This window comes from Ictalurus punctatus, chromosome 15, assembly GCF_001660625.3.
Source record: "Ictalurus punctatus breed USDA103 chromosome 15, Coco_2.0, whole genome shotgun sequence".
Lineage (NCBI taxonomy): Eukaryota > Metazoa > Chordata > Actinopteri > Siluriformes > Ictaluridae > Ictalurus > Ictalurus punctatus.
The window spans coordinates 24,878,876-24,940,226 of NC_030430.2; the positions used below are offsets into that span (position 1 = coordinate 24,878,876).

At 39.9% G+C, this 61,351-nt stretch overlaps 3 protein-coding genes across 8 annotated transcripts in view; 2 read left to right on the forward strand and 1 right to left on the reverse strand.

Moving 5' to 3' along the window:
* LOC128628654 (suppressor of cytokine signaling 2) overlaps positions 1-3,005 on the reverse strand; it is a 5,596-nt gene extending 2,591 nt beyond the window's left edge. Inside the window, exons 1-3 of the mRNA XM_017487406.3 lie at positions 2,506-3,005; positions 2,241-2,357; positions 195-448 (exon numbers count right to left, since the gene is read on the reverse strand). Of these exons, the coding sequence (XP_017342895.1) occupies positions 195-441 (247 nt within the window). The 5' untranslated portion in view covers positions 442-448; positions 2,241-2,357; positions 2,506-3,005. The remainder of the gene's footprint in view (positions 1-194; positions 449-2,240; positions 2,358-2,505) is intronic.
* Positions 3,006-7,053: 4,048 nt separating this feature from the next.
* LOC108276059 (structural maintenance of chromosomes protein 1A) lies at positions 7,054-19,546 on the forward strand. The gene is made up of 26 exons (XM_017487364.3): positions 7,054-7,502; positions 9,137-9,325; positions 9,549-9,661; positions 9,832-10,035; positions 11,019-11,257; positions 11,437-11,695; positions 11,776-11,916; positions 12,011-12,093; positions 12,627-12,726; positions 12,852-12,959; positions 13,618-13,803; positions 13,903-14,082; positions 14,316-14,462; positions 14,548-14,685; positions 14,786-14,902; positions 15,015-15,121; positions 15,439-15,580; positions 15,687-15,832; positions 16,013-16,166; positions 17,371-17,481; positions 17,960-18,116; positions 18,227-18,381; positions 18,468-18,619; positions 18,738-18,807; positions 18,898-19,008; positions 19,101-19,546. The coding sequence occupies exons 1-26, from the start codon at positions 7,394-7,396 to the stop codon at positions 19,179-19,181; spliced, it is 3,699 nt and encodes a 1,232-aa protein (XP_017342853.2). The 5' UTR covers positions 7,054-7,393; the 3' UTR covers positions 19,182-19,546.
* Positions 19,547-20,325: 779 nt separating this feature from the next.
* On the forward strand, positions 20,326-45,154 carry LOC108276060 (6-phosphofructo-2-kinase/fructose-2,6-bisphosphatase). 6 transcript variants are annotated; one of them, XM_017487368.3, is made up of 15 exons: positions 20,326-20,956; positions 26,548-26,673; positions 27,520-27,616; positions 28,076-28,142; positions 28,353-28,427; positions 29,090-29,146; positions 29,631-29,752; positions 32,425-32,632; positions 33,266-33,412; positions 34,905-35,009; positions 36,121-36,250; positions 37,845-37,907; positions 38,786-38,850; positions 42,284-42,412; positions 44,042-45,154. In XM_017487368.3, exons 1-15 carry the CDS (start codon positions 20,905-20,907, stop codon positions 44,099-44,101), a joined length of 1,503 nt encoding a protein of 500 aa, XP_017342857.1. In that variant the 5' UTR covers positions 20,326-20,904; the 3' UTR covers positions 44,102-45,154. The 6 variants fall into 6 exon arrangements, with proteins under 6 accessions (XP_017342857.1, XP_017342859.1, XP_017342858.1 ...); XM_017487369.3 differs by having other exon boundaries at positions 20,892-20,910; XM_017487366.3 differs by lacking the exon at positions 20,326-20,956 and adding an exon at positions 24,811-24,992 and having other exon boundaries at positions 42,287-42,412.
* Positions 45,155-61,351: the final 16,197 nt, after the last annotated feature.

Here is a 61,351-nt window from a genome sequence, read left to right on the forward strand (position 1 = left end):
GATGATGTAATGAAGAGGAGTCACTGTACCCATGGTAACAGTGTATATTTTCCTACAACAGCACGTCCCTCTGTTTTATTCCTCTTTGACCACAGCAATTTGCCAAACATTATTTACTAAAGAACACATACTTTTTAATCTGCTTATTATCTGCATAATTTGGGATTTTAAGGGTTAACTGGTTTCTTACCCACCCGACTCCTGAAGGTGTGTCATAGCATCCTTTAATCTCTGGACTTCCTCAGCTGGATCCACTAGGTCCGGCTCCAGCCTGTGCGCCTGTACTCGTACTCCGGGGTCAAGTTTTTCAGGAATGAGGTCTGGGTTGATCGCAGGAGTCCCGGAGAGCTCAATACAAAGCTCATCGAGCCTCCAGCTTCCACTCTGGGCCACAAACGCTTCGCTCTCTGCTGACTTGGAGATGCACTGTGTGTGCCCCATCCAAAATCTGCAGCGGTTTATAAAAGCAGAAAATATGAGCATCGAGAATAAACTACGTCCATGTGTTCAACTTGGCGCAGGAACCCGAACGCTCAGAACTTTCCTGCTAAAGGCTAGACGTACGCTTTAAAAAACACACGAGTGTGCTTTGAGGGTTTGTGCCAAAATCCAGACCCATCAAACGACACAAGAAATCCAGGACCTGACGACAGCTACGTATCCGTCCTTCTGCTCTTTACAGACACATAATGAACGCGATAAAACTTAAACATGGTCATAAACCACAGCTGATGGCAGAGGAGTTACACAGCACCATGCTTTATTACCTTTTCATTTAATATTTATTAGAAGCCACATGTGTTACAAAATCATTTAATATGGTATATTCTTTAAATAAGAGGGAGATGCATTATTTGATACAAATTAAACCCAGTGTGTTTAAATGTATATTTAAAAACCATCTCATTTTAATATTACTTTGCTAGAGGCTGCATTTCTTCTAGCCTTTTTATTTAAAATATAAACTTCAGAAGGTATTTCATAGAGAATTTTATAAAAAAAAATTTTTTTTTTTTTTTTTTTTTAAATTTAGGGTCTAATTTTGTATTTCTCATTCAACAGGTATAATGTAAAATGCTAAATTGTAATCTTTCAGATGTGCATGTTAAAGATTTTATCATTAATCTTTGATGTTAGGATAAAAGTGTAATATAGGTAAAAACACAATATTGCATTTTGAGGTTTTCTTCAAATATGTTATGAGCTGTGAAGTCCAATATTCCCAGAGCCATGACGACGACGATAATAATAATAATAATAAGTTGTGTTGTAGTTTGGTTGAATATTAAAGCTGATAACACTTAAACATCCTTTAAATCTCAACATCTGTTTATTTAAAGCATCTTTGACTTCATAGTGTTGCTCTTAGTTCATAGTGTTGCAGGTAATTAAGGAATAACCCTTACATTTGTTATATTATAAAGTCCTTTGCAATACATTTAATGCCATTCATGAGACAGTGAAGAGTCATTTATTCCTGATCTCTCCACAGAGGAGAGCCCAACGCAATGCCAGTGGCCTTCAATCAAACGGAGACGGAGTGCACTCCTGATAAGGAAACCCTGATGGTGGGGATTCAGAAACCTAGTTATTCATCTCTGATAATCCACATACATAAAAGCCTACCACCTCGAGTGGGTGTCATTAAAGCCACGTCGAGGAATCCTACATGAGCAGATATGAGGAAATAGCAAACAAGGGTGTAGCAGAAATGCACTTAAATCAAGACGAGCCATGGCTTTTGTGGAAGGAAGGAAAGAAACAAACATCGAATCCCTTTCTTTCCAGGGATTTTCCACAGATCGGCTTCATAAATCGAACAGCGGAGAGTCATAGTTTACATCAGTCCCCCCCTTAAATCCAGTTTAAACATGAAACCAATTTACACATTATCCAGAATAATAAAGGCTTTACACCAGATGTGCTCAATTAATGTCACTCATTACCACAAAAAGAATAAGAATAAGGTTTAAATTGAAGCCAACGTTTGTTTAGGTTAATCATTAATGTTTGTCATAAAATGATACTAAATAGATCCATATGTGCTCCAATTTCTTTATACAGCTTTGCATGAGAAAAAAAAAACCCTATCTATACTTTGAGAAGTATTCTGTTTGTAGTTGATTTTATTTTCTTGCATTTTATACACACACCCCAACTTAGACCTGAAGTATGTGTTCAAGCATTTCTAATCTGTGTCTTAATCACAAACTTCATGAAGAACAACAAGCAGCACTTACCTTTTCCATGCAGTTGCACAGATTCAATGAAGCACTGCGGCAAGTTCACCACATCCTAGAATAATACTGTGAATTATTTATCCCAGGTTCCAGACTTCAGAAATAAAGCTGCTCACACTGAGACACACAAACACACCAAAAAATCAGAGCTGTTTTGTTTGGCTTTATATTAAAAAAAAAAAAAAAGAAAAAAAAAAAAAGAAGAGAAAAAGAAAAGGAGAGATTTAGTCCAGGCTACAAGACACAGCCAGGCGGTGACACAGACCTCGTGTTGTCCAACCCTAAACCGCAGCCGTGGGCATGTTCTCACTACCAATTCTTCCACTTTATATGTGTATGTAGGGTTGGTTTTTAAACCATTTTAAACCGCAAACGTCCGTCAACAAATCAAGATCTTGTCGCTTAGCTTGTGTCCACCGCAGGATCCTGTGCGAGTGTGTATCTTTCTACAGGTTTTTCCTCCGTTCTGAAGCAGCGCGTTGCTTTCCAGGAACATTCCCAGAAAGCTAGATCACGTGTGTGTGCGTGTATGTGCGTGTATGTGAGTGTGTGTGTGTGTGTGTATATATATATATATACATGTGTGATCTGATCCTTACCCAATCCGCCTCAAATGTAACTTAATTACAGACACGTTGCTCTAATTAAGCTCCATGTTATTATCCACTTTTACGCAGCAATTATTTGCAAATGAGCGTCCCCGTGTGTCACGTGGTGCAACTTATAGGCCTAAGCATGGAATTTTTTTTTTCTTTTCACGGATTTATTCACACTGGATAAATGACACACGATGTGCGTTTCCAAGAAACTGCCGCTGAGCAACAACACCAGAGTTTCTTGGTAGGTGGAGAATTGCGTCATGGCAGGGACCGGAAGTGAACTCCCTATTGGGGATAATGAATGGGCTGTCATTGATTTTTTTTCTTCAGTTATCTACAATGTTTTATTGGCAAGATTGTCACTGTGTATTGTAGTTTGTGTAATATTAAACAGAGTGTAATATACTAGCGCATATATTTATATATGTGTATATATATATATATATATATATATATATATATATATATATATATATATATATATATATATAGCCAGGCCTATGCATTATTCTTTCTGGGCTCAGGGTCAGAGTGGAGTTGGAGTATATCCAGGGAACATTGTGCGTGATGTGGGAATACACCCTGGATGGGAAGCCAATCCGTCATGTACACACACAATTTCTGGAGAATCCAATCCGGAAGAAATCACAAGGAGAACATACGAATCTCCACACAGAATTGCGGATCCTGGAGGTGTGAGGCAAAAAAACCTTCACCTCAGTAAAACTAATCCTAATCTTAACCTTCACCTCAGTAAAACTAATCCTAAATGTAACCTTCACCTCAGTAAAACTAATCCTAATCTTAACCTTCACCTAAATAAAACTAATCCTAATCTTAACCTTCACCTCAGTAAAACTAATCCTAATCTTAACCTTCACCTAAATAAAACTAATCCTAATCTTAACCTTCACCTCAGTAAAACTAATCCTAATCTTAACCTTCACCTCAGTAAAACTAATCCTAAATGTAATCTTCACCTAAATAAAACTAATCCTAATCTTAACCTTCACCTCAGTAAAACTAATCCTAATCTTAACCTTCACCTCAGTAAAACTAATCCTAAATGTAATCTTCACCTAAATAAAACTAATCCTAATCTTAACCTTCACCTCAGTAAAACTAATCCTAATCTTAACCTTCACCTCAGTAAAACTAATCCTAATCTTAACCTTCACCTCAATAAAACTAATCCCAATCTTAACCTTCACCTCAGTAAAACTAATCCTAATCTTAACCTTCACCTCAGTAAAACTAATCCTAAATGTAATCTTCACCTAAATAAAACTAATCCTAATCTTAACCTTCACCTCAGTAAAACTAATCCTAATCTTAACCTTCACCTCAGTAAAACTAATCCTAATCTTAACCTTCACTTCAGTAAAACTAATCCTAATCTTAACCTTCACCTCAGTAAAATTAATCCTAAATGTAACCTTCACCTTAGTAAGACTAATCCTAATTTTAACCTTCACCTCAGTAAAACTAATCCTAAATGTAACCTTCACCTCAGTAAAACTAATCCTAAATGTAATCTTCACCTCAGTAAAACTAATCCTAATCTTAACCTTCACCTCAGTAAAATTAATCCTAAATGTCACCTTCACCTTAGTAAGACTAATCCTAATTTTAACCTTCACCTCAGTAAAACTAATCCTAAATGTAACCTTCACCTAACTAAAACTAATCCTAATCTTAACCTTCACCTCAGTAAAACTAATCCTAATCTTAACCTTCACCTCAGTAAAACTAATCCTAATCTTAACCTTCACCTCAGTAAAACTAATCCTAAATGTAACCTTCACCTCAGTAAAACTAATCCTAAATGTAACCTTCACCTAACTAAAACTAATCCTAATCTTAACCTTCACCTCAGTAAAACTAATCCTAATCTTAACCTTCACCTCAGTAAAACTAATCCTAATTTTAACCTTCACCTCAGTAAAACTAATCCTAAATGTAACCTTCACCTCAGTAAAACTAATCCTAATTTTAACCTTCACCTCAGTAAAACTAATCCTAAATGTAACCTTCACCTCAGTAAAACTAATCCTAATCTTAACCTTCACCTCAGTAAAACCAATCCTAATCTTAACCTTCACCTCAGTAAAACCAATCCTAATCTTAACCTTCACCTCAGTAAAACTAATCCTAACCTTAACCTTCATTTCAATTTGATTCAGTTTTATTTGTATAGCACTTTTAACAGTGGACATTGTCTCAAAGCAGCTTTACAGAAACATATAAACACAGGATAGAGATTTTAAGTGTGTGAATTTATCCCTATTGATCAAGCCGGTGGTGACGGTGGTGAGGAAAAACCCCCTGAGATGATATGAGGAAGAAACCTTGAGAGGAACCAGACTCAGAAGGGAACCCGTCCTCATCTGGGTAACATCGGATAGTGTGAAAGTAAAAGAAAGTTCATTATGGTTTTTATATGAAGTCTGTTTGTTGAACTAGTCCACTCTTCACTAAAGGGGACTTGAGTGTAAATCTGCATGTGGTAATTGCAGTCTGAGTGGTACCATCCTCGGCAATCTCCAGGCTGTAGCCTCCAATTGATGAGAGTTCCATCCAGAGGTAGGGCATCAGGATGGATCAGGCAGGTCCGGCATGCAGAAAGGGTCATGATCACTGGCATCTCCATAAAATCATGTGTGGCTTGACGGAAGGAGAGAGGAAGAGGGAGGTAAAGAGAGGGTGTGATTATTAGGTATTCTTATTGTCCAGTGATGGATAAGACTGTGTACTTTGTGTAAAAGAACGTCTACTCCTGGTAGGCTTGAGTAAACAAATATGTTTTCAGCCTGGATTTAAACACTGAGACTGTGTCTGAGTCCCGAACACTAATTAGAAGACTGTTCCATAACTGTGAGGCTCTACAAGAGAAAGCTCTTTCCCCTGCTGTAGCCTTCACTATTCGAGGTACCAACAAATAGCCTGCACCTTTTGATCTAAGTAGGCGTGGCAGATCATAAAAGACCAAAAGTTCGCTTAGGCACTGTGGCGCGAGAGTGTTTAGTGCTTTATAGGTCAGTAGTACTATTTTATAATTAATGTGAAATTTTACATTTAAAATTTTTAAATTCTAGTTAAGACTCTTGCAGCTGCATCCTGGACTAACTGGAGTTTGTTTATGCTCCTACTGGAACATCCAGACAGTAAGGCATTACAGTAATCTAGCCTAGAGGTGACGAAAGCATGAACTATTAATAGCAGTGGAAGGCACGGGCCAGACCCCGGGCAAGGACCTCTCACTGTCCGCCGCCCGCAGTCTTCGAGATCTCCACCAGGTACCGCTTCGCCTCTCTCCGTGAGACCAAACCAAACGCCGTGATCATCGGAGACTCCACTGTTCGGAATGTCTGCGTCGCCTCATCTAAAGGTAAGGTGCGCACACACTGTTTATAATCTTAAACTCAGTAAAACTAAATAATCCTTATTAAAAAATAATCCTAATCCTAATCTTCACCTCAGTAAAACTAATCCTAATCTTAACCTTCACCTCAGAAAAACTAATCCTAATCAAAACATTAGATTTAGCAAAAGTAATCTTAATCCTAAATTTAACATCAATAAAACTAATCCCAATCTTAACATTAATCTAAGTAAAGCTATGCCTAATCCAGACTTTAAGATCTATAAACTAATCCTAATCCTAAACTTCACATCAGCGAAATGAATCCATTTTAAACTCAGTCTAAGTAATCCTAATCCTAAAGTTAGCCTAAACAATAAAGTAATTAAAATATTAACCTTAACCTCAGTAGAACTAATCATAATTCTAATCTTACACCCAGTAAAAGTAATCCTAAATTTAACCATACCTTTTTAAAAATTTAAGTTGTGGCTGTTTTATTATTTCGTAAATAAACCCTAAAAAGAAATTAAACACCACCACCACCCCCATTTTGTATATTATATTTTGCTATAATATACAAAAAAGAAACATTTGTGTGTGTATATAATATATTTCTTCTTCTTCTTCTTCTTCTTCTTCTTATTATTATTATTATTATTATTATTATTATTATTATTATTATTGCAATCTATTTTATATCAAAACGGCATAATTTCATTGTTCTTGCTTGTGATATCTTGCAATATCGCGGGATTTCCTACGATACTTCACGCGCTCGGTTTGTGTTCCCAAATCCCGCGAGATTCAACTGGACGTCGGGTCCTATTCGTAACCGTCCAAATCTCGCGAGAATACGCGATAACGCTTTTGTAATAGGCGCGCAGACAAGTGTGTTTATTTTTCCGTGTCCGCTGCAAGTTTGGCTGTGTTTCAGCCCCAAAAACACAACTGCAGCGGAACTTATAAAAAAAAGTAATATTTATCGAGTGTAAATGCGTTTGTTTGCAGTTTCGGTGTAGCTAGTTTGATATTTGTTTATATATAAGCCGTGCTAATGGCAGTGTTAGCATTTTAGCTAACTGGCTAAGCTAGCAAGGGAGCTAGAAATTCGTAACGGTGTTTTTTTTTAATGTTGTTCTCGCGTTTTTTCTTTGAATTTCGGTATTTAAATCGCATTTTAGTACAGTAAAATGGGTTATTTAAAGTTAATCGAGATAGAAAATTTCAAATCGTACAAAGGAAGACAGATAATCGGGCCTTTTCACAAGTTTACTGCGATTATTGGACCGAATGGATCAGGTGAGTAGAGTGGACTCACAACACATCAATTAATTAATTAATTAATTAATGCATGCATATAGTTATACTTTAGATAGCTCTTCAGCAAGTTTAGTTACGTAGATACATGTAATGTATTTACAACATAGTAGTGCTATTACTTGGCAGGAAAGGAACTGAAATATACACTCGCCGTCCATTTTATTAGGAACACCTGCTCGTTCATCCAATCAGCTAATCATATAGCAGCAGCACGATAAGATCTTCATTAATGTTCACATCAAACATCAGAACAAAGAAAAAGTCTGATCTCTCTGACCATGGTGCGGATATTTGAGCATTCAGGAACCGCTGATCTCCTGAGAATTTCTGTAGAGTTCACACTGGATGGTGCGAAAAACAAAAAACACTGAGCGAGTCGACAGTTCTGTGGGTGGAAACACCACGTTCTTAAGAAAACGGCCAGATTGGTTCGAGCTGCCGGGAAGCATGTAGTGACCCGTATAATCACGCGTTACAGCCGTGATGAGCAGAAAAGCATCTCGGCGTGAACAAGACGTCGAACCTTGAGGTGGACGTGCGACCACGGATGAAGACAGTCCAGTTTAGGCGAGTCCGTGCCCTGATAGACGGAGATTCCAGTTCTTGGCTGACGTCACAGGAGAAGAACCTGATGTGTTCTTCTGATGTTGTTGCTCATCCACCTCAGTGTTCGATGTGTTGTGCCTGCTGAGATGTTTTTCTGCTCACCGTGGTTGTGTAACAATCTAGAACCTAGTAGCTACAGTTTCACACACCCACGTACAATTGACGTATGGAATCACGCGCAGAAGTTCTTCTCGATTCGTCGTCATTTTCTAAAACGTTCTTTGGAAGTCTTCCTGACGGAAAAGCTCTTTTGTTGGAGGGCTCTACGCTGAAGCTTTAAGGGTTTCTTAACCGAGTGCTACATTTTGTAAGGAGTGTTTCCGATCAGAAAGCGTTACCCTGTTACCTGTAGAACCCTTTTCGGAACGCTTAATTATGCAAAGAACCCTGGAAGAACTATTTTTATTTGTGCGATTAAAAACAGCTCATTCAGAACCTGTCCGGATGTTAACATTTCACTTTTTGGTACATCTCATTTGGGTGCTTCATGGTTCGTAATAGTTTGTTGGGTAGTTAAGAGTTCTTTGCCCCTATTTAACCCTGAAGAACCCTTAACGAATCCTGAAGAACAATTTTTTTAATAAAGTAAAAACTCCTCACAAGTTGCTGCTCCTCTTGAAGTTTGACATTTGGTTTCTTGGTGCTTGGAACATTTTTAAAAAAAAAAAGGGTTCTTTAAGAGTCCATTGGATAGTTAAGGGTTCTTTGCTTCCTAAAAATGGTTCTTCTGGAATTCTTTCTCATGAGAAAGCGCTTCATTGACTGGTTCTAAACAGAAGCTCCAAAGGTCCAACCAAAGAAGTTCTAGAGATTCCCAATTTTTGTTATCGGAAAGGGTTTCATGTAGAACCCTTTGAAGAACCCTTTATCTTCCTAAACCCGTGTGTAGAAACGTGATGTTACGGAATTGCGCAATCGATCCAGAACCTGTGATTATAAGCCCCGCCCCCTCAAACACACCCAGAATCGGTTCATGCATTTTTTGTACTTTTTTTTTTTCTCTTCAGGGAAGTCGAACCTCATGGATGCCATCAGCTTTGTGCTGGCGGAGAAAACCAGCAACCTGCGTGTGAAAACGCTGAAAGATCTGATTCACGGCGCCCCGGTGGGGAAACCCGCGGCTAACCGGGCCTTCGTTAGCATGGTGTACCAGGAGGACAACGGCGAAGAGCGCTCCTTCACCAGAGTCATCATCGGTAAGGCTGCTGAGAACCTTACTCTCTCACACACACACACACACTCGTATCGTGTAGATCACGCTAAACGTACACGTGTACGGATACTATGATAATAATAATAATAATAATAATAATAAGAGGAAGAAGAATTGTGGTGATATTGTTGGTCTTTTGAGATTTGCTTTCGTCTATTTACATCTCTCTCTCTCCCTCCATCTCTCTCTCTCTCTCTCCCTCCCAGGATCCTCGTCGGAGTACCGCATTAATAGTAAAGTCGTGGGGTTGCCAGAGTACAGCGAGGAGTTGGAGAAACTCGGAATACTCATCAAAGCCAGGAACTTCCTGGTCTTTCAGGTCAGATGCGTCTAACTGTGTACACTCACTGTCCACTTTATTAGGAACACCTGCCTGTTCATGCAGTTATCCCATCAGCTGATCACGTCTCAGCAGCACGTCAACACGCAGATACAGCGCAAGAGCTGCAGTTAATGTTCACGCCACATTTCCGCTGTCGTGACTCACAGGGTGCAGTGGAGTCCATCGCCATGAAGAACCCTAAGGAGCGAACAGCCCTGTTCGAGGAGATCTCTCGCTCCGGTGAGCTGGCTCAGGAGTACGACCGGCGCAAGAAGGAGATGGTGAAGGCTGAGGAGGACACGCAGTTCAACTACCACCGCAAGAAGAACATCGCAGCTGAGCGCAAAGAGGCCAAGCAGGAGAAAGAAGAGGTGAGAGTGATTCTGATTGGTCACTGATTCATTTTTAATTCCATCTCACTCTGTCTTCCCCTTCTGCTCTTTCTCCAACTCTCTTCTTCTCCCTCCATCCCTCTCTCTCCCTCTGTCTTCCACTCCTGCTCTTTCTCCAACTCTCTTCTTCTCCCTCCATCCCTCTCTCTCCCTCTGTCTTCCACTCCTGCTCTTTCTCCAACTCTCTTCTTCTCCCTCCATCCCTCTCTCTCCCTCTGTCTTCCACTCCTGCTCTTTCTCCAACTCTCTTCTTCTCTCTCTCCCTCTGTCTTCCACTCCTGCTCTTTCTCCAGCTCTCTTCTTCTCCCTCCATCCCTCTCTCTCCCTCTGTCTTCCCCTCCTGCTCTTTCTCCAGCTCTCTTCTTCTCCCTCCATCCCTCTCTCTCTCTCTCCCTGTCTTCCCCTCCTGCTCTTTCTCCAACTCTATTCTTCTCCCTCCATCCCTCTCTCTCCCTCTGTCTTCCACTCCTGCTCTTTCTCCAGCTCTCTTCTTCTCCCTCCATCCCTCTATCGCTCTGTTTTTCCCTCCTTCCCTCTGTGTGTGTGTGTGTCTCTCTCTCTCTCTCTCTCTCTCTCTCTCTCTCTCTCTCTCTCTCTCTCATATTTTTCATCCTTTTCCCTGTCTGTCCCTCTCCCTGCCTCTTTTTACCCTCCTTCTCTCTCTCCCCCTCCTCTCTCTCCCTCTTTCCTTGTTTTTCCTCCTTCTTCCTCTCTCTCCCTTTTTTTATGGAAGGAGTCTCCAGTGTCAGTGTTTAGTAGCAGTCAGTAAGATGTAAGTGTGATGTAAGTGGAATAAAGCACTTCGTACAGGAAAATAATCAACTTCAGGGTGATCAGTGACTCCTCTTCATCACCGCACCTCGTCATTGATTATTTTCCTACAACAGCACAACGCGTTGTGCGTGGTGGTTTATTCCCTACACGGTTCGCTCAGTATTATCCGAGTGTCATTCCCCCCGCAGGCCGAGCGCTACCAGAGGCTAAAGGACGAAGTCGTGCGTGCGAACGTCCAGCTACAGCTCTTCAAGCTCTACCACAACGAGTGCGAGATAGAGAAACTGAACCGCGAGCTGGCGCAGCGCAACAAAGAGATCGACAAAGACCGCAAGCGCATGGACCGTGTGGAGGAGGAGCTGAAGGAGAAGAAGAAGGAGCTCGGCCGGATGATGAGAGATCAGCAGACCGTCGAGAAAGAGATCAAGTGAGCGATTTAGATGGGAATTATACACTCGAGGTTATAATATAATATAACTTTTACAAGTGGACGATTTTTTTTGGCTCCATTTCGTGTTTATGCAGATTTAACGTCTTAGGAGTCTTTGAAAACATAGACGTTCGTTGTTAAGTGGCGATGAAGTGGTTGGTTTCTTCCGCCCGCAGAGAAAAGGACGCAGAGCTAAACCAGAAAAGGCCGCAGTACATCAAGGCGAAAGAAAACACGGCTCACAAGATCAAGAAGCTGGAGGCCGCACGGAAATCCCTGCAGAACGCCCAGAAGTGCTACAAGAAGCGCAAGGCGGATATGGACGAGCTGGAGCGCGAGCAGAGAGCCGTGGAGACGGCCAGGCAGGAGTTCGAGGAGCGCATGGAGGAGGAGGCGCAGAGCCAGGGCCAGGACCTGCAGCTCGAAGAGAACCAGGTACACCCCCTGTACAAATATCAAATATCTAAAGCCTTTAAGCATGTACTGATCTCGGAGAGCCGTTTGTGCGCCGATAGGTTAAAGCGTATCACCGTCTGAAAGAAGAGGCTAGCAAGCGAGCCGCTACTCTGGCACAGGAGTTGGAGAAGTTTAACCGCGATCAGAAAGCTGACCAGGACCGCCTAGACCTGGAGGAGAGGAAGAAAGTGGAGACGGAGGTACAGTAGAATAAATGCGGTAATCAAAGTCAGGAGAACAAGATGTCGTGAGTCTCAGCGTCTTGCTTTATGTCCGAATGTCGTCTCGTCGCAGGCTAAGATCAAGCAGAAGATCCGAGAGATCGAGGAGAACCAGAAGCGTATCGAGAAGCTCGAGGATTACATCACTACCAGCAGGTACACCACGACGGCGACAAAAACACCTCGGACTTTATCGGAGACGTTATTAAAGAGCGACACTTCATAAATTCGATCCGTTTATAGTTACGTTTAAGATTACGCAAAGCAACTTCACTTCCTTTTATAGCAGTCTTTCCTTCCAAACAAACAAACATTTATTTATTTATTGCATTTATATTTTTTGTTTTTCTGATGAATCTTTACCCCATGTTAGGTTTCAAACTTTGTCATTTTCAAAGACAACAAAACGTACGTAAAGTGTAAAGCTTGTTCCCGATGCAGCTCATTTGCATGTTGCGACGCCCACAGAACTCCATAAAAGGTCATGTGCACAGAGAGCAATTTACGAAATAAATCTGTTGGTATCCAGCTTGATAAACGAGGGCCGTTGTTCAGCGCGTATACCGGTATTCAGAGTATCGTTTCATGTCTTTCCGTTATTTCGGTATCATCTACGCGCTCCTCGTTACAAGCAGCACGAGATCATTTATCGCCACGTGCTATCGTTATCTTCTCCTCCTGCGTTACAGACAGTCTCTAGATGAACAGAAGAGGATGGAGGAGGAGCTCACAGAGGAGGTGGAGCAAGCCAAGAGGAGGATCGATGAGATTAATATGGAGCTTAACCAGGTACACCGCCGCTCGTCCTCGTCCCTTAAATGCGAGTGGATCAGTTCTCAGTTCCGTCTTCGTGATGAGCTCGAGGAAAGGATCTCATCACTGCGGTGTTTTTGTTTGTTTTTTCCTCCGTGCAGGTGATGGAGCAGCTCGGTGACGCTCGTATAGACAGACAGGAGAACAGCAGGCAGCAGCGCAAAGCCGAGATCATGGAGAGCATCAAGAGACTCTATCCCGGATCAGTGGTACGTCAAAACGGGCCGGTCCAAAATCGGTTTGTCTAGTGCTGTGCGATTCATCGAACTTCGGATCTCAGTTACGATCACGGCCTCCGACGAGTGTGGAAATAAAATAATGGAGATAAAACGATTATCGTGCCGCGTTCCGTTTCGCACCGCTCTCATTTTGTGTTTTTAAAAACCGCACGCCGGGTTTTCTTTACAGCAGTGCGCTTTTGAATCTCCCTGAAAGGCCAAACTCACTCCACGTCAGGCTGTGGCGTTTTTAGTTCAGCGTCTCGCCCAAGGACACTTCGGCATGTGGAGTCACGTGGGCCGAGAATCGAACCGCCGACCCTACGATTAGTGGACAACCCACTCTAGGACCTGAGCCACAGCCGCGCTCCTGACAAGAGTTTTCCTAGTTACAGGTCGAAAATTTCGAGACATGAACGCAGTGCTAATACGAAGCACCGTGTAAATCTAAAAATAAAGTGGCCACGCCTATAAACGACAGGGTGATGTGACTCGAGGACAGGACAACGTTTTTGAAAATCTTTAGCGTCCAGTGTCTACCAATTTAAAAGTGAAAGTGTGACGTGTAAATTTCTAAAAAATAAACAAACATGCACTTATTGTGATTCTCTCTCTCTCTCTCTCTCTCTCTCTCTCTCTCTCTCTCTAGTATGGAAGGCTCATAGACCTGTGCCAGCCCACTCAGAAAAAGTACCAGATCGCCGTAACCAAAGTTCTGGGCAAAAACATGGACGCCATCATCGTGGACTCGGAGAAGACCGGACGTGACTGCATCCAGTACATCAAAGAGCAGAGAGGAGAACCTGAAACCTTCTTACCTCTGGACTATCTCGAGGTGAACTTTCTGTAGTTTTGCCGTCGAGATCAGACGCTCAGTGTGTTTATTATTTTTTGTAGACAAACGTATTAATCGTCCCTGCGCTCTCGTCGTCAGGTCAAACCCACGGACGAGAAGCTGCGCGAGCTGCGCGGTGCCAAGCTGGTGATCGACGTCATTCGCTACGAGCCTCCACAGATCAAGAAAGCTCTGCAGTACGCCTGCGGGAACGCGCTCGTGTGCGAGAACGTAGAGGACGCCCGCCGGATCGCTTTCGGAGGACCGTACAGGCACAAGGTCCTCGTTACTTCGCGATTATGTGTTGCGTTAACGTAGCGGGCATTTTTACTGCAAATAATTGATTTCTATAAAGTTCTACAAACAGTCTTTGTTTCTCTGTCCAAAACATATCCTCTAGTTAAATAGCTCAGGGTGTGAGAAGTCTATCGAGCTTAAAAACCTTGTTAGAAAGGAGATACAGGGACAAAAAAAACACGTGTGTGTAAAACGTTTGCCTTTTCGGTTCACAGACCGTGGCTCTAGACGGAACACTGTTCCAGAAGTCCGGTGTGATCTCTGGAGGCGCGAGTGACCTGAAGGCCAAAGCTCGCCGCTGGGACGAGAAAGCCGTGGACAAGCTGAAGGACAGGAAGGAAAAACTCACCGACGAGCTCAAGGTGAAAACCGTAGAAAATGTTTGTGCGTGAGGCCGGAACGGTGCGGGCAATCGGGTGGCTGAACGACGTGTTCTGTCCTGTGTAGGAGCAAATGAAGGCGAAAAGAAAGGAGGCGGAGCTTCGTCAGGTGCAGTCTCAGGCTCACGGGCTGCAGATGAGGCTGAAGTACTCTCAGAGCGACCTCGAGCAGACCAAAACTCGCCATCTGTCCTTAAATATGCAGGTCTGGTAATTACAGAAAATATGTATATGTATGTATGTACACGTCATAATGCTATGTTTAAGACACAGCTACGTTGAAAAAATTAATTTTTTTATTTTAGGAAAAATCCAAGCTAGAGAGCGAGCTGGCCAACTTTGGGCCCCGTATCAACGACATCAAGAGGATCATCCAATCACGTGAGAGAGAAATGAAGGAGCTCAAAGACCGCATGAACTTGGTACGAGGAAAAACATCATTGAGTTAGAACGCAACGGAGGACGAGAAAACGTCCTGTCCGAGGTCTGTATTTACGTCTGTTATCATTTGTTTTTGTTTGTTTGTTTCTCCAGGTGGAGGACGAAGTGTTCTTGGAGTTCTGCAAGGAGATCGGCGTGAGGAACATCCGTGAGTTTGAGGAGGAGAAAGTGAAACGGCAGAATGAGATCGCAAAGAAGCGGTGAGATTCGAATGAAAATTGCCCCTTTCTGGGTTTATACAGAAATATTATCACACGAATATTCTAATAATTCATTAGTATGATATGAATTTCTTGAATTCTCGATATCGATTGGGTCCGAAGGTGCTGAATAACTTTCTGGTTCTGTAAATCGCTGGTTTATATTAATGCACTTCTTCTGATACGTCTTCGTTTCTATAGTAACGACTCATTCACGGGGATTTTTGTGTGGCGAACACACCACGTAATCTGAGACTTACCCCCCCCCCCCGATGATTATTCGGGCTTGTTTTAAAACCGATATATTCCTCACGCAGCTTGGAGTTTGAGACCCAGAAGACTCGCCTAGCGATCCAGCTGGATTACGAGAAGAACCAGCTGAAGGAGGACCAGGAGAAGGTCATCATGTGGGAGCAGACGGTGAAGAAGGACGAGAGCGAGATCGAAAGACTAAAGAAGGTGAAGGATGTTTCTAGAACGTTCACATTGTTAAATGTTCTGACGCGCGTACGTTCGGAACCTGTGTTTCACCGTGTCTGTGTGTCCGTATGACGGTTTCTAACAGGAAGAGCAGAGGCACATGAAGATCATCGATGAGACCATGGCTCAGCTTCAGGACTTGAAGAATCAGCACCTCACCAAGAAGTCGGAGGTCAACGACAAAAACCACGAAATGGAAGAAATCCGTAAGAAACTCGGTGGAGCCAACAAGTGAGGGTTTTTTTTTTGTTGTTGTTGTTGTTGTTTACTCTGGCTGTTTTTATGAGTACTCGAAACAAGTTATGTTTGGCCGATGAGAAAACGCAGTGAAGGGAGCTGGAAGAGTAAAAGCGAACTGTATTGGATAAGCGCTATATAAACACTGTCGTGTATGTGTTCGTGTGCGTTTAGAGAGCTGACACAGCTTCAGAAGGAGGTCACGGCCATTGAGACGAAGCTGGAGCAGAAGCGCAGCGACAGACACAACCTGCTGCAGGCCTGCAAAATGCAGGACATCAAACTTCCTCTCAGATCAGGAACCATGGACGACATCAGCCAGGAGGAGGTCGTTTATTCCGTCGATTCATTTTCATAATGCGGTTAAAGCGAACCCGCTGGTTTATACTCGACACAGCAGCAGGGCGAGCAGCGTTGATCGCGCACTCGGCCGTGCACCGTAAACAGTAGCACTAGACGAAACATCAGAGGCAAAATCATCCACGTTTCTCCTTTAAAATGTCCGGCAGTCGTCATGATTGTCGTCATGAACCGACCTTACATTCAGAAGTGTTTAGTCATCTTAAAGATCCAGTACTGAAAACAGAACTTTTTATTATGTTTAAAGGCTGTATGAGAGGTTTTTAAAATTCATACACTAACGTGGTTGGACACGACGTTGGTTTGTTTATTCAGTTGTGGACACAGGATGATGTTTGTATCGTACCACGCAGACATGTCACGATCATTTCTAAGGATGTGCACGAGCCGTGCTCTCCGAACGAGCAGGATACATACGCGCGGCAGCCGTCTTGTCTACGTGTAGTTCAGAGCTAGTATGATTGTAATCAAACGCTGTAAAGTCTTAAGGCCATGAGATTGAATGGAAATTTCGAAGGGGATAAAAGCTGCTTCAGACCTTCCTGGAGTGAGATCTGACTTAAGACTGTTTATAGTTTTAGACCCTCGGATCATCAGTTCCCATGTTTATCTCCAATCAAACTCTGCGTAAATGTTTGTGAAGACGTTCACAAACTCGTTCAGCACGTCAGTCTCAGGGCCGAAATATCCGGACGCTTCTTTCATGTATTAGCAACTATATTATGATATGATAGATGTTATCGCGAACAAACTATTGTTTGTTAGTTGGTACTAGTGTTTGCGAATTCAAATTTTTTTAATATATATACTTTAAACTATTAAATCGTCCGGAACCGATAGCTTAAAGACAGTAAAATGAGCATTTCCACCATTTCGGGTAATATTCCGTTGTAGGCTAATTTATTTTATTTATTTATTTATTTTAGATGATACATTTTATTAATTAAATATAGTGATCTGATGTTAACTGTACACTTGTCTGATGTCAGCTAGCTCAAACACTCATCGATTTTAGATTTTATTTCACATTACTGAATGCGTGGAATAAGGGGCGGGGCTTAAAGCACCTGAGCTAATCGTTTGTACTGATCTCCAGTTCTTACTGGTGTATTTTTGAGCGACGACACCTGCTAATGCGCCCGTTTTAAAGTAATAATTGTTCACATTCACAGGGAAGTTCTCAGGAAGAAAGTCTGAGCAGCAGCCAGAAAACATCCAGCACCGTTTTAGCCAAAGAGGCTCTCATCGAGATCGACTACAGCAGCCTGTCTGAAGACCTGAAGGTACTTTATTTATTTATTTGTTTGTTTGTTTGTTTATTTAAACAAACATACAGTCGATTCTTTTTTCCGTCGAATTCCAAGAACGTTCGTGCGGTTTGAAGAAGAAAAAAAAATCGCTCCAGCTCCTAGTACGATTTTTTATTATTACTGATTCAATGTTAGTCCAAAAACTGTCAATTCCAGGACTAAACTGAATTGTGTAAAAAAAAAAAAAAAAAAATTTATTTAAAAAATAATAATAATTAAATTCTTAATGTTTTTATTTGCCTGAATGAAATTATTAAAAATTTCTGCAGGATAGCGTTTAGATTTTTTAAAAAAGATGTATTTTAATTGATCATTTTAACCTGTTTGTTGTCATGGAAATAGCCATGCTAGCTGGTATGGCGTTAAATTATAAACAAACACGCAAACAAGATGAAGGTCGTTCGTCCAAGCTGATGAACTCGGTGGTTTTTATGTTGTCTGCGTACCTCAGGACTCTCTGTCGGAGGATGAGATCAAAGGCGAGATGAACACCCTTCAGCAGAGGCTTAACGAGCAGCAGAGCATCCTCCAGAGGATCAGCGCTCCCAACATGAAGGCCATGGAGAAGCTGGAGAGCGTCCGAGACAAATTCCAGGAGACGAGTGACGGTCAGAGCCGGTTTAGTTCTTCCCGTGGTTCCTCGTGTGGTTCTCTTCCCCAGGTTATGAAGAATAATCTAAACTCTTAACGATGTTATCGTACGCTGTCACGGTTTCAGAATTCGAGGCCGCTAGGAAGAGAGCGAAGAAAGCCAAGCAGGCGTTCGAGCAGATCAAGAAGGAGCGGTTCGATCGCTTCAACGCCTGCTTCGAGTCCGTCGCCACCAACATCGACGAGATCTACAAAGCACTCTCGCGCAACAGCAGCGCTCAGGTGAATTCCCCTCCTTATCTCGAGAAATCCGTATCGGCGAGCGTGACGAATCCCTGCCGTTAAAATTCCGGGTCGTGTAATTCCAGGCTTTCCTCGGACCGGAGAACCCGGAGGAGCCGTACCTGGACGGGATCAACTATAACTGCGTGGCTCCTGGGAAACGTTTCAGACCCATGGACAATTTATCAGGAGGAGAGAAGACCGTCGCCGCTCTCGCGTTACTCTTCGCCATTCACAGGTGAGAACGTCTGCGTAATTACGAGAGCTCACGATCCCAACTCGGTCAAAAACAGTCATCAGTAACATCTTGCATCATGACACTAATGACATATTAATAGCACTTATTTGTCTTCCAGCTATAAACCTGCTCCTTTCTTCGTGCTCGACGAAATCGACGCGGCTCTGGACAACACCAACATCGGCAAGGTCGGCGTTCCGGGCGGCGCTAAATTTATCCGCTCTTAACCGAACGTCCCGATCACGTCGATCTTAACGCATTCACGTGTTTACTTGCAGGTCGCTAACTACATTAAAGACCAGTCCGTCCAGAACTTCCAAGCCATCGTCATCTCGCTGAAGGAGGAGTTTTACACCAAGGCCGACTCGCTCATCGGCGTGTATCCCGAGGTCAGTCAGCTCACTAACTCGCTTCGCTTTTTACTCTGTATTATCTTATAAATCTCACACAAACCATATCTGTGTCTGTTCTCCGCTTACAGCAAGGAGACTGCGTGATCAGTAAGGTCCTGACCTTTGACCTCTCCCAGTATCCAGACGCAAACCCTAACCCTAACGAGTAAAGCAGCTCACACGTTCCCAGACACAAGCCGGGTTTGAATCTCATCTCGGCCCGTTGTGTTTAAATGGTTTTTGTTTTTTTTTTCCTTGTCACTTATTCCTCTTATATAGTCGTATAAAATATTCGTGATATTTCTGATGTCGCTACGTTCGTTTTGGGGATTTTTTTTTGCGTTTTAGCCGTAATCATGTTGAGAGTTGCACTCGCCTTTTTTGCCATTTTTACCGACGTACATCTTTAATCATGATCATTATGATGGATTTGTATTAAATTAGCGATCTTCATCCTGTCACATGACCCCTTTTTTGTACGATCATGTTTTTCAGTATGAATAAAAACCCTGGCGCTTCAGGATTTTTAGCCGTGCTTTATATGTTTAGATGTTTCTTCTTAAACTAAAGAGTAAAATTATTGTTGCGGGGGGTTTTCTTTTCTTTTTTTTTCTTTTTTTTTTTTTGGTCAATAAACTGTTTAATAATCCGAGTAAGACCTTTTGTGCTCGCTTTAAACCTTAAGATCAGAGATCTGATTTTTAAAGGAGTTTGTTTTAAACGATGTTATTAATTAAAGTTGTGCATAATTGTTCTAGCTACGTTTATTCAACACCGCACGTGTTAATAACTTAAATTAGCAAGAATATTCACCGTACAGCTGGTTTGAGTTTAGCCACGCCTACAAAACTCCATAAGAAGCAAAGCGCAGAGAGGGTTTAACATGACACAATGGCAACTAAACCGTGGAAGAGGGCCGCGCTAAAGCTCCCAGTTTACCGCACAGTAACTCCTCCTCCTTTTATAGGGTGCCGTTATTTTTGTCCTAATTGAATAGCTAGTCTTATTACGGATTTTTTTTGGAATCGAGTAACTCATCGACAACTAGAAGATACGATACGGAACGTAGGATACGATCGGGGTTTTCCCCCGGAGTAACCGGATTTTCAATAACAATACACGAATATTCCTTGTGCTGCTGTGAAAGATTTACGACGTACATACACATGCGCGCGCACACACACACACCCTTCTACAGAACATTGGACATATAAGATGTCAAGCTTATATCAAGCTTTCACAGCACGTTATGTTGCTGACTCCAGCAACAGAGCGAAGATTTAAAAATAGCTCCGCTTGTGAAATTTGAACGGTTTATGATTGCGTCAGTGATGCCCCCGGGGTTTGTGGGTAATCTAGGAAACCATTAACTAAAGCGAATTAACACGTCGACGGCAGAGGTTTAAAATAAACATTGGAATTTTATTACAAACTAAATCTCGGACGTTATTAAAGATCATGTGTTTAATTCTAAAGATTTATATGCGGGTCGTTCAGGGCGGAGAGATACTATGGTGTTGAAGTTTATTTGTTAAAAGTGTTCACTTTAACTTCGGTTGTAGTATTAGGAATTTACACGTGTCGAAGGGCAAAGGTCAGTGCTGAGACAGAGGCACGGGACGATCAGGTTCTATACCGCATCAACAAAATGGCGTAAGAAATCTCATTTTGCGTTCGGTTTCAGTTTCGTGTTTGTTTAAATCCCGATGGAGCTATAAATCAGCCATTTTCTCCAATCTGGCAACCATGGCTATATCTGATACTCCTGTGGGCTGAGCAGCTTGTGGGGAGTTCTGTGGATAATTATAAACACACACACACACACACACACACACCGAGAGCTGTGAGCAGACGGTCACTTCACGTCAACACCGCTCTGCTGCTCTGAGGCACATGGAGGTGAGAAAGCCCACACCCAGAAAGCGTGTCCGCTGTGAGAGCACAGGTGAGGACACCGAGGATTTGTGCATGATCCGAGTTCGCTTCGGCTTTGGTTTCAGGCTTCGATTTGAGTCAGACGCTTGGGAACGGGGAGGACGGGTCAGGACGGGTCACTCACAGGCCTCGGGTCTGCGGCGGTCGATTTACGATTTTCTCTGGGGGCTATACAACATGCATTATTATTATTATTATTATTATTATTATTATTATTATTAACCATTACAATAAGTCCCACCCTAACATTATGACTCTCTCCTATTCATTAATAGTTATTAACTAATACATTATTACCTAATACTTATTATTAGTTACATATTAATATTAACTAGTGTAATTAAATAATGCTGCTATTATTATTATTGTTTACACAATTTGACATATGAACAATATTAGTTTCATATTAATGAGCAAAATAAAATAATTTCATAATGAGATTACCCTATTATTTATTCTCTTCTTTTTTTCATCTTAAAACAATGTTAATTTGTAATATTGACATTAAAATGTATTAAAATGTTAATAAAATAATACATTTGTTGCCCTATTATTAATGTAGTTTATTATTGTTAATAACCAATATTAGTACTATGCTTTCTTATTTTGATTTATTTATGCTTTCTTATGACTTTCTTATTTTGTTAATAATTTAGTTAGTTACTAATAAATGTTTACCTAATACTTATATTATTATTAATTATATATTATTAATTATTAACCAGTTTAATTTACTATTAACCAGTTTAATTACATGATGCTACTGTAATTATTATAATTCTATAATTTTACCATTACACAATTTATGACATGAGCAATATTAGTTTTGTATTAATAAACAAAATAAAATTATAATGCCATGATATTATTACCATATTATTTATTTATTCTCTGCTTTTTTCATCTTAATATTAAAATATTTAAATGAAAATAAAATTTGAAATATAAATTTAAAAAAATTAAATATATATGATATGTGTGTGTGTGTATGTGTGTGTGTATATATATATATATATATATATATATATATATATATATATATATATATATATATATATATATATAAAATGTATATGTATGTATCTAATTAATGTCTATTATTAAGGCAGTAATAAAAAACAACAGTAATAAAAATTTTAATAATAATGTCCTGAAAATTAATTATTATAATTTACTAATAAATACTCGAGTTATTTTATGTTTACTCATAAAATGTGTCTGATGTACAGTATATTTTATAAATAAAAAATAATACTGATACTAAACTCATCCTCGAATTATAACCCTCGTCTGTAGGAACCGTTAAAGGTTCTACGTAGAACCCTACTGCAGTGTTTTTCTATCAGAAAGGGTTCCAAGTAGAACATCTTTGGAATATAAGTCCCTTTAATTATCCACTGAAGCCTTTAAGAATCCATTTTTGTCTAATATTATAATACTATTACTAATCCGAGTCGTAAAATGATTTTCTCGGAGAGGGTTTTCTCAGAATTATGCGTTGTTCTCAATCTTAAGAAAAGACTGAGGAATGTTATTTAAAGGAATTTCACACGCTGTTGTACCCGCTGCTGTTGAGGCATTTTTGAAATCTTTTTGTGAATGAACACTCCGATTGGCTGAATAATAATAAAACTAATAATCCTGGGATAGAGATATGTTGTGGAGAGTGTAAGGAAACACCTCCTGTCTTACTGAGTGAGATATACATGAGATTCATGTAGAAGACCCAGTGGGATGACGAAGATTACGCTCATGATCGTTAATCTGGTGTTCACGATGCCAGCGATGTACTTCAGCTCTGTAATGACTTTCGTTGCCCTGAATGCTCATCACTCAGAGGTGCCAAGACCTCCGACATGCATTGCCAAGTTCCTGCAACTCGAGTGTCGATTTACAGAATCGTTCACTGTCTGGAGGGACATCAAGGGCATCAGGGACAAGTAGAGGAGTCGCACATCCCCCCGGAACACTGAGCACTGGCTTATCTCCTGGTTTGATTAAATTACCTATAATCCCACTCCCAATCTTCACTAACTGCAGCCAGTTTACCTTCAGCCTAATCTCTATCCCGCACATTCATTCCTCTTCAGTAAGCGCTTTATCCTGGTCAGGGATATCCGCGGTGGATCCGGAGCTCATCCCGGGAACACTTGGTATGAGGTGGGAATACGCATTCTCTCGCTCGTTTACACCCGGGGTCTGTTTAGAGTCGGAAACCGGAGAGCCCGGTTCGTGTGAACATGTAAAACCCGAGCTCAGGATCGAACCGTGGGCCGGGTTCATATCATACAGTATTTTACTTGAATGAATATCTAATCTAAAAAAATAATAAATCTCAGAAAAATTATGGGATTTTGAAAAACTACACATGAGACAGGCATGAGTGAAAGAGTTATTATATCTGTTCTTGTGGAGTAAGACAGTCGGGAAGTGGGCGTGGCCTTTTGAGGATTTAAAAAAAAATCTAATGATATATGTTGATGATAGCCAAAATGTAAACAATCTACTGTTAAATTTATAAGCAAACAATGGTGGTCAGCGATTGGACGTTGGGAACACTAGTGATCAGTGATTGGACGTTAGGAAACAATGGTGATCAGTGATTGGACCTTGGGAAACACTGGTGATCAGTGATTGGACGTTGGGAAACACTGGTAATCAGTGATTGGACCTTGGGAAACACTGGTGATCAGTGATTGGACGTTGGGAAACACTGGTGAAACACTGGTGATCAGCGATTGGACGCTGGGAAACAATGGTGATCAGTGATTGGACGCTGGGAAACAATGGTGATCAGTGATTGGACGCTGGGAAACACTGGTGATCAGTGATTGGACGTTGGGAAACACTGGTGATCAGTGATTGGACGTTGGGAAACACTGGTGATCAGTGATTGGACCTTGGGAAACATTGGTGATCAGTGATTGGATGTTGGGAAACACTGGTGAAACACTGGTGATCAGTGATTGGACGTTGGGAAACACTGGTGAAACACTGGTGATCAGCGATTGGACCTTGGGAAACACTGGTGATTAGTGATTGGACGTTGGGAAACACTGGTGAAACACTGGTGATCAGTGATTGGACGCTGGGAAACAATGGTGATCAGTGATTGGACGCTGGGAAACAATGGTGATCAGTGATTGGACGCTGGGAAACAATGGTGATCAGTTATTGGACGTTGGGAAACAATGGTGATCAGTGATTGGACGCTGGGAAACACTGGTGATCAGTGATTGGACGTTGGGAAACAATGGTGATCAGTGATTGGACGCTGGGAAACACTGGTGATCAGCGATTGGACGCTGGGAAACAATGGTGATCAGTGATTGGACGTTGGGAAACAATGGTGATCAGTGATTGGACATTGGGAAACAATGGTGATCAGTGATTGGACGTTGGGAAACAATGTTGATCAGTGATTGGACGTTGGGAAACAATGGTGATCAGTGATTGGACATTGGGAAACACTGGTGATCAGCGATTGGACGTTGGGAAACAATGTTGATCAGTGATTGGACGTTGGGAAACAATGGTGATCTGCGATTGGTTATTGAGAACCTCAGTGATTGGTGGATGGGAACAATGCTGATCAATGATTGGTTGTTGGCACCAAGGGTGATTTGTGATGGTTAGCGTTAAGTCTAGGCATACCATTAATTACCTGCATCAATAATTATATCAGTGGCTTATTCTCAGAAGGAGATTAAGACAAACATATGTGTGTGTATGTGTGTCTAGGTGTGTGTGTGTGTGAGTATGTGTGTGTGTGTGTGTGTGTGTGTGTGTGGGAAGGTAACGCAGTAAGGTAACCCAGATGAATCAGCTGACAGAGGAAGTCCAATCCTCAGACTTTAGCCTCTACACACACACACACACACACGCACACACACACACACACAGATGCTATCGTCTGCTGGATAGATACCAGTACTTCTTTGTGACAAAGACTGAAATGGCTCACCTGCAAAGACAGCTTTCCCAGAATCCCCTGGAGAAGATCTGGGAGCCGTGGATGAACAGTAAACTGAGCCGAAGACGAGGGTGTAAGTGACATCAGAGCCACGTCTCTCTCATTCTCACATTCTCTCTCCCTCTCTTTCAACTGGACAATTTTTCAATTTAGCAGCTGTTTACTAACTTAAAAGGCAAGTCCCGCGCGTGTGTGTGTGTGTGAGAGAGAGAGTGTGTGTGTGTGTGTGTGTGTTATCATGGTAGAATGTATCCTTAATAGATTATTAATATATAAAATGGTGTTAATCAGAGAACACATACAGCTACACGATGTGCTTTTCACTGTGACCTCAGGGCCGTTAACCTCCGAGAGATACGAGTTCATGGTCCTTTTCCACAAACACACACACACACACACACACACACACACACACACACACTCTGTCTCTCTCTCTCATAACACATTATCTACGCGAAGCTACATAAAGAGTAAAACACTCCATTTTGTGCTGTGAGCGTGATATAATGCGTGACCAGGTGGTGTGATGAAGCGGCGTTACTCTTACCATACCCGACTGTTTTATTCCTCTTATACAGAGATTTGCCAATGATGACCTTTTAAATCATTTACAGAACATGCCATACTTGAATTTTTTTATCCGTTTATAGTTACATCCATGAAACAGGTTAGTTCCAGTCTATTCTCTTACGCGCTGTTGGAAACAAACAAACCAAAAAAAGCTTTTCATGTTACCGAGAAACCACAAAGTGGTTCTTAAACTCCGTGTTAAAATGTAAGTCAGAAAACGTACAGAAAAGTTACAGCTGACGCTGGAGACTCCTTCCGCCGTTAACCAAACGCAAAGCTGATAAAACCCGTTTTTCCTTGTTAAATAACGAAGCATTGATTAAATCCATTCATTATTAGATTAAGTGGTGCGTCGTAGGGCTTTGACGTCCGAGTCCGAAATCAATAAATTTTCTGTATTGTCTTGGTCCTGGAATTATTGCGATTTGTACTCGGATTTTTCCGAGTCTTGGGTATTGGTCTCGCTAAATATGGTTTGATAAATAATGTTCGTGTTTGACAAGAAGGAAATCCTTTTTTTTTTTTCCAGAGAACAACCTAATTATTGGTACAATGCTCCCAAAAAAGCCAACTAGCTGAAGCAAAGTCAGATTACACTCGTTCGCGCTTTCATTTGAACTCGATCTTGACTTGACCTCGACCCCGACCCCCTTAAGACTCAGTCTTGAGTCAATCTTGGTCTTAGACTTGTCTTGGACTTCAGCGTTCCAGCGTCCGCTATACAAGTGCCTGTTACTATAGAGAACTATTGTCAGAGCTGCTGTTGTTGAAACGCATTCAACACCTTCTGACCAATGAGATTAAAGAATTCATCAGTGCTGTGGTATTATAATCTAAATTAAGTCAGGGTTAGGGTTAGACGTGGGTAATATTTGCCACTTAATGGATAATTCTTCATTTAGGAAATCCTTTCAGCGGGTAGCATAAATGCCTGAGATTTTCTTTGCTCGAACACCGATATTGTCCTCGGCCGTCCCGCACTCCCCACGCTCTAATTTCATACAGCTGATGGTTTCATGTTTTTTCTTTCTTTTTTAAATCTTACTGTCGTGTTCCAGCGTCTGTGCCGCAGTTCACAAACTCACCCACTATGATCGTGATGGTCGGTCTGCCTGCCAGAGGAAAAACCTACATCTCCAAAAAGCTAACACGCTACCTCAACTGGATCGGCGTTCCCACGAAAGGTAAATGATGAAAAAGATTTGTATAGCATGAGTTGAAACGTGGATTACGCTGCTATAAATTCACCCCTAAAATACAAAGATTAAGCTATAATGGAAAATTTAAAAAATACATCAACCCCACAAATTCATTACTACTAGTAATAATCTTTATTTGGGGCAGTGGTGGCTTGGCAGTTAAGGCTCTGGGTGACCCGATCGGAAGGTCGGGGGTTCAAGCCCCAGCACTGCCAAGCTGCCACTGTTGGGCCCTTGAGCAAGGCCCTTAACCCTCTCTACTCCAGGGGGCGCTGTATCATAGCTGACCCTGTGCTCTGACCTCGACTTCCTGACATGCTGGCATATGCGAAGAACAAAGAATTTCACCCTGCTGTAATGTATATCTGACCAATAAAGACTCGTTATTTATCAGTCCCTCGAGGATTACGCGACTTTGCGATCGCAGGAATGAACGCAAACTCGAACAAACGCTACGATATTTGGAGGAGCTTGCTATTTTTCGAAATAACCGCAGGATTTCCACAGATTTTGGCTGAGACACATCATGTGACGTCATCACGACGCGTGTTCAGTCGAAGATGAACATGAGTCCAGCTAAAATATCTCATTTACCAATGACCATCACTGCGAAAGACCATCCAGAACAATTTCGTGCGGTTGCAAGTTAAGCAGTTTTCCAAAAAAAAAAAAAAAAAAAGCACCAAAAAAAGCTGCAAAATCGAGCGTTTTTTTTTTTTGGCCACAGCAATAAAAAACCGCCGCAATATTCTGTACAGACTGATTATAACAAGACTAATGACTTCGATCAGCACCGTGTCTGTGATCCATCTCCCCCCTTTCCTCTAACAGTGTTCAATGTTGGACAGTACCGCAGGGAAGCCGTTCAGTCCTACAAGAGCTTTGAGTTTTTCCGTCCAGACAACGAAGAGGCCATGAAGATTCGCAAGTAAGCGACACACCCAACTTTTCTCACTGCTTATGTAACGACCCTGCCGAATTTTGTTAGCCGTTTTCTTCCGAATTCGATCTTGGTCGATTCCCATCCACCAGCCGGCTATCCGCCGTCTTCCGCATACTTCACCTCACGGACGCGCACGATTGGCTCGTGCTGCTGTGATCGATCGGGGAGACAGAGTATGCCCCGCCCACACAGACAGCACAGAAAATTTTGCTCTCTAGCACCACGGACAGCGACCTTGCTGAATTTTACGCGTGACGTGATCTAGGGTTCGGTCGTAACAGTGTTAATATTATAATCTCCTCAGGTCTAGATAGACGTGATCATATTCAAGATATATTTACTCGCTAGAACGTTGTTGTTTTTAGCGCTGTACGGAATGTACCGTGTGAGGTTATGTGTGTGAGGTGGTGGTGGTGTTGTAGCTGGGTGTGTTTTTGTGTTCAGAGCTTGTGCACTTGCTGCCCTAAACGACGTAGGTGCCTACTTCAGTCTGGAGCAGGGCCAAGTCGGGGTGAGTTTTTTTTTTTTTTTTTTTTTTTTAACTTTACCTCTTACTACAAATAAAATCAAACAACCAAGACGTGTTTGGTGTACGAAGCGTGCGTCTTTACTTTCGCACTGGTGCTACGACGCTAATAAAAAGAAGCACATAGTCTCCAGTTTAGCATACCTTTAGCATCTTGTGCAGCTGGCTTTTAAACGGCACTCTTTTTGCCTGCAGGTTTTTGACGCCACGAACACAACTCGTGAGAGGAGGGAGGTCATTCTGTCGTTCGCCAAAGAGAACGGCTACAAGGTCTTTACGAAAACCCGAACACGATCGGTTCTTCTTCAGCACTCAGATATCTAACTAACCGGCGAAGTCGAGTTACGGTTAACACCTCGATGGGGATTATTTTCCAACAACAAAGTGTTTTAGTCCTTTTACCCAGCAGTGATTTAATCAATAATTACACATTTCTTATTTATCAAAGAACAAAGCATCATACTTTTTTTTCTTTTTCGGATTATAGTCACGTGGTACGTCACTGAGAAACCGCAAGACATGAACCGATCCGTCCTGAAGAACTCGGACGGTCGCAAAGCGCCGACACTGGAGACTCCTTCCACAAACGTCTCCACAGGACGCTTAAACGTTTTTTATACGTCTTAAATAGCAGCGCGATTTATTTATTTATTTATTTATTTATTTATTTTCCCTCTTTAATTCTATTTATTATCAGACCGTTCTGTTCTCTTCTAGGTGGCGCTAGAAATTCTGGCTCACACAGAAACATGATTTCTAGATAGAATAATTCACTCCTCTCCTGTAGATGATTCAAATGACTGTGTGTAGGCTCGTGTTAACACATCGCTAAATTTAAATCTGACTCCGATTCTCTTTAAACGCCAATGAAAGCATTTAAATCTAGTATGGTCATTTTTGGAGAAGAAAAACAAAATGGTTGTCTCTTTTAGGTGTTTTTCGTGGAGTCCGTGTGTGATGATCCTGAGATCATCGCGGAAAATATCAAGGTAAAGAAACTCAGTGGAGAAAAAGATGAAACTCTTTGCAATATTACACTACACCCGATGTTATTGACGTGCCCTCCAAGCGTTCTGCAAAAAAAAAAAGAGTTTTTTCAGAAAGTCTACCGTATATTGGGGAAAAAAACATATATAAAGATATTCTGACATTATAAAGATATCCTGGAAACTATGCTGTTCAATGGTGCCAAAAGTAATAATCCACAAACTATAACTATTAAGTATAGATAAAGGAATGTCAATTAAGCGCACTCGTTAGCATATTAAACCACGCCCACATGTACCTGGTTCTGTACTAGTGAGTTCATCTAGTGCTTAAGCAGCATTTTATCCCATTCCTATATTTTACTCCAGATATGCTGAAGAAGTAGACAACTGTTACCTCACATTTTAGTCATGATCTAGTCAAATTTGTAAGAAAATAATGTGAAAAAATAGGGATTATTTTGATTTGTGTCTGTCTTCCCTGCAGCAAGTGAAGCTCAGCAGCCCCGACTACGTCGGCTGTGATAAAGAGGAAGCCGTGAAAGATTTTTTAAAGAGAATCGAGTGCTATAAGATCACTTACGTCCCTCTGGATGACGACAAAGACAGGTGAGATATTTGATAAGAGAAACGGCTTCGTGACTAAAGCACTGCTGGATTCTCTAATCTGTTTAGTTTTAGGTTTAGTTTAGGTTTAGTGGTTAGCACGTTCGCCTCACACCTCCAGGGTCGGGGGTTCGATTCCCACCGCTGCCCTGTGTGTGAGGAGCTTGCATGTTCTCCCCGTGCTCCTCCGGGTACTCCGGTTTCCTCCCCCAGTCCAAACACATGCACGGTAGGCTGATTGGCGTGTCTAAAGTGTCCGTAGTGTATGAACGGGTGTGTGAGTGTGTATGTGATTGTGCCCTGTGATGGATTGGCACCCTGTCCAGGGTGTACCCCGCCTCGTGCCCCATGCTCCCTGGGATAGACTCCAGGTTCCTTGTGACCCTGAAAAGGATAAAGCGGTGTAGAAGATGGACGGATGGGATGTATAAAAACGTAATTCCGTTTATTAAATTATTGAACAAGTCCTTTCTTGAGTAAGTCGTCTTTATAGGATCTCATCAATTATATATTCGGTCTTTTTTTTTTTTTACATTCACCTGATGTGAGAGTCGTAATAATGATGATAATAATAATAATAATAATAAAGATGACTATTCAGAGACTAGACACTCTGAGCTGTTTATCTTCTCAGCTATCAATGACTTAAACCATTTTTAAACATCTTACACTATTATAACTCCCTTTCTTTAACCCTCCTATTATGTTATGGATCAATTTGACCCATTTCAACATTTGAGATGTCTGAAATACTGCTTAATGTCTCCTTTTCATGAACTTATATGCAGATATTTCTTCTTATGGTTTGTCTCAGACAAGCCACAATAAAGGTTTACTCTTTTAAACTGTTCTTAGTTGTTTCTGTGTGTATTTAAACCGTGGAACTCATTCTGACCCATAACATAATGGATGTAAAAAAAAATTCCCAACATAATAGGAGGGTTAACCATCAAGTTAGGAATTTAACCTAAAATGTTTGGGGTTTTTAAAAATAAATAAATAAATAAATGTTCATTCTGACATGATGTGAATGCAATGTGATTTGTAAATGCAAATTTTATTCACCGGAGACACACTTCATGACCTGTGTGATACCGAAAAACTGTTTTATCGCGTTATCGCTTTCATGCACTGCTATACGAAATGCGATGGGAATCCCCTTGTACAGTTTTCCTCGGTTGTATAAACCAATCTAGTGTTGGAGAGAAAAAAAAAACCCCATGCAACTTACAGTACCGTCAGCATCATCTATATGTTGAATATCAACATTCTGGTCCAAGCCATGCATTAAACTTTCACTCGAATGCTCTGTATGTCACTTCGATTCAGTTTGATTTGTGTAGCGCGTTTAACAGCGGACGCTGTCTCGAAACGGCTTTACAGAAACATATAAACACAGGACGGAGATTTTAAGTGTGTGAATTTATCCCTATTGGGCGAGACGGTGGTGACGCTGGTGAGGAAAAAACCCCCTGAGATGATACGAGGAAGAAACCTTGAGAGGAACCGGACTCGGAAGGGAACCCGTCCTCATCCGGGTAACGACGGAGAGTGTGAACGTAAAAGAAAGGTCATTATGGTTTAATATGAAGTCTGTGTGTTGAACTAGTCCACCGTTCACTAAAGGAGACCCGAGTGTAAAACTGTACGTGGTAATTGAAGTCCCGAGGCCATCGCAGCGACCGCAGTGAGAACGTCCGTGTGGAATCGAGGTCCAAAAACCATTTCCATGGTACTTCAAGCTTCACCGTCCTCAGCGATATCCAGGCTGCACCGCTTTGGGGTCGTCCTCAGTGGCAGAATGTAGCCTCCAGTTGATGAGAACTCCATCCAGATGTAGGGCATCAGGATGGACCAGGCATTTCTGGAAAGCAGAAAGGGTCAGGATCGCTGGCGTCTCATCATCTCACCACTATTTAGGACGGATAGTAGGCGAATTGGGACAGAGCATGTGCATTCTCAGAATACAGCCTGCAGAATTTACAGCCTAAAAACTATCTGCATTTGGAAAACACCTGCGTTACCGTACCGTATGTTAGCACGTGACTTGCAAGCCTGATGAAGCGCAAACTTGTGAAGTTTGTGAACTGGGCTAAGCTCCATATGTTTAAAAAAAAAAAAGAGAGAGAGCGAGATAAATTATTTGTTACATATCGGTCTTATTCAAACAGCGTAGCGGTAGAGGTGGGCGTGGTTAAATGACGTCGGTTTTTGAGTGAGAGTTTGGGACGTTGCTACGTGAGGTACAGTGTGAGTTCCACGTGTGTAACAACGGCTATGTTCCCATCCATATGTTTCTGCGAAATATTAGCATACCGCATAAAACCTTTGCGAATAAAGCACCGTTTCCATCCCGTGTGTTCAAGAGAACAAAATCGTCACTTCCGGGGGAAACCGCCGCATCTCACTGTCCGCCATTTTTACTTTTCTGAACCAATTATCCAATCGCACGATTTGTTAAGGCAAAGTCACATGGCTTTTTTGACGCTCATCGAGTGTCCTTCTTATCGGATAAAAATTATCCAGCGCATTTTAGAGATTTTATTCGCATCTAGTGTTTAAATTCCAGCATTTTTAAAAAAAATGCGATACCCCAAAATTCGCATACAAATAAGTGAATGGAAACATAGCTTATGAGCTCTCTCTCTCTCTCTCTCTCTCTCGTTCTCATACAGAAACCTGTCCTACATAAAGATTTTTAACGTAGGAAGCAGGTATTTGGTGAATCGTGTTCAGGATCACATCCAGAGCCGGATCGTTTATTACCTGATGAATATCCACGTTACGCCGCGCACCATCTACCTGTGCCGGCACGGAGAGAGCGAGCTCAACTTGCTCGGCCGCATCGGCGGGGATTCGGGTCTCTCACCGCGTGGAAATAAGGTTTTTATCTTTTATATTTACGATACTATTATATACCTGTGTAAGGAGTAAAACTCGATAGGGCATGCTGTTATACGAAAGTGGTGTGATGAAGCGGAGTGGGGTTACTGTTACCACGCTAAAGTTGATTATTTTCCTATAACAGCAAATGTCTTATTCGTCTTCTACGACACCAATTTGACAACGATCGCATTTTTTTTTTTATTAAAAGAGCGATATTATAGTTACATTTACTCTCGTGAGACATCCACGAAACAATTCTGTCCCTGTTGTGGCTTACGTTATAGCAGCTATAAAGAGTCATATAAATAAACAGCTACAAACAGCTTTACTGTTACAAAGCACTGAAACTGGAGACTCCTTCCATGAATGTTTACATAAACATCTCCTTACTGAGAAGCGTCACCAGATCAACAACAATTCTGTTTATTATTTACATTAAATTATGTCAGGATCCATGTTACAAGTCAAGCGCATGAGTTGTTACTATAGAAACGATGATGTTTATATAGAGGGATCTTGTATGCTTTGCTGGGTTTTGTTCTTCACTAATCCCTTGAAGCGTGCGGAGTTGCATTTTAAATACGCTATATTAAGGTAGTGTTTAAACACAGGAAGTGTTTTCTCTCTCAGTTTGCGGAGGCTCTGGGTAAGTACATCAGGAGTCAGTGTATCTTGGACCTGAAGATTTGGACGAGTCACATGAAGAGGACGATCCAGACTGCCGAGGGAGTCGGGGTTCCGTACGAACAGTGGAAAGCTCTCAATGAGATCGACGCAGTGAGTACTGACCGAGACGACGTTCAGAAACGTTCAGAGGGATTTAAATGTTTTTTTTTTCTAGCATAGAGGCACCCTAAAGTGCATATTTTCTCACACATAGGAGCACCTAGAGGGCACGTCATCATATTTTTCTCGCCTATAGGGCAGTGCATCATGTATTCTCCACTGGACAGGGCACTCCATCATGTTTCCTTATGTTTAGATGAACTCTATAGGACACTACATCGCATATTCTCCTCGGGAAGAGCACACTAGAGTGGACTTTCTCATGTTAGGTCACTGCATCATGTATTCTACACTGGACAGGCACCCATTAAGGCACTTCATCATGTTTCCTTACATGTAGGGGAACCCTATAGGACACTACATCATGCATTCTCCACTAGAAATGCACCCTGGAGTGCATGTTGTCATATTTTCTTGCTTATATGGCACTGTATCTCATTCATTCCATTGTAAGGGCACCCTAGACGGAACTCTGTCATATTTTTCTCACCTACAACATGTATTCTCTACTGGAAGGGCACCCTTGATGGCACTTCATCATGCTTCCTTACATGTAGGGGAATCCTATAGGACACTACATAACATATTCTCCACTGGAAGGGCACCCTAGAGGGAAATTTGTCATATTTTTCTTGGCTATTGGGCACTCCATCATGTATCCTCCACTGGGAGGACACCCTTAATGGCACTTCATCATGCTTCCTTACATGTAGGGGAACCCTATAGGACACTACATCACATATTCTCCACTAAAAATGTACTCTGGATGGTACTTTGTCATATTTTCTCACATATATGGCACTATACCTTGTTTACTCCACTCGAAGAGCACCCTTGAAGGTGCTTTGTCACATTTTCTTGCCTATAGGGCACTGCATCTCTGTTACTCCGTTAGAACGGCTCCCTAGAGGGCACTTCATGATGCTTTGTTCCATGTAGGGGAATAGTATATAGGACACTGCATCAGGCATCCTCCACCGGAAGGGCACCCTAGAGGGCACTTTGTCATATTTTTCTCACCAATAGGGCACAGCATCTCATTTCCCCCACTGGAAGAGCACCCATTAGGGTATTTTTTTTTTTCATCATGTCCCCTCACATGTTAAGGGAAACCTATAGGACACTGCATCATGTATTCTTCACTGAAAGGGCACCCTAGAGGGCACTTCATCATGTTTTCTTGCACATAATATCACCCCAGTGGACATTTCATCATTTTTTTTTCCATTTGAAGGGCAGCCATTAGGGCTCTTCATCATAATTTTCTCCACTACAGCATGGCACAGTATCACATTTGATCTACCAAAGGGGCACGTAGAGGGACCTTCTGCGGTGTATTTTCAACCATGGGGGCACCTGCTCATTGAATCCACCAGTGTCTAAATGTCACTGCCAATAATTCACTAAATATCTGAAATGTTTTGGAAATTGTGTGCCAATTTCCTGACACACACTCTCCGTGTGTGTGTGTGTGTACGTGTAGGGTGTGTGTGAGGAGATGACGTATGAAGAGATTCAGGACAACTTTCCTGAAGAGTTTGCACTGAGAGACCAAGACAAATATCGCTACCGTTACCCAAAGGGCGAGGTAATTACCTACTTCTAATTTTTATATTTAAATATATATTTTTAAATATTGAAAGAAAAAAAATGTACATAAAGAAGAATTACTTAAAGTTAAGGCCCAGTCACACCTTCTACTATTAAAATAAGTAAATATATAAATATATAATAATATATTACCTAAGCAGTGACAGAAAATATATTTCACTTGAAATATTACTACAGTAACATGGCTAATATGTTAGCACTGATAGCATAGTTAGTTAACTGAATTTGTTCGACAGTGCCTAGCTAACATTAGTTAGGTTGCAAATTAAAATGGGCATATAACATTCACATTATGAGAAACAGTATATCATTGGCACACAATGTACTGTATATTCGCTATATTACATTACTACAGTGATATAGCTCATGTAATTAATACCATATTTACCTAAATGAAATTCACTGAGATAAGATTAGCTAGCTAGCAAACTGAAATGAGCATAACCATATAGCACATACAACAGCAACGGACTTTAATATGTTTTTATACACTAGTCTACATAGCCGAATAACTAGAGATTACTGAAAGAGTAGCTTACACGTTCTTATCTCTTGATCAGTAATTATCAGATAACATTAATTAGCTCGTAAACCAAGGAGCATAACTACTAGACACATCTGAAAGATTAGCTTACACACTATTAACATGAGCTAATTAGCAAACCAAGACGCATAACCATACACCATTAGTACCTTTTAATATTAATAATAATAATAATAATAATAATAATAATAATAATAATAACAACAACAGCATTTAGCTAGTAAAAGGTTTTAACGTTATAGCTAAACACTTATAGAAAAGATTAGCGTTCACATCGAGCTAACGTTAGCTAACTAGCAAGCCAAGGAGCACAAACATATATTAGCACATTCATACTTCAATAAAAACATTAAATTGTAGCTAGTGAAAGTTTTTAACGTTGATTAAAAGAATAACTTACACACCATTATGGCTTGATCTGTAACTGTCAGCTAACAATAGCTCATGTTAATTGTTTGCTAGCTGGCTTGAAAATGTCACGGCTTAAAACCTTTACAGATACAAACGAGGATTTATTTTCCATCTCTCGTCCTCCTTGTGCTAGTCGTATGAGGATTTGGTTCACAGACTGGAGCCCGTGATCATGGAGCTGGAGCGTCAGAAGAACGTTCTGGTCATCTGTCACCAGGCCGTCATGCGCTGTCTGCTCGCTTATTTCCTGGACAAAAGTGCAGGTGAATAGAATGCTTCAAAGCTCCAGGGAGTCTGTATGAAATATTTGAAAGACTGCTTTTTATTTATCATTTTTTTTCAGGCTTTTTCAAATATCTGGGTCAGCATACAGAGCAGGCCATTACAGGCAAACAGTGACTCAAAGCACCGGCAAACTAGGTCAGAAATGGCTAGACGTAGAAAACTAGGTCACAGAAAGAAAAGACAGACGTAACAGAAACCATGGTAGCGTTCAGATTTGCTGCTGACGCATCGTATTAGCTCATGTGTTCGAGAAGAGTGCTTATTAGCGTTCAGTTTAACATGTAAAGACTGTCAGTAAACCTTGTGGTGATAACTAGCTATTAAAAAAGCTAGCTTGCACTGCAGCAGTGGTCTTGTCATTGAGTATGTTAGCGAAACATACATTGCTAGCTAGCTTGCGAATACCACCATAAACAAAGATATTGAATATAGCTAGCTGCCTAGTGTTAGACTGAAGGGTTGTCATTTAAGTAACTAAATATAAATGTCTAGATAACTAGCTAACTTGGGTGTCGTTTGCTATCGTTCTATAAAATAAAGTATTATAATTGCACTTAAGGAGCTTTTCTGGAAACGTCCTGTTATGTTAGCTTGTGTTATCCATATGCAAAGCATTAGCAGTGCTGATTATGTATGTGACTTAACATTTCTCATGGAAATCCTATCCGGTTAGCTCATCGAATTTGAGCGGTGACGATTATTAACGTCTATGCATGATGTTAATAATAAAAAATAAAAATAAAAAACTCCTAAATTCAGTTGTAGTTAGCTGGTTAGCAGTAAAGGTTGCATAAATCCTGGCAGGTTATCTAGTGATAGCTAGCTGGCTAACCAAATTCCGTGAAAATAACAACTTCTATCTTGAAGAGTTCCTTATGGAGTTATAAACACACCCATTTTTCTCTTAAGGACACACCCACTCCTAGCTGCTCTCATTTCCATATATGGACTAAAGGTCTACATTTGAAAGAGGCCATTTCCTTAACGACGACAACTAGGGGACCTCGAATAACGAATAATGAAGTTAGCATTGTTAGCTTTCTATTTGACTGGCTAAAAAATATAAACATATGGCTAAATGTAAGGAATAATCCGGGTCCTGAAGAAGTCAGAAAACTTCAAGTTAAGTTTTACCTGTGGCTGTAACAAAGTGCTGACACTAGAGACTCCTTCCAGAAATGTTAAATAAACAAACACAGAAAATGTCTTAAAAACAGTCTCTTTGTAAGCTGTTACTATAGAAACAATAAAGTATTAGAAGTATTTCAGCTGTGCTACTGTCAGACCTTCTGACCAATCAGAATCGAGAAATCAACACTGCTGTGAGAACTTCGCACCTTATCTCATGACACAATCATGAAAGCTGACATATATTCACAGTGCATTATGGGTAATACACATTTAATTGATTTTATGCGTTCTAGCATTATGAACGTAAAATGGCTTATGTTCCATAATAAGCGGGAAATGGGTGGGGCTTGAGAACTTGAGCCGAGGAAAGCGAGAAGTAAATGAAGTGATTTGGTACGAATGATGTTTATGGATTTCACGGTTTCTTCTCCTCTTCTTTAGAGGAGCTGCCGTATTTAATATGTCCTCTGCATACAGTACTGAAGCTCACGCCTGTAGCTTACGGTAAGTCTCATTAATCATTATATTTACTTTTATTTCATTGTGTAGAAGTTCGGAGGAGCCGAGACGTGTTTGCTGTTTTGAGTGTCGATTTTTTTTATTTTCACAAGAGCTTGATGCTAATGTAGAGAAAAGCTAAGGGAAGCTACAACATGTGGTTTTTTTTTTTGCTCTGTGACATTGTTTGGTCCATGTTTAAAGATAACATAATGTGTCACTGAACATCTCTTCAAAGCTGTTTAAGAAGGCATGACTGTGTCATGTTTACACATCCAGATTAAACTTCAGTGCTAAGCTGGCAGCTAGCTACACCCTTTTTGTTAAAAAGAAAACTAAACCATTTGTGACGTTAGCTTGCTATTAAATTAGCTAGCTAGCATTGCAACAAGGGTTTGTCATTGTAGTACATTAGCCAGACCTAATTATTGATTTTTTTTAGCTAGCTAGCTAATACCAGTATAAAAATGTACAGAATGTAGCTAGCTGGCTAGTGTTACAGTGAGCGCTTGTTATAGGAATAAACAGATAAATACCTAGCTCACGCTATAAAATATAGGTGCTGACAAAGGGTCTGACAGGTTTACTGAAAATATCCCCTCACGTTAGCTTTTAATAGCTGCCTGCCAAGCTTCAGCTGTAAATATTCGGCTAATATTTAGGAATATGACATGAAAGTTCTCACAGAAATCCTGTCAGTTCGGCTCAGATTAGCTAACGTTTGAAGTAAAGGTTGTTAGCATATATGTATGAATGAATGAATGGCTCTCAGAGATTCTGTTGTAGCATCACGACACTCGAGGCACGAATTATTTTGCTCAAAACGATCTCACGCAGTCCTGCTCTATCTCTCGTCCCGCCGCTGTCTCTCTCTCCATCCTCAGGCTGTAAAGTCGAGTCGGTTTTCCTGAAAGTCGATGCAGTGAACACACACCGAGACAGGCCTGTGGTGAGTTCACTACTGTTTATAAACGCATATCCAAAAATGCCCAGCAAACCCACAGAGCTCAGGGGACACAGACGATTATTAAAGTGTCGCTAATCTGTTAAATCCTCATCACACTTGTTATTGCATAATCATCTGTGAGTATTTATGAAACGGAATGATCTGTTGTTCAGCACTCATGCAGAGAAAATGGCCACAAAGATTATTTTTTTAAAAACCATGAATAATTATAATAACCATATTTACTAACTATAAGAACTATAGATAACTATATTAAACATTTTAGCACCTTTTGTCATTGGGATTGGGATTGAGAAGTACAGCTCAGCTAATTAACCAGCTGTAACAAGCTGGGGCATGTGGGCGGAGCTTGCAATCATGCAGATCACTGATTGGTCAAAGGCAAAGGTCACAGAATCGGCTTCTGTGTAGTGACCGCCAAACGTTCTCTCTTTTCTAAGCTCCATTTTAGCTCCATTTTTAGAGAAATTGTCACAATTTTAATGTATCTGTTGTGCTTTTAGTGATTTTCTCACAGTAATGCTTTATTGTTGCTGATTTAGCTTGATTTTACACTTCTTACACATGATCCATGTAACATTTTCAACCCAAATGGTTCTCATGATTCCCAGAACTATCTTAAAATAAAATTTTAACAATACTGTATTTTTAATACAGTGTCGCTTTTCCGGTGTAGTAAATTAACCAGAGGATGTGGGCGGAGCTTGAATTAGTGTAGCTTGGACATAACTGAATTAGTGTAGAGTCATTTTTGATTGGTCACAAAGCTGTCCCGAATGAAGGGCACTATATATAGTCCTCCAGTAATATTGGCACCCTTGGTGGTAAATATGAGCAAAGAAGGCTGGGAAAAATTGTCTTTACTGTTTAACCTTTTGATCTTTTATTTAAAAAAATTCATTAAAATATTCTGCTCTCATGGATACCAAAAAAACCCCCACAGACTTATCAAAAAAAAAAAAGTCTTTGTTAAATATAAGTGTGCAACAATTATTAGCACCCCTATGAACTGAAATTTTTTTAACACACTTGAGTGAATGGGAACATATGAAATTGTTCAACCATGACTTCCTGTTTCACAGGGGTATAAATATGAGGTAACACACAGGCCAAGTTCCCTTAGTCATTCATAACAATGTGTAAGAACAAGGAATGTAGCTGTGATGTGTGGCAAAAGGTTGTTGAGCTTCACACAATGGGGCGTGTCTATAAGAAAATAGCACAAGCATTGAAAACGCCCATTTCAACATCAGGGCAATAATGAAGAAGTTCCAGTCGACTGGAGATGTTATGAATCGACCTGGAATTGGACGCGTGTCTGTATCGTCTCAACGCACTGTGGAGAAAAAATATCCAAGGATCACAGCTGGAGAATTGCAGAAGTTAGTCGTGTCTTAGGGTCAGAAAGTCTCCAAAACTACAATCCGAAGTTTGGAAGGGGTTCAAGAAAAAAGTCTCTACTCTCATCCAAAAACAAACTCGAGCGTCTTCAGTGTGCAGACACGACTGGAACTTCAAATGGGATCGGGTTCTACGGTCAGATGAAACCAGAATAGAGCTTTTTGGTAATAAACACACAGGTGGTTTTGGAGCACACAGAGAGGTAGCCGTGTGGAAAAGTCCCTCATGCCCACGGTTAAATATGGAGGAGGATCTTTAATGTTTTGGGCTGTTTTTCTGCCAGAGGACCTGGACATTTTGTTAGGATACACGGCATCATGGACTCCATCAAATATCAACAGATATTAAATGAAAACCTGACTGCCTCTGCCAGAAAGATTCAAATGGGCCGTGGTCGGATCTTCCAGCAGGACGATGATCCAAAACATCATCAAAATCAACACAGAAATGGTTTACTGACCACAAAATCAAGATCCTGCCCTGACCATCCCAGTCCCCTGACCTGAACCCCATAGAAACCCTGTGGGGTGAACTGAAGAGGAGAGTCCACCAGCGTGGACCTCGAGATGTGAAGGATCTGGAGAGATTCTGTACGGAGGAACGCTCTCAGATCCCTCACCATGTATTCTCCAACCTCATCAGCGTTATAGGAGAAGACTCCGAGCTGTTATCTTGGCAGAGGGAGCTAGCACAAAGTACTGACTAAAACAGTGCCAATAACTGTTGCACACCTATATTTAACAAAGTTTTTTTTTATATATATAAACCTGTGTTTTGTTTGCAATTGTTTGATATCTATGACAGTAGAGTATTTTTGTGAAATTTTTTTTTTTTTTAAATCAAAAGTTTAAACAATAAAGACAATTTTTCACAGCCTTCTTTGCTCATATTTACCAAGGGTGCCAATATTAGTGGAGGAATTATATATATATATATAGTGGTGCATGAAATTTGCGCCCCCTTATATAGCTGCTTAAATGATTATTTATTTATTGAGGAAAATGATCCAATATTACATATCTGTGAGCAGCAAAAAGTAAGTGCACCTTTAGGTTATTATCGGTTTAATTTGAAGGTGAAATTAGAGTCAGGTGTTTTAAATCAATGGGACGACAATCAGGTGCGAGTGAGCGCTCTGTTTTATTAAAAAAAAACAGGGATCTGTTATAGTCCGATCTTCACAACACATGTCTGTGGAAGAACAAAGGAGGACCTCAGAAAAAGAGCTGTTGAAGCTCATCCGGCTGGAAAATGTGAGAAAACCATCTCTAAAGAGTTTGGACTCCACCAATCCACAGTCAGACAGATTGTGCACAGCTGGAGCGAGAAGTTCATGTGAGGAAACCCACCAACGTCCCAGAGTTGAAGCTGTTCTGTACTGAGGAACGGGATAAACGTCCTCCGAGCCGATGTGCAGGACCGATCAACAGTTACCCCAAACGTTTAGTCGCAGTTATTACCGCACAAGGACGTCACACCAGATCCCTCACGGATATGTAATATTGGATCATTTCCCTCAATAAATATGACCATGTGTAATATTTTTGTCTCATTTATTATATATTTTATGCATTATTTTAGATAAATAATGTATTGTGTCTTATGATTAATTACAAAAGGACAAAAACCTCACGTTACCTGTTATGTAAAAATCATTTTAAAATAGTTTGGTGAACAAGCTACGGAAAATTACCCGTAACCCCAAATGTATTGCTAATCAGCCAAGACATGTTTTGTGCCTAAAGCTGCTTCTTTAATTTTGACTGTGTCTATGAAGCTATTATAGCTAATACACAGCAAAAGCCTCTGTTAGCTATGTTAATTAGCTTTGTAGCACTGTTATAAAACTAACTGAGCCAACCACGTATTAAACCGTGGTTTAATATAAAAGGTTCCCAAGTTTATTATATATTTAAAACCGATGCTGCTAGGGTTTTATTATATATATATTACATTTGTTACAGTTTTTTTTTGTATTACTATTTTACAATTTATTTAAAACTTCCCTCTTCAGCAGAGTGACGAAGCTGAGCGCAGTCACACTCCACCATACCGTCACACTCGTGTTCAGCCCATGGCTAGTCCCGCCCCGACCAAGGCCCCGTGCCTACCAGAGCTCGAACTCTCCGAGCTTAGCTTACAGGTATCACAATCAGATACAGATGAGACCGATTCGAGTTAATCAGCAATGATTAACACTAACGAGCAGCAAACGCATGACCAAAATCTAACACTGACTACGTTTACACAGACAGCAGTAATGTAATTACTGACCTTATTCTGAATAAGACGATATTCTGATTAAAGTGTTTACATGAGTCGCTTTCAGAATATTCCTTTCATGTTCCTGTTTTACGTGTTATAGAACATGGATCGATTGACCGTACACGTCATGACGTCCCCGCGCCACGCCGTCCGACGTTCCCTCCAGAATTTCACGTATCGACATACAGCTGGTCTTCGTTATGGGAGCGTATACAGTTTTGGGTGTTTTTATTTTTAATTTTACGAAAGCTTCAAGTGCGGTTCATTATTAGTCGTGCTGTACGTGCTAACAGACGACCGCTTGAAGCCGTGGGCTGCGTCCCAAACCGCGTACTTACCTACTATATAGTAGCTGAAATACATGTGTATAGTAGGTAAGTAGGCGGTTCGGGACGCAGCCGCGCTCTCTTGTTCGCCGTAAAACGGTCGAGCGCTGCCGTGTGTGTACGTGTCCTGTCGCACAATGCGGTGAAAACTCCCACACGACGTTAATAGCGTGATTAAGGTGTGTACACGTCTGTAACGCACGTCGATAACGCGACTAAAACAGGAAATACTCCACACGTCTTATTCCATTTCGAGTATCACTTTAGCTGGATTCATGTCATCAATAATCTCTGTTTACATGCTAGTTTCTTAATCAGAGTATCGTGTTAATCGGGTTCATATCGGATTATCGTTGTCCATGTAAACGTACTGACTGATAACAACATGGCTACGGTTTGTAAATACTAATCCTGGACTTAATAAAACTCCGAAGATGGATTTGGGTGCTTGGACCCCGTAATTGCTTCTCATACATGCATTTATTAATATCAGGTCTAGCATTAATCACATAAATATATACATCACATAAAAATACATAGTTATTGCATGAAACAGGCCTAATTATAGACAGTCATGTTTACTTTTATTTATTTTTTTTAACAAAAAAAAAAAAAATGCAAAAACTTTACATAAACTGTCAGGGCAGGATATAAAAAAATAAAATTCGAAAGAATAGGATGTGCTGGATCACGTGCTATTTTATAAGCTGTCGGATAGCGAGTGTGTAAGCCATATTGTTGCGCAATATACTCGACTTGTATTAGATTTATTTCAGTGCTTGCCATCTTCTCGTTCTTATATCATTGTATAAACTTTTTTTCTGTATATTCTTTAGCATTTTTTTTTTAAATTGTCTCAACAACAATGTGGCGATCTCAGATATATTTACCTACACACAGGTGAATTTAATATTCTAAATGGGGAGCCAAGGAAATCAGCACAGGGACTTGCAATACCTGATTCTGCATATGTGCAAATTTCCCCGTGTAAATAATCAACAATGAATTCATACGAACGCTAATGAATGATGGAACAGAGACTAAAATATAGAGAGACTACTGATTGTTCTGGAAATTACCGTAATTATTCCCCAGTTTTATTCAACATTGTCAAACATTTTACAAGCCTTGGGCATGTTTCTGCAAAGCTGAACGTGATGTGATGTGATGTGATGTTGCAGAACGTCAGCGTGGACCGAGATGACGAGGACGCTCTCCTGACGGTTCCGGAACACATCTAAATGCAAGAAGAATAAACTGAGTATTGTTAAAGCAGGATTAATTTCAGTGATTCAGGGGTCATCAGTTAGTTCTGGCCGCTTTTGAGGGCTCCATCACAGTGAAATACCTTTTCCTCAGTTTTAAAGAGGGCTGGATTTACAGGGTGAGGAAACAGTTGGTCTGATCTTCTTGAGTAGTATTTAACAGGGTGAAATACTGGAACTGATTTTCTAGGATGTCGTTCCTAGTTTTTAAAAAAAAAAAATATATATATACTGGCTCATAGGAGTGGGCGATATGATAAAAAATATCATGATACCTGAGATGCTCGATATAATATGTGATATGCATCACGATATTTACGTTTGTTCACAAACTACTGGGAAAAAAACAGTGTTGCATGTAAAAAAAAAAAAAAAAAGAAAGAAAGAAAGAAAGAAAAACTTATTTTCTTGATACTTTTATTTAAAATTTACAAAAATAAATCAATAAATTAATTTAATACATTTGTTATTCATATATATATATATATATATATATATATATATATATATATATATATATATATATATATATAAACAATTTATTAAAATGATTATAATAATTATAATAAATACTAATAAAAATGTATCATAAAAACCTAAATGAAATTACTTTCGATTATATTTCTAGATGTTATTAAAAGTACAAATATTTTTACAATTTAAAAAAAAAATCAGCAATACATTTTAACATGTTTAGTTTATCTTTAGATCATTTTTTAAAATATCAATGATATCATGACATGATTTTTTTTTAAAGAAGTGTATTGTGCCTTAATTGATCAGCGACACTGACTACATCGCTATATTGTTATGTTATACATTATATATAATGTGTTGTATAATATTGTCTTATATTACCCAGCCCTACTGACTCAAAATGACAGAATACTTTTTCTTACCTCAACTTGTCAGTCTCTTGAATTTGTGACGTGCCTCAGAATGACCAGCAGAGGGAGCTAAAGCGCCGTGATAAAGAAACCTGTGCCGAACTGAATGGAAGTTTAATAAACTTTCAATGAATTGAATAAACTTTATGGCTGCAAGTAGTTCTGGGAACACACACACACACACACACACACACACACACACACACACACACACACACACACACACACACACAATATGTGCAATTATATATTGGACCTGACCATTTTCTTTGTTATATGGCATGTCTTTTCTGAGAATATGAAGTGTGTAGAAAAATATGTGTCAGGAAACATTACTCACCATTTTATACTTCCTGTGTGTGTGTGTGTGTGTGTGTGTGTGTGTGTGTGTGTGTATTTTTAAAATATATATATATTTTTGCTTCCTACTCAGACCTAGTCACTAGGTGTCGCTACAAGTTCTTGTCCAGTTATAGCTGTAAGTAAATTCCTCCCAAACATTCTATAGCCAAGTACATTTTAATATAATGTTTTATTAAAAAGAATAATAAATCATAGATCAATGTATTTAAATTAATGGCCGAATATCCACTGTGGTGAAATATGTAAGTTCAACAAACAGTAAATAGCCAAATATGTTTTAATAAAAAAAATTCAGCTACATATTTTTCACCTAGTACAATTTACAACATCGTTTTAGCTAGGGAATTTTCAGCTAAGTATGTTCTACTTAAATTTTACCCTAGCATGTTTGACTTTATTTTGTTTGTTTTTTTTTCAACATTTCTAGTAGCTAGGTGTTTATTCTCTCAAAAAGATTTGTTTTTACTAGTTGCGTGTCCAGTTTTAGCTACAACTACCTTTTAGGTAAATATGTTTTAACCAAGTATGTAAGTATGTTATCAAGTGTTTTAGCTCCATTTTTGTCACCAAAAACATTCAACTACGTATTTTACTACCTAGCTTTGCATGTCTGTTGTTTAAGGTGAGCACGTTTTAGTTAAGTAGTTTTCAAATAAACATGTCGTTCCTAGATTTTACCTCAGCGTGTTTTAGATTTCCAAGTTGCTAAGTGCACTGAATTTATTATTTTTTTTTATTAAATCATGTATCAATGTATTTAAATTAAGGGCAGAATATCCACTGTAGTGAAATATGTCAGTTCAACAAACAGTAAATAGCCCAGTGTGTTTTAATAAAAAATTTTTAGCTACATATTTTTCACCTAGTACAATTTAACTAGGTACGTTAGCATGTTTTTAGCTAGTGAATTTTCAGCTAAGTATGTTCTACTTAAATTTTACCCTAGTATATTTGGACTTTTTTGCTTTTTTTTTTTTTCAATATTTATAGTCGCTAGGTGTTTGTTGAGCTTACAATATAGTAAAATATATAAGTTCAACAAACAGTAAATAGGTAAATAATGGCAGGTTGATGTTAAACTCATTAAATAGAAATATGTACAATTAAAAACTTTATTTATTGTAGTAACATGGACATTATCTCAATTATTATCCATGTATAAAAGCTGTGTACGGCCATAATCACTTTTTAGAGTATGTTTACGCCCACAGAAACAGTTCTCGTCCAACGAGTTCTTGTCCAGTTTTATCCTTAAGTACATTTCATCTAAACATGTTTTAGCCAGGTATGTTTCAAAATGTTTAAGGAAATAAAGTGGACTTCATATAAAAATGAAAGATTCGTTACTTTGGAGGAACGTATCGTCGTGGTCGACCACCCGGACGTTTTCTTTTTTGTAAACCAAATTCTCTTCATCCTAATATTTTCATAGGCAGGCAGTGGAATGTAAATAAAAATGGGTGAAATGTGTCTACGGATCAGAACCTAAGAGACGGGAACAAACAGGAACGTGGCGACCTTTTCACAGGAAGTCGACTGTTTTAGGGCGCCATGTTGCACTGATTCAGCAATGAGAGCCTGTCAGAAGTGTATACATTCTCTAAGTCTGTCTCATTGAGCAAGTGTCTCCCTCCCACACACACACACACACACACACACACACACACACACACACACACACACACACACACACACACTTGCTCTCACACACACTCAGCACTGAGGCCAACTGCCTGCCAGTATTTTTATAATCTTCATCCTCTCTGACCTGTTGCTCCTCTGCTGGCGCCAGCGGTCTCAGACACACACACACACACACACACACACACACACACACACACACTGACCTGCCCCTAGGGTAGTTAATTGAGACCAGCTGTTGCAAGGTGCCACCACTCTCCCCCACACACACTGCTGCACTTGCCTTTTTGGCAGATTGCTCACTTCAACACCCCTAAAGGTTCCTGTGTGTCAATCCTCATCGATCCCCGTGATTAACTGATTAGCTTAATTATTTACCTCTCTCCATTCCCTTATCTCTCTACTCCTTTGTCTTACTTCAGAGACAGACTCATCAACCGCAGCTCATCTTTTTTTATTCACTCTGTATTTTAATCTGCCTTTTTATCTCACTTCTTTTCTCTCTTTGTACTTCACTCTATCCTTTATCTCTTATCTTGTCTTTGTACTGTAATCTGTTAGAGTCACTCTGTAAGACACTAGCATGCTTAGCTAAAAAAAAAAAAAACACACAATTGTTGGTGTTTTTTTTTTTTTTTTTTTGCTAATCGTGTTCATAAAGCACAATAAAAACATACCAAAAGCAAGCTTTGTAATGTAAAAATATACTTAAAACGTCAAAAACTATGCCTGAAGGATGCCCAGGTAACACATACTTAGCTAAAATGTATGTTGGTAAAAAAATAAATAAAAATAAATAAATAAAATTCTGCACCAAAATGGAAAACATACCTTAAAACAAGCTTAAGTTAAATTGTACTTATCGTTAAACTGTAATTATCTAAAAGCTACTTGTACATAGTAACAATGTACGTAGCTAAATATACTTAAATAGTTCACGTAATTTGAAATATACTTAAAGCTTAATAAAACATATTTAACTAAAATGTACTTTGATTAAAAAAGACTTACTTAAAACACGTATATTTCGTGCACTTAGCTAGAAAGAATTCGTAACTAAAATAAAAAATGTACCTGAAACAAGTTTAGTTAAACTGTACTTATCTAAACCGTGATTGTAAAAAGTACAGTATTAACTAAAGCATAGATTGCTGAAATGTATTAATTCAACATATGAAATATATTTGCATAAAACATGCATAGAAAAAATACTCACCTTGAACATAAAAGATACTTAGTAAAAAAAAAACAAACAACAACAACAACAACAACAAAAAAACATATTTCGCTAAGAATATTCTTAAAAACATACTAAAACATAACCAATATGAGCCAGGTACTTTTAGTACTTTTACATACTAAAACACACATAGACAAAGCATACTTGGGTAAAATGTACTTAGACATAGCTAAAATGTAAATTGGTGAAACATTCTTGAAAAACTCTTATCTAAAATAGAAGCAATACTTAACACAGGCGTAGATTTTAACATGTACCTAGCTATACCGTAATAAACTAAAATATATTAGCTAACTAAAACAAATTTGGCTAAAATGTGCTTAGTTAAACCGTACTTAATTATTCGATAATTGTCTAAACGGTACTTGGATAAGATGTAGCGAAAACATACTTAGTTAAAAATAGCTTGTACATAGTAACAATGCACGTACTGTCGCTAAAACGTACCGAGACGTAAGTAAGTACGTACGTGAGTAAAACATCTTTAAACATATTTAGTACTTTGATAAAACATGCTTACTTAAAGCATATTTATTTAGCAGACTTAGCTAGAAACTAAAATAAAAAAAAACATGCCTAAATCAAGTTTAGTTAAACTGTACTTAGCTACACTGTAATTTTGAAAAAGTACAGTGTTACAGATAGCTAAAATGTATTAGTTCTACGTATAAAACATACCTAAATAAAACACACAGAAAAAAAACCACTTACCTAAAACAGAAAAATATATATTTCGCTAAGAATATTTTTAAAAAACATACTAAACATTTGCATACAGTTAGATTTTACTAAGAGAAAAACATACTTCGACAAAGTATACTTAGGTAAAATGTTTTATCTAAAGTAGAAACAATACTGAAACAAGCTTAGGTTTTAAAATGTGCTTCATTATACCATAATAAACTAAAAGGTACTTAGCTAAAACATATTTAGCTAAAATATGCTTAGTTAAAGCATACTTATCTACAAAAGTGCTTAACTAAAACACCTAAAACATACTAAGGTAAACCTACTTAGATTAATGTAGCGATCTGAAATGTACTTAGCTAGAACACATTTAGCTAAAATGTAGTTAAAACATACGAATCGTATGAATAAAAACACGACTCCATAAGCTAATAATATACTTATTTAGAACACACTTTGCTAAAACATGTATTACTTACTTAGCTAAAACATGCTTATCTAACATACTTAGATAAAATAAAATGCACAACTAAAATAGAAAATAAATTTAAAACAAGCTTAGGTAAAAAAATAAATAAATAATGTACTTTAAATGTATGTTGAATCATATTAGCAAAACCATAATTATGTGAAAAGTTTTTAGGTTGAACTAATTTACGCACACTGGCTAAAACATAGCTAGAATGAATCGGCTAAACACAATTAGCTCAATAAGCACATGCTTTGGCTTTGCTAAAATGGACTTAGCTAAAACATAGTTAAATGTATTAAATTAAACATAGCTAGAACATTCTTGTCTAATAAAAGCTTCCAAATGTAAAGATAAAATATACTTGGTTTAAACGTAAGATGTCATTAGCGAAAACTTATTGAAATATACTTAGCTAAAATGTATTTAGATCAAACATACGGTTCATAACTAATAAACATTTTATTATTGTTGTTGTATTTTTATTAATTTTTATTCTTATTATTATTTCTCCTAGTTGACACCAACCCCCCCCCCCCCCCCCCCCCCCCGGGCTTATGTGTTAGCATGCGTTAGCATGAGTTAGTGTGCTTCTTTGGTTCATTTTCGGCATTTCTCCTCATATGTCTCCTCGTACGTTTTTTCCGAGTTCAGTCTCTCGAGGCCGTGACTGTGTTGGAATGAGGTGCGTTAATGCAGGAAATAAACCCTGAACCGAAGTGCGCTATGCTCCCTCAGGAGTGGAGATCTGCTTCCTTTTTGCTTTAGTGTATAAAGCCTTGGGTGATTTGTGAATGTGTTTTATTATTCACACACACGCATGGTTATTTTCCACTATTCCTTTGCACCATTATATTTTTTATGACAGCCTGGCTAGAGAGTGAGAGATAAATGGATAAATGCAGAAGGAGACACAAATGCACCTTTGTTTGTCACGCCTGTATATAACACCTTGCACCTCTCAGGTTTCCAGCTGCTGGAAAATTACCCTCATCTTCCTCACCCCATGACATCATTCCAGAGGACACCCAGCTGGGCTCTGTTGCAATGCCCCAGGCGGAGCACACACTGAGGGGCTCCTTCTACCCAGCAGGTTTCCATCAGCTGGAATATTAACCTTGTCTGCTCAGTGATTCGGGATGATGCCTATAGACAGGCTCTGTCCCAATCCCCCAGGTGTAGGACACACTGCTGAGACCTCCGGTGAGCCTACGGTGAGCTTCGGAGCGGTGTCGTAGAAACACGACTGATACGTCACAAAAATGACGTTATGTGTAAGAAGTTTCGAAACTATTTTGCCAGCTGAACCCCTTCGACTTTATTTATTTGCCTTGGGTCCTCACTGCGTTTCTGGCTAACATGCGATAATGACAGGTCTAAGCTAGCTTTTATTTTAGCAGTACGGAAATATAGCAAGAGGGCACAGGGGCTATTGGTTGGTTATCACGTTTTCCTCACACCTCCGGGGTCGGGGTTCGAATCCCACCTCCGCCCCGCGTACGCAGAGTTTTCACGTTCTCCCCGTGCTTCGGGGGTTTCCTCCGGGTACTCCGGTTTCTTCCGCCAGTCCAAAAGCGTGTCTTGTAGGCTGATTGTCATTTCCAAATCGTCTATAGTGTGTAAATGAGTGTGCGATTGTGCTCTGCGATAGGTTGGCACCCCTTCCAGGGTGTCCCCCGCCTTGTGCCCTGAGTTCCCTGGGATCGGCTCAAGGCTCCCTGTGTAGGATGAGTGGTACGGAAAATGGATGGATGGATGGATATATAGCAATAACGGAAATTTAAATGAATGAATGAGAGAAAGAGAGTGAAAGATAGAAGGGCAGAAGGAAGATAAAGAGGGGATTTAGAGTTGTAAATGCTCAGTACACACATCTCTCTCTCACACACACACACACACACACACACACAGGCTACGCATCTGGCAGGCAGAAGGAATGTTTGTGTTTGTGGGTTGCAGAAAGAGAGCGGCACTGTGTTCATGAACATGCCGTCTAACAGCTTTTTTAAGTTTTATTATTTTTAATTGGTAATAAAATAACTGGAAAATTGAATCAACTAAGTGGTAGTGTGATGTCATCCGGTGAATTGATTATTTTCCTATAACGACACATCCCGACGTGTTTTATTCCTCTTACACCACAGCGGTCTTTTCGAAGTTTGATGGAAAGCTTGAAAGTTACAGCTTTTCCTCTGACTGTTACAAAGTGCTGACACTGGAGACTCCTTCCGTTTCCATAAATGTTAAACAAACGTCTCCTTACAGAAAACACCACCACGTCAACGATTACACACCTCTGTTAATCCGTTTATTATTAGCGAAGCGAAGTCCCTGTGAACGAGCCGTTACTATAGAAACGATATCGTATTAGAACGCACGCATTGATATGAACCCGAGCTACTGTCAGAGCTGCTGTTCTAGAAAATTAATCCACACGTTCTGACCAATCAGAATCCAGAATTCAACAGCGATGGGGTATAAAGGATGATACAGCATTATTGCAGCATTATTACACACACATATCAGTTCTCCACCTGTCAATATGTGAATGGAATGTAATAATGCAGCAACCTGTGTGTGTGTGTGTGTGTGTGTGTGTGTGTTCCAGCCGCTCATTAGGGGGTGAGCCTCTCTGGCTCCAGACCCCCATGGTAGGTGGTAGGATTGAGGATGAGGTGTTTGTGTATGTTTGTGTGTGTGTGTGTGTGTGTGTGTGTGTGTGTGAGAGAAAGAGAGGGAGAGAGAGGAAGAGAGAGAGAGAAGGTGTCATTCTGCCACTTTGATGCTCCCACCTGCAGAGGGGTTAATGAGAGACAGAGTGAGGGACAGAGGACTCTCTGAAACACACACACACACACACACACACACATTCCCAAGTAGCACAGAAAAAAATTAACAATTACACAAAGAATAAAATAATCCACAATTATGAATGATTAATAAATTATGCTAACTATCCTGTAACTCGAGAAACATTAAAAGTAAAATATGTAGTTATGAGAGTGGTAAAATACTAAGAGCACCGTTGCTAGGCAACTGAGAAATATAGAAGTATAAGCTAGCTGATGACTGATGCCAGCGATTCGTTTACGCCCTAAATCATTTATACTTATGATGTAAAGTTATAAAAAGATTATACAAAAATGTCGGCCATATCAGCGTTTTCTTCAGTTTTGTTGGTAAATTACTAAGAAAAGACTCTGTGTTCAACTAAATGAACACTGCAGTTACACCTAGCATCAAGTGCTAAGTCCATTCTCTGGTAATATTCTGGTAAATATTTTAAAGTGTGTATGATGGCTTGGTTGTGTGTGTGTGAGGGGTGTATTTGGACATGTGTGTTTACTTAGTGCATTGATTATGTTTGACACAATTAGCGGTTGTGTCATGCGCCTAGACTTTGTCTCATCAGCCTTCACACACACAAACACACACACACACATATGTCTTGCTGACTGTCCTGAGATATGAGCTATGGGTGTAAAGTACAACTGATTACACTCACACTTCACTCGACACTATCATCTTCTCTCATCTTGTTAACTGTAGTGTGTGTGTGTGTGTGTGTGTATGTGTGTATACTGGCTTGTTTTGTCCTCAGGCTTTGGAAACAAAGTTAATTAACCGCATGAGACCCTACTGTCTTCATCATGCTCCTTCCTGTTTGCACTGCACACATTAGCTGTGTCTAAAATATTCAATTCAATTCGATTTATATAGCGTGTTTAACAATGGCCATTGTCACAAAGCAGCTTTACAAAACTCCCTGAGACGACATGAGGAACAAACCTTGAGGGGAACCAGACTACTAATTACCTGAAAATGAGGTGATTTAGTTAGTGAACAATGTAGCTTTAGCTTCATTTTTTTTCTTTTTTTTTTTTTACAGACAGTGTACAGACTTCAGAAGATTAGAAACAAGGCAAAAACATTAGGAATATGAACATTTTCCTCAGACATGCTGATTATTTTATAAGCAAACACTCCATACAGCTAAAAAAAAATTGATTTGGTTAGTAAACATGTAGCTTAAGTGTTTTACAGACAATGTACAGACTTCAGAACATTAGAAACAAGGCAAAAACATTGGGAATATGAACATTTTCCACAGATATTCTGATTATTTATTAAGAAAACAATCCACATGGCTGCAATTATATTGTAATTACACTTAGCATTAACCGCTAACTGAACTTCCACATGTCCCACCATACTGAGAAACACTGAATCACAACTTGTCTACTCAGAGCTGTCTAGTGCAAGTAAAAGACACAACGGATGCTAATTAATCGGAAAAGAACGCTAACAGTTTAGTTAAGTATGTACATAAGTCTTTTTTAGGCAATGTAAAAACTTAGGAACATCAGAAATAAGACAAAACCAACAGAAATATAAACATTTTCCTCAGACGTGTTGCTTAATTACTAAGAAAACTCTCCATATGGCTGCAATTACACTGTACGCTGTAACTGCATTTAGCATTTAGCGCTAACTGAACTTTCACACTGAACTTTGAAGTGTAGTTACAGTGGAATATTAGTCATATGAAATGTTTTCTTGGTAATTTATCAACACATCTGAGGTAAATGTTGATATTCCCTAGAGGTAGGTGTTGTTTCCATCATCACAGCACCTTTACATTGTATAAAAATGAATCTTTAGTAGCTAAATGCTAACAGACATGTTAACGGTTGTCATTACTAGTGGAGTGTGACATGAGTGGGATCTTTTATCTACAGATATGGAACAGCAGAGGTGCAGAAATCCTGCAAGTCTTGAGATCTCTCTGTGTGTGTGTGTGTGTGTGTGTGTGTGTGTGTGTGTGTGTGTGTGTTCAAATCACAAATAGGAGGCTTCTACAACAGGTGTTCTTGTTGCTTTTAACTCTCTCTTTCTCTTTCTTCCTTTTCTGATGTCCTCACACCTGTTGTGGTATGGGGGACCTTAAAACAGGCAATCCTCTGTGTGTGTGTGTGTGTGTGTGTGTGTGAGAGAGAGAGAGAGAGAGAGAGAGAGAGAGAGGGGTGGATGGGTGGTATGTTTAATAGCTAGTTTAATTCAAGTGTCCCACACAAGTCTCTCTCTCTCTCTCTCTCTCTCTCTCTCTCTCTCTCTCACACACACACACACACACACACACACACACACACACACACACACCCCTTTGATCCAGGTAGGTGACCATGCATGAGGCGATTAGCCACACTGTTCATGTAGCACCTGGGTGAAAAGCAGTCTCGTAATGGAATTAGCTTGTTGGTGCAAAAGTAAAGATCGTTTACATTTCAATGGAGGAAGGAAGACAACAACAAAGGGGAAATGCAAATAATTAACACACTCCTGTAGGCTGAGACGAGTGTGTTAGCATCTGTGAAACAAGCATAGCATGACGCTAATTATATTTGTGAATATACAGCATGATGATCATTTGTGGGTAGAAAAAGGCTTAACGCCCTTACAGTAACGTTATTTTTAAATAAACTGTAGCTGTAGGAGTAATTTAAAGAGTGTGTACTTTTAAAAAAAACAAAAAAAAAAACAACTAAATTTATAACTAACCTTTGTATTTAAAATATAGACAAAAATATTCATAATTTTATTCTTGCGTCAATTTGTAAACCTTTTAATTTGTTACCTTCAGCTGATAGCTAGGTGAGTTTATACCGCTGTTTGTAATTTTAAACTAATGTTCTTCCTTCTTAAAATTTGACAAATGTGAAGTTCGATAAGATTCATTTGTCCGGTATATCATCATATCCATTTTTATTTATAGTCTGATTATTACCAGGATTTCTCTTACAAATATAACAAATATGAATTATCTCTATTGGAATGTGTACTATTATTTATCATCATATAAAGTTTTAATAAGTGGCATAGTCGATTTTATATATATATATATATATATATATATATATATATATATATATATATATATATATATATATATATATATATATATATATACGTATACACACACACAATTTTTTCTTTTATATTTACATTTCCTCCAGCAATCTGTACATATAGAAATACATGACATCTTCATGTCTCAGCGATTAGCGACAGCGGCTAATCGGGCGTCTCTTCTTTCCTCTTATCTTTTACATCACTTGGCTAGCAAACTGAAAATGTCATGCATATCATTAGCCAACTTTTACACATTTGCCGTGTACCCTCTATGATGTAAAACATGTACAGTTCTCGAATCTGATTGGTCAGATGGTGTTGATTAATTTTCTAGAACAGCATCCCTGACAGAAATAGTGCTTGTTCTCGTAACGGTAACAGCTCGTTCACACGAAATCGTACGGTGGATGATCTAAGGCTAATAATAAACAGATTTTTAAAAATGTTTTGTTATTTATCGGAGAAGAAACGAGTAGACGGAGTCTCCAGCGTCGGTTGTAGTTGTCCAACACAGGACTGAAGTCGTTAGGACTTTGTACTTTCTTGTTTCTCGGGTAACATAACTTTTTTCTTTTGCTTTAACGTCAAGTGAGGTGCTAGCGTGTAAGTGATAAGAAGAACTTCTTGTTTTTCCACAACAAGTAATCAAGTAATACTCTAAATTCCACACAATGTTATTACTGTGACTCAAGCTGATATTTGTTTGTCTTTATTTGAATTTTATATATAAGATATTTAATTTATACACACATGGTGCTGATGCTTAATATAGGCCTTTTATAGATAATAACAAAACAGGGAGGCGAAGTCTAATTTGCTCATCTGAATGCTTGATGATTTCTTCCATGTGTCTATCCAGACACACACACACACACACACACACACACACACACACACACACACACACACACACACTATTTTCCCAAGTCTGTCTCCACCCAAATGTTTTCCTCCTGTTTGTTTCTCCACGGCCCATTACAGCTTCTTTGTCGATGTTGCCACAGAACTGTTAAGTACCCCTGGCTGCAAATACACACACACTCTCTCTCTCTCTCTCTCTCTCTCTCTTTCTCTCTCTCTCTCTCACCTCCTCTTCCTCAGTGTCTCATCTCGCAGCAGGCTGTTGCTATCACTGCCCCATTTGGCTCGTGTGACTGTGAACTCACATTTATGACTTCCTGCATACAGTGTGTGTGAAAGTGTGTATGTGTGTGTGTGTCTGAGTCAAGAGGGGTAAGTCAAAGCGGTTTCCTTTCTGCCTCCTTAATAAGTAATACGTTTGAGCTTGCTAATGTTCACACAAGAAAACTTTCTCTCTTCCTGAAAACCTTCACAGGGAAATTGAGAATCTTGGAGTTCTATACGTACAAAAAGGGAAATTATGGCTAAAACACAAATCCCTCACTGTGCGCTGCGTGCTCAAAGTTGGTGACTTAAGTCTAAAAGTTAAGTCAATATTTACGCAGGGAATGATAGTCCTATTCAGACTTCATTATATGAGCAGGCATTTGAGCTCCTCGTTCAGATTGGGTATAGTTCACGCCCCTGCAGTTGCCTGATTTTTCTTGAGTCGAAGCCTCCGTGACAGGGTTTTCCAATAGCGTCTAGACCACCGCCTTTAAGCACACGCACCTCACATTAAACCCCCCAGGTGTCTAGTATCGTTGTACGAATCACTGCATGCTCATTTAAATAATCGACAGGACATACTGTATTGTTTGATTATATTGGATTATCATGTGCACATTTGTGAATAACTATGCCCCGCTTCCATACAGCCTCATCGTGCACTTTTCCACCGCCGCTATGACAAATCAAAAGCCACAAATGTGAAATCTGTTATATCAAAGTACGAGGAGGTCTGGTTCCCTTTATAATATGCTTTCTGGAGGGCCGTCATTTATAAACCTAATGCACTTTGTCATCGTGCAGCATTGCAGTTCATTCGTTGGTGCGTGTAGCCACTTTGAAAAGACATACAAGGCCGTGCACGCACACACACACACACACACACACACATGGACGCACTAAGAGAATAGATGCATTGTTAACATGACACTGTCACTATTGTGAAAGATTACCCCCAAAGTGAGTGTGTGTGTGGGGTGGTTCTATGTGTGTGTGTGTGTGTGTGTGTGTGTGTTTGGTGGCATCTCCATACACAGGGACGGATGTAAGCACATCTGGAAAGCCTTATGTGGTGGCGGCAGGGGTCTCTGGAGTGGTGCCGGTTCCGCAGTGTGTTTGCATGTGTGTGTGTGTGTGTGTATGTATGTGTGTGTGTGTGTAGGGGTGTGTGGGAATTCTCTCAGTTCCCTCTGCAGGAGGGCCGTTTTTCCTGGAGGTTTGCAACGCTGAAAAAACAAGCTGGAGTGTAATGACTTCAGTGTGTGTCTTTAACGCGGAGAGAAAGAAACGAGCAGACTCACGGAGCCAGCTGGCATTTCAACACATCTAATCTCGAAAACTCAAACCTATTCTCATACGCTCGCAGAATACATAACAAAGAGAGAAAAATGGGTTGAAGTGTAAAATGTCCCTGGGGTGCTACGCTCGAGGCTTTTTTATTTATTTCTTATTCCGCAGTAATGTTCTGACTTTACTAAGTACCTGCACTGAATTGGGTTCCTCTTTTCGCAGGTGAGTCGAACCAAGCCCGTGTGGGCGGGGCTAGAATTAACGTGTCATAAAATCCTTCTCGTAATGTCTTCGACCTTTTCTGGCGGCTTCATCACGGTTTGATCATCACAACGATTCGGATTTGATTTATTCCCCCACAGTAATGTTTTCACTTGAAAGAATTAGGCTTCAGATTCACGATATGCTCACTACATGGCGTATAGCGCGACGTCCGGCGTTGTAGAACACGTGTAGTGTAGTGTAGTGTAGTGTAGTGTTTATACCGAATGCGCAGTACGGCAGCATTTAAGATTCAAAGCCAAAGCTTCAAAATCTTCACTCAACATCCGTTCTATTGATTTTGAAAAGTTAAGATTAAAGTATTGGCACCCAAAGTGTTGGTTTGGTTAGAACGCACTAGTGTAAACAGGGCTTGAGTGTGCTTGCTGTCTTTAAAACAACCTTACTGTGTGTTTGGTGTTCAGCAGTTCACCCTGTGTGTGTGTGTGTGTGTGTGTGTGTGTGTGTGTGAGAGAGAGAGAGAGAGAGAGAGAGAGAGAGAGAGAGAGAGAGAGAGAGAGAGAGAGAGAGAGAGAGAGATATGAACAGCAGCAGCACACGTTTTAATGTAGAATAATGTGCAACATATGCTTGTTTTTTCATTTGTCACTTGACATATGTCAAAATAAAAATAAAAATGTACTTGTCATCTCAATCATGCCCATAACTTACATTTGACAGGAATCAGAAACACGATCCCAGAGATTAGACCAGAGATAGTTCCTTATTTGGATTAATAACTGCTCAGAATTGAACGGTAGAAAAATGACATTAATTAAATAACAGGAAGTGAGCAGCCATCTTATCTTAAATCCCCCAAATACGACCTACTAACCCTGTTAGACATCTGTCTAGCTGATAAATAATACTAGTTACTAACTAGTAATAATACTAACATTTTAAATATTAATGAAATATATTTAGACGGTACTTTAGGTTGTTCACTGTGCAATTATTGTTTTTGTTTTTTTTTTTAAGCAATAAAATCGAGCACAAATTCCTCAGCACACTGGATTGTTATTTGGTGTAGCAGATAAATGTAAAAAAAAATAAAAAAAAATTTTTTTAAATTTAATGCAAGTTTTAAAACTATATTTCCTATATTATAAAACTGTACAAAGATCAATATAAGAACTATAAGAATTCTACACTTCTTACACTTAATAACGCAGTTATGAGAGTTATAACTATAACTCTGTCTTGGTTCTCTGGCACGGGTTCTTTAAGAACGTGAACTTTATTTAAAATACTGTTTTTTTCCCCCCGATTCGTCAGTGTTCATTCTTATATCTGTGTCAATAAACGTTTTACTCTAATATAAAGTTTATCTTCTTTGAAAAAAAGAGAACACACACACACACACACACACGCACAGACACAATACTGAGACGATAAAGCACAAATGCAAGTGATCTTAATCAGACTCAAACAGTTTTATTTTTGTTCCTATTGTTTATAATTGTATGATATATTTATAATATAAATACAGTGAAACTGAAGGGGGAAAAAAACCTCGTGCAAAAATAAATAAATCACATTTGAGACAGTGAGACAGGTTCAGAAAGGAAAAAACAGATGGATAGTGTGTCAGGTGATATATACAGGCTGTGTGAAATCAGTGCAATAGCAGAAACACTTGCCTACAGTGAGCTCACACACACACACACACACACACACACACACACACACAGACACACCTTTTATGGAAGTCTGTGCACTTGTTCATTGACGCACAAGTGGATACTTATGGCAGCACATGCACTTGCCTGCTGAGAGCTTTCTCTTTCTCTCTCTCTCTCTCTCTCTCACACACACACACACACACACACACACACACAAACACGCACAGATGCGCATTTGTGGCACATGTTCAGGTTTGTTGCCGTTCCCCTGGGAGGAAAGGCTCCATATGTCTGAGCTGATTTAGGCACACATGTGGCTTTTAAATGCTTCCTCACGCTCCTTATCCTTCTCGAGTCCCTGTGTCCATTTCCCATCGTATGCTAAGCTGCGCTCGGTCATCATGCGACATACTCCACAAGTACGTTCAAAACAAAACAAAAAAAAAGAAAGAAAGAAAGAGTGAGAAAAGAGATAGGAGACTAATTCTGCGTTTGAGTTACAGGCTCGGAACGGCGTGATTTTCGACTTCCGAGCCTCGAGCTACGGTGCGAGTGACAAGTTCTCCAGATAACTGTGAAGAGTGATGTATATTTCCATCCACGAAACAGTGAAGTGTAAAGTATACGTTGTGATTTCACAAGCGAATGTCTGTATGTTGATTGATGTGAAGGAAATACTTGTATATACAGTGAAACTCATGTAGAGGGAAGACATGCTGCTGTGTTTACTGTCGACGCAGTGAGCGGCCATGTTGATTCAACGTCACGTGCTGAACTCGGAGGAACCCCAGCGTTCCCGAGTAGGAATTACGACTTGAGGGGGCGTTTTTTTTGGGGGGGGGATTTGAAAATCGCAATCACACGGAATTGTTTTGCAGGGTCGGTCGGTAAATGTGATGTTTGTCGGTAAATGAGACTTTTGAGCTGTACTCATGTTCGACGCACGTGAATCGAAGAGGGCTTTGGCTGAACGTGTGTTGTGATGATGTCACGTGATGCATCTCGGCCCGGATCTGCCGAAAACACTGCGGTGATTTTTTAAAATCGCACGCTCCACGGAATATTGTGGTGTTCTCTTGATTATTTGCGTTCATTTCTGCGATCACAAAATCCTGGAAGGATCGTCTAGACCAGGGGTGTCCGATCTGATCCGTAAAGGGCCGGTGTGGGTGCGGGTTTCCATTCCAACCAAGCAGAAGCCACCCATGCTCATCCTTGAAACTCATTCGGCCTATCATTGGTAGATCATGAAGATCTATCAATCAGGGTGACACGACCCAATCATAGGTGTCTGTGAGCTCATGTATGTGCAAGAGGGTTGATTGCACTTTCCTTCAAGTATGCATGAGCTTCACGTGTCTCAAACGAAGCGGTGGCTGTGGATCAGGTGGTAGAGCGGGTTATTCACTAATCGTAGGGTTGGCGGTTCGATTCCTGGCCCACATGACTCCACATGTCGAAGTGTCCTTAGGCAAGACACTGAACCCCAAGTTGCTCCCGATGGCAAGTTAGCGCCATTTCTTTTTTTCTAGAAACATCCTATTCTACTAGATCCTACCAGTTATTGGTGTCCAACAGAATAAATAATATGTTTATTTAAAAAATGAAACTATGGCATAATTTTGTGCTTGGTGTGTAAAATAATAGCCAACGTTTACTTAGCTTATTTTAAAAGAACAGAAGTTTGTGGAATTGAACAGCGATAGAACAGTGATTTGTTTTGCCCTA

Bases quoted from the DNA above. Each gene is read 5' to 3' on its own strand.
- LOC108276059 (XM_017487364.3), top strand. From the start codon at position 7,394: ATGGGTTATTTAAAGTTAATCGAGATAGAAAATTTCAAATCGTACAAA. The intron at 7,503-9,136 runs GTGAGTAGAGTG...TTTTCTCTTCAG, and splicing joins TATTGGACCGAATGGATCAG to GGAAGTCGAACCTCATGGAT. The intron at 12,727-12,851 runs GTACACCGCCGC...TCCTCCGTGCAG, and splicing joins TTAATATGGAGCTTAACCAG to GTGATGGAGCAGCTCGGTGA.
- LOC108276060 (XM_017487365.3), top strand. From the start codon at position 24,902: ATGGCTCACCTGCAAAGACAGCTTTCCCAGAATCCCCTGGAGAAGATC. The intron at 26,674-27,519 runs GTAAATGATGAA...TTCCTCTAACAG, and splicing joins GATCGGCGTTCCCACGAAAG to TGTTCAATGTTGGACAGTAC. The intron at 29,753-32,424 runs GTGAGATATTTG...GTTCTCATACAG, and splicing joins CTGGATGACGACAAAGACAG to AAACCTGTCCTACATAAAGA.